Source organism: Podarcis tiliguerta (assembly GCF_965153285.1).
Source record: "Podarcis tiliguerta genome assembly, chromosome: 16".
Taxonomy (NCBI): domain Eukaryota; kingdom Metazoa; phylum Chordata; class Lepidosauria; order Squamata; family Lacertidae; genus Podarcis; species Podarcis tiliguerta.
The window spans coordinates 27,715,022-27,784,940 of record NC_139549.1 but is presented as its reverse complement, the minus strand read 5'-3'; the positions used below and the strand labels follow the sequence as shown (position 1 = coordinate 27,784,940).

General features: G+C 47.3%; 4 protein-coding genes and 1 long non-coding RNA gene across 6 annotated transcripts; 1 reads left to right on the top strand and 4 right to left on the bottom strand.

Annotated features, from left to right (window-relative positions):
• Positions 1-16,983: 16,983 nt before the first annotated feature.
• LOC310666747 lies at positions 16,984-19,934 on the bottom strand. Of its 2 annotated transcripts, none has more exons than XR_014506002.1 (3): positions 19,797-19,934; positions 19,306-19,660; positions 16,984-17,086 (listed from the first exon to the last, which is right to left on the bottom strand). It is a non-coding gene; the product is annotated as an uncharacterized lncRNA (long non-coding RNA). The 2 variants fall into 2 exon arrangements; XR_014506003.1 differs by lacking the exon at positions 16,984-17,086 and adding an exon at positions 17,325-17,492.
• A 15,278-nt stretch (positions 19,935-35,212) lies between these two features.
• VPREB3 (V-set pre-B cell surrogate light chain 3) lies at positions 35,213-35,542 on the bottom strand (the record flags this gene model as incomplete). The annotated part of the gene is made up of 1 exon (XM_083418894.1): positions 35,213-35,542. The coding sequence occupies one exon, from the start codon at positions 35,540-35,542 to the stop codon at positions 35,213-35,215; it is 330 nt and encodes a 109-aa protein (XP_083275020.1).
• Positions 35,543-38,524: 2,982 nt separating this feature from the next.
• On the bottom strand, positions 38,525-47,508 carry LOC310666641 (E3 ubiquitin-protein ligase TRIM58-like). Its single transcript, XM_083417819.1, has 5 exons — positions 46,377-47,508; positions 44,691-45,092; positions 41,426-41,448; positions 40,756-40,856; positions 38,525-39,917 (listed from the first exon to the last, which is right to left on the bottom strand). Exons 1-5 carry the CDS (start codon positions 46,713-46,715, stop codon positions 39,352-39,354), a joined length of 1,431 nt encoding a protein of 476 aa, XP_083273945.1. The 5' UTR covers positions 46,716-47,508; the 3' UTR covers positions 38,525-39,351.
• Positions 47,509-51,414: 3,906 nt separating this feature from the next.
• SMARCB1 (SWI/SNF related BAF chromatin remodeling complex subunit B1) lies at positions 51,415-57,872 on the top strand. The gene is made up of 10 exons (XM_083417866.1): positions 51,415-51,759; positions 51,905-52,016; positions 52,934-52,963; positions 53,881-54,010; positions 54,564-54,701; positions 55,256-55,383; positions 56,142-56,308; positions 56,579-56,769; positions 57,037-57,168; positions 57,559-57,872. Exons 1-10 carry the CDS (start codon positions 51,667-51,669, stop codon positions 57,596-57,598), a joined length of 1,161 nt encoding a protein of 386 aa, XP_083273992.1. The 5' UTR covers positions 51,415-51,666; the 3' UTR covers positions 57,599-57,872.
• A 2,433-nt stretch (positions 57,873-60,305) lies between these two features.
• LOC310666692 (derlin-3-like) lies at positions 60,306-67,382 on the bottom strand. The gene is made up of 7 exons (XM_083417950.1): positions 67,059-67,382; positions 66,566-66,631; positions 66,246-66,319; positions 64,689-64,782; positions 63,380-63,575; positions 61,834-61,924; positions 60,306-61,140 (listed from the first exon to the last, which is right to left on the bottom strand). Exons 1-7 carry the CDS (start codon positions 67,149-67,151, stop codon positions 61,035-61,037), a joined length of 720 nt encoding a protein of 239 aa, XP_083274076.1. The 5' UTR covers positions 67,152-67,382; the 3' UTR covers positions 60,306-61,034.
• Between the last annotated feature and the right edge of the window lie 2,537 nt (positions 67,383-69,919).

Here is a 69,919-nt window from a genome sequence, read left to right as displayed (position 1 = left end):
AGATATTTCTTACTTTGTATCCATACATTTGGGGATAGGTATGTGGGATTTTAAAACACAGTGATGGTACAGACATCACTGAAACTTTGAAAGGCAGTTCAGATTCTGTTGACGCACCAAGGGAACAAAGGAGAAGTTTTTGTCTCACTTCCCCGTCTGAATGAAGCACTGTGTCACTGACTCCCAATCCAGACAGCACAGTAATAAGCAGCTTCATCTTCCAGAAGGGCCCCCGTGATGGTCAGGGACATCACATTCCCAGATCGAGACCCAGAGAAACGGGCTGCAACGTCAGACATTCGGGTGCTGGTGGTGTACATTATCTGTCGGGGTCTGCTCTCAGGTTTCTTCTGTACCCAGAAAGGGTAGTTGCCATCAGCAATGTTTCCACTGTTGAACCTGCAAGACATGGTGACCGTCCCACCTGGTACCATAAATTCTGTCTCCTTCAAAGTCTGTAACTGCTGGACACTGGGAGCTGGAAGGAAGCAGGACAAAGAATCAGTAGGTTAATTTAAATTGGACAACACCAAATACTTTGCAAAGCGCAGGGCTTGGAAGGGCAGGGTATGCCTCTCTCTGCTTCATGTCAGATTTGCTTCCCATCCACCCAATGAATCGGCCTCACCAATGATGGACGCCAGGATTGTGAAGAGGAGCAAGCCCCAGGTCATTGTGAGGAAATCTACAGAGTGGACTTCTCTAAAGAAAAAAGAGATCCCATTGGCATCTGCCCCATCTCTCTTAAATCCTCAGAGGTTAGGGGAGCAGCCTCTTCATGCAAATGTGTAGCTCCTTAACTACTGTGTCCAGCTGTTGATGGACTACACAGAAAAGCAGCAGCCATCTGCTGGTCATGGTATCAAGCACTGGGAATTTGATAAGTAAGGATCTGGCTTCAGAGAAAAGTTCAGCAGATTGATTTTTTCCTTCTTCTTCTTTTTCCTTTTCTTTTGGAGGACCTTCCTTGCCTACAGTCATATGCAGATTATAATCCCTCAAGATGGAATCTCTCATCCAGTCAAATAGGAATCCAAGTCAAAATGTTACCAACTGCCACTGCTCTGGGGTTGCGTGTTCATCTCTTTCTATAGGCCGAGGGAGCCAGCGTTTGTCCGCAGACAGCTTCCGGGTCATGTGGGCAGCATGACTAAGCCGCTTCTGGCGAACCAGAGCAGCGCACGGAAACGCCGTTTACCTTCCCTCCAGAGCGGTTCCTATGTATCTACTTGCAGTTTGATGTGCTTTCAAACTGCTAGGTTGGCAGGAGCAGGGACCGAGCAATGGGAGCTCACCCCATCACGGGGAATCGAACCATGGACCTTCTGATCGGCAAACCCTAGGTTCTGTGGTTTGGAACACAGCACCACCCACGCTGTTTAAATTTACAACAAATAATAATAATAATAATAATAATAATAATAATAATAATTTATTATTTATACCCCACCCATCTGGCTGGGCTTCCCCAGCCACTCTGGGCGGCTTCCAAAAAAAATAAAATATTAAAAGACTGCAATACATTAAACATTAAAAGCTTCCCAAACAGGGCTGCCTTCAGATGTCTTCTAAAAGTCTGGTAGTTGTTGTTCTCTTTGACATCTGGTGGGAGGGCATTCCACAGGGAGGGTGCCACTTCCAAGAAGGCCCTCTGCCTGGTTCCCTGTAACTTGGCTTCTCTCAGTGAGGGAACTGCCAGAAGGCCCTCGGTGCTGGACCTCCGTGGACCTTCAATAAAACACTCATTTGATGTGCCTCCATTGAGCCAAAGTGGAAAGTGCAACGGTGACACCTACTGGATGCCCCCATGATGGTCAAGGACGTTGAGTTCGCTGATCTAGACCCAGAGAAATGAGATGGAACAGCAGACGTATATTCTACCACTGCTAGTTCAGATATTTTTTACTTTGTATCCATACATTTGGGGATAGGTATGTGGGATTTTAAAACACAGTAGTGGTACAGACATCACTGAAACTTTGAAAGGCAGTTCAGATTCTGTTGACGCACCAAGGGAACAAAGGAGAAGTTTTTGTCTCACTTCCCCGTCTGAATGAAGCACTGTGTCACTGACTCCCAATCCAGACAGCACAGTAATAAGCAGCTTCATCTTCCAGAAGGGCCCCCGTGATGGTCAGGGACATCACATTCCCCGATCGAGAGCCAGAGAAACGGGCTGGAACGTCAGACAGTCGGGTGCTGGTGGTGTACATTATCTGTCGGGGTCTGCTCTCAGGTTTCTTCTGTACCCAGAAAGGGTAGTTGCCATCAGCAATGTTTCCACTGTTGAACCTGCAAGACATGGTGACTGTCCCACCTGGTACCATAAATTCTGTCTCCTTCAAAGTCTGTAACTGCTGGACACTGGGAGCTGGAAGGAAGCAGGGCAAAGAGTCAGTAGGTTAATTTAAATTGGAAAACACCAAATACTTTGCAAAGCACAGGGCTTGGAAGGGCAGGCTATGCCTCTCTCTGCTTCATGTCAGATTTGCTTCCCATCCACCCAATGAATCTCCCTCACCAATGATGGACGCCAGGATTGTGAAGAGCAGCAAGCCCCAGGCCATTATGAGGAAATCTACAGAGTGGGCTTTTCTAAAGAAAAAAGAGATCCCATTGGCATCTGCCCCATCTCTCTTAAATCCCCAGAGGTCAGGGGAGCAGCCCCTTCATGCAAATGTGTAGCTCCTTAACTACTGTGTCTGGATGTTGAAGGTCTGTAACTGCTGGACGCTGAGACCTGGAAGGAAGCAAGGCAGGGAACTGCTTAGCACATTAATCTACATCAAACATTTTGCTTCATATCAGAATTTCCCCCCATCCACACAGTGAATCTCCCTCACCAATGATGGACACCAGGATTGTGAAGAGGAGCAAGCCCCAGGCCATTATGAGGAAATCCACGGATTGGGTTTTTTGAAAGAAAAGAGAGATTCCATTGCCATCTGCCCCTTCTCTCTTAAATCCCCAGAGGTCAGGGGAGCAGCCCCTTCATGCAAATGTCTAGCTCCTTAACTACTGTGTCTAGATCTTGAAGGTCTCGCACAGAACAAGCAGCAGCCATCTGTTGGTCATGGTATCAGGGAGCTGGGAATCTGAGAAATAAAGATCAGGATTCAGAGAAACGTTTCACAGATTCATGTTTTCCTTCTTTGTTTCCTTTTCTTTTAGAGGACCTTCCTTGCATACAGCCATACGTAGATTAGAATCCCTCTCAATGGCATCCACCATCCAGTCAAATACAAATCCAAGTCAAAATGTTGCTACTGCCATTTTTAGCCGTTTCCCCAAGCTTCCACTTTCTGCATGACACACCCACAGGGCTTCCCCAGTTCAATTATCCCCCTTTCTGCAGTGTGAGGGGAAAGGCTCTGGTTCACAGCAGCAAATTCTATTTGTCTTTTTCTGTTGTTGGTTTAGGTAAAGGTAAAGGGACCCCTGACCATTAGGTCCAGTCATGGTCGACTCTGGAGTTGCGGTGCTCATCTCGCTTTATTGGCCGAGGGAGCCGGCGTACAGCTTCCGGGTCATGTGGCCAGCATGACTAAGCCGCTTCTGGCGAACCAGAGCAACACACGGAAATGCCGTTTACCTTCCCGCCAGAGCGGTACCTATTTATCTACTTGCACTTTGATATGCTTTCGGACTGCTGGGTTGGCAGGAGCAGGGACCGAGCAACGGGAGCTCATCCCGTCGTGGGGATTCAAACCGCCGCCCTTCTGTGGTTTAACCCACAGCGCCACCCGCGTCCCTCTTTGTTGGTTTAGGACAACTCTAATTTATTCATATAAACAATATCTCTATGACACCCCATGACTGAAGCTCTCTAGGCAGCGGGAATAAGAATATCTAGAATACAAATCTAAACTATAAAGAGACACTTACAATATAAAGCATTGCACAGCACGATTTAAGCAAAAACTGAACCACAGAGAGAATTTTGAAGCAAGCCAATACTTAGGACTCAGCTAGATTGGTATAGCAAAAGCAGTTTATATGCGTTATATATGCAATATAACATTTTGCAGCCAGATGGCAATGTGGAGCCCCGTTTTCCACTACAGTTTTCTCTGTTTAAATTTACAACGCATTTATCTGAAACGCTTCCTTGATGTGTCTCCATCCAGCCAAAGTGGAAAGGGCAACAGTGACACCTACTGGATGCCCAGGGGTGATGGTCAAGGACCTTCCATTCCCTGTCTAGACCCAGAGAAATGGGCTGGAACAGCAGACGGTGCGGTGCCGGCAGTGCACACAGGTTCAGAATGAGTGCTTGATAAATGGCAGGCTTCTCTGAACCTCCCTGCAGAAATTGTGCAAGGATGCATGCTCAATAAACCATTCACTATGCAAACAAACAGAGGCTACAATAAAGGAGTTCAGGTTCTGGTGATGTACACAGGGAGCAAAGGAGAAGAGGTTTTTGTCTCACTTCCCCATCCCAATGAAGCACTGTGTGACTGGCTCCCAGTCCACACACAACAGTAATAAGCAGCTTCATCTTCCAGAAGGGCCCCCGTGATGGTCAGGGACATCACATTACCCGATCGAGACCCAGAGAAACGGGCTGGAACGTCAGACGGTCGGGTGCTGGTGGCATACATTATCTGTCGGGGTCTATGCCCAGGTTTTTTCTGTGCCCACCAAGGCTCATTGCTGTCACCAATGTTTCCACTGTCAAACCTGCAAGACATGGTGACCGTCCCTCCTGGTGCCACAAATTCTGGGTCCTTCAAAGTCTGTAGCTGCTGGACACTGGGACCTGGAAGGAAGCAAGGCAGGGAACTGCTCAGCACATTAATCTACATCAAACATTTTGCAAAGTGCAGGGTTTTAGAAAACAGAAGATCACTGCTTTTGTTTCTACGCAGATTTGTCCCCATTCACCCAATGTATTTCCCTCACCAATGATGGAGATCAGGATTGTGACGAGAAACAAAGCCATGATGGCAAAAACTGCTGGGCTAGATTTTCTAAAACAAAAGGAGATCTCATTGGCCTCGGCCCCATCTCTCTTAAATCCCCAGAGGTCAGGGGAGCAGCCCTTTCATGCAAATGGGTAGCTCCTTAACGACTGTAGAGGACTAACAGAAAAAGCATCTGCCAACTGCTGGTCATGCTGTGTTCAGGGACATGGGACTGACAATCTGAATTCAGAGTTTAAGCTTAGAAGGTGGTATGGTTTTTTGGGGGGGTTGCATTATTTTATTTTATAGGTCCCCCCTTACACACAGTGGCAGGAAGCCTCCTTTTCTTCATGGTGGTATAATCCTGGGATAGACCAGTCTGTGTTTAGCCCAAGGCATTAAAAAGCATCCTGGCCTGATTGCAGGAATGGATCTGCAGCAAACATTTCAGCTCATGCCATGCCGGGGATACAATGGCTGCTTGTGCTAAAAAATAATTCCCTGGTCCAAGGGGTTGGGACGGGGAGCAACCCTTGAATTCAGTGAAGATGTTAAGCTTCAACACCTAAATCTGATTTATAATGTTTTGTTTTTTGTTTGTCCCAGTGATAGCACTGGTTGGAATATATGAAGCCCTAGTACAGAAAGCTTGGCACTGTCTTCTAAACCACTGAGCCTCTTGCGCTTGCTAATCAGAAGGTCAGTAGTTCAAATCCCCATGACAGGATGAGCTCCCATTGCTATGTCCCAGCTCCTGCTAACCTAGAGGTTCAAAAGCCACTGCAAGTAGATAAATAGGTACCACTGCAGCGGAAAGGTAAACAGCGTTTCCGTGCGCTCTGGTTTCCATCATGGTGTTCTGTTGTGCCAGAAGCAGCTTAGTCCTGCTGGCCACATGACCCGGAAAGCTGTCTGTGGACAAACGCCGGCTCCCTCGGCCTGAAAACGAGATGCGTGCCACAACCCCATAGTTGCCAAAGTCTTCTCAACAGTTTAGAGTGCATTTTCCAAAGTGGCCCAACACTCATCAGGGATTAGGGGAAAGGTAAACCAGGGCAAAGAATCCCTCTGAACATTCAGATGCTGCCACTCTCCTTTGAGACATTGAGCCCTGCCTTTGGTGGTAGTAAGTACTAGCAGCCCTGTTTAGGGAAACTTTTAATGTTTAATAGTCTATTGTATTTTAATATTCTGTTGGAAGCCACCCAGAGTAGCTGGGGAACCCCAGCCAGATGGGCAGGGTATAAATTACCGTATTTTTTCCTCTATAAGACTCACTTTTTCCCTCCTAAAAAGTAAGGGGAAATGTGTGTGCGTCTTATGGAGCAAATGCAGGCTGCGCAGCTATCCCAGAAGCCAGAACAGCAAGAGGGATTGCTGCTTTCACTGCGCAGCGATCCCTCTTGCTGTTCTGGCTTCTGAGATTCAGATATTTTTTTTCTTGTTTTCCTCCTTCAAAAACTAGGTGCGTCTTGTGGTCTGGTGCATCTTATAGAGCAAAAAATACGGTATTATTATTATTTTGGCATATCATTCTGTGACTAGCATTGCTAACAGCAGACGTATATTCTACCACTGCTAGTTGGGATATTTTTTACTTTGTATCCATACATTTAGGGATAATAATGCGGGATTTTAAAACACAGTAATTGTACAGACATCATTGAAACTATGAAAGGCAGTTCAGATTCTGTTGATGCACCAAGGGAGCAAAGGAGAGGAGGTTTTTGTCTCACTTCCCTGTCTGAATGAAGCATAGTGCCAGTGACTCGCAGTCCACACAGCACAGTAATAAACAGCTTCGTCTTCCAGAAGGGCCCCCGTGATGGTCAGGGACATCACATTCCCTGAGCTAGACCCAGAGAAACGGGCTGGAACACCAGGCGGTCTGTTCCTGGTGGTGTACATCATCAGTCGATGTTTACTCTCGGCTTTTTTCTGCACCCACATAGGCTGGTTGCTGTCACTGATGCGCCCGCTGTCCAATCGGCAAGACATGGTGACCGTCCCACCCGGAGCCACAAATTCTGGATCCTTCAAGTTCTGTAGCTGCTGGACACTGGGACCTGGAAGGGAACAAGGCATTTCACTGTTTGGCAGTTTAATTTACAATGCAGCATCACCAAATGTACTGCAATCTGTAGGGTTTTAGAGCACAGAGGACACCTGTCTTTGCTTCAAGGAAAATGGATCCCATCCAAAAAGTTTATTCCCCTCACCAATGATGGACAGCAGGATTGAGAAGAGAAGCATAATGGGAAAATCTTCTGGGCTAGTTTTCTCTGAAGGAAAAGATCTCATTGACGCCTGCAAAGCATCTGTTAAATCCCCAGAGGTCAAGGGAGGAGCCCCTTTCATGCAAATGTGCAACTCCTTAACTATGGTCTCTAGGTGCTGGAGGACTAGCTTAGAAAAAGCAACTGCAGTCTTGCTGGTTGTGCTGTGCTCAGAGACCTGGGAATCTGAGGAGTGGGAATCTGAATTCAGGGACTAAGTTTTCATTTTAGAGCTCTTTCCTTGCGTACAGCAACAGGCAAACTTGTGTTTTTCTTTCTGGCACCCCCTTGCCCTGCCAATCTCATATAAATCATTGGGGTGGTCTAGTTTCTGCTTAGCCCAAGGCATTTGCAGAATGAATCTGAGACAAAAGAACTCAGGTCACACCATCTCTGAAATGTCTCCTGAGTTAGCTAAAAACAAAACTGGGACCAGAAGATCAGGCTCAGTTCATTAATGCATTGAATGCTGTTTAGCCCCCAAACCTGTTTTTGTTCCTAGGGTAGCACCAGAAAATAGGAAGCCATGGGGGGAAAACATATTTTGAACTTATTTAGACTGCATTTGCCTAAGGAACCGTATGTAGCCCAACATTAGGCAGAACATCTACCAGGGCAAGTGTCCTTCAACCTTGGCACCTCGGCTTTGAGAGCAGAGAAAGGGTTTGCAGCATGGAAGATGGAGAGATGGATTCAGGTCAGGGAACAAGCAGGAGAGCTGAGGGGTGTTCTGTTCCAGTAACATCATAGACCCCTTTTGCTGTGGAGTAATACACACCCAACTTGGGACGCGGGTGGCGCTGTGGGTAAAACCTCAGCACCTAGGACTTGCCGATCGCATGGTCGGTGGTTCGAATCCCTGCGGCAGGGTGCGCTCCCGTCGTTCGGTCCCAGCGCCTGCCAACCTAGCAGTTCGAAAGCACCCCTGGGTGCAAGTAGATAAATAGGGACTGCTTACCAGCGGGAAGGTAAACGGCGTTTCCGTGTGCGGCTCTGGCTCGCCAGATGCAGCTTTGTCACGCTGGCCACGTGACCCGGAAGTGTCTGCGGACAGCGCTGGCTCCCGGCCTATAGAGTGAAATGAGCGCACAACCCTAGAGTCTGGCAAGACTGGCCCGTACAGGCAGGGGTACCTTTACCTTTAATAAACACCCAAACAGTGCCTCTCCTTGACGCTGATGAGTCTCCTTTAGAGAAGCAGGCTACTGAGAGCAAATCAGATTCTGAGCTGCCATCAACGTCACTTCCTGAGATGGTGTGACACCAGCGTTGCCACCAACAGACCTCAGAACCTCAACCCCCTTGAGTTGGGCTTCCCTGGGACTCTGGCTGCTTTCTGCTCTAAGAGAAGTAAATCACCTAATCTTGAAAAGGAAGGTGCAGGGAACATGTCACTTGTTGGATCAATGTCTCAGACTGAAGAAGGTATGAAGATCCTGCTAGGTCTCACACCAATGGCCCATCTAGTCTAACATCCTAGTCTCACCGTGGTCAGAACCAAACTATGCATCTGATTCCTTTGCACACCTGTGTTCATTGTAACTGTGCCTTGCTTGGGCACCACTCTAATTTAAGAATTAAAGTCTTGGGCAGGAGTGTCAGCTTGGCCCCACGACCATTGGTGCACAGAGCCATAGGCGCCATGCAATGTGCCCTGGTGCCAAAATTTGTGGGTGCCTGGCCTCTGGGGAATTTTGTGGGTGATTAGGCACCCAGGGGCCCAGGGGGTTGGCACCTATGGTATTGGGCATCAACCTACAGGCAGTTTGATTTCTCCAACTGGCAGCGAGGGCTAGGACAGGATTCAATATAGTACAGCGGCACCTTGGTTCTCAAACTTAATCCATTCCGGGAGCCCTTCCGACTCCCAAAACCGCTCAAAAACCAAGGCATGGCTTCCGATCGGTTGCAGGAGATTCCTGCACTGAAGCAGAAGTCACATCGTATGTTCGGCTTCTGAAAAATGTTTGCAAACTGGAACACTTGCTTCAGGGGGTTGCAATGTTTGGGAGCTGATTTGATCAGCAACTAACCTGTTTCCAAACCAAGGTTTGACTGTACTGGCAAATTCAGATTGCACAATAAAAGGTGGCTTGGAGTTCAGTGAGGAAGTTGATGAGAAAATGCACTGGGAAATGTGTTATAACATGTTTTTGCAGCACAATATAATACAAGCATAATAGAATGAATGATCAATAAACAGTAGATATTGTTGAACCTCCCTGAAGAAATTGTGGAAGAACAGGTTGCCTGAAAAAAGCCCCAGCCTTTCTTTAGGAACTCATTCACTACAGGAAGATCAAACAGAGGTTCAGATTTTGTTCACATGCACAGAGAGCAAAGGAGAGGAGGTTTTTGTCCCACTTCCTCATCTGAATGAAGCACCGTGTCACTGGCTCCCAGCCCACACAGCACAGTAATAAGCAGCTTCATCTTCCAGAAGGGCCCCCGTGATGGTCAGGGACATCACATTCCCAGATCTAGAACCAGAGAAACGAGCTGGAACATCAGACGGTCTGATGCTGGTGTCATGGATAAGTGTCCAGGGTTTACTCTCAGGCTTTTTCTGTACCCACAAAGGGTAGTTGCTATCAGCGATGTTTCCACCATTTAACCTGCAAGACATGGTGACTGTCCCACCTGGAGCCACAAATTCTGGGTCCTTCAAAGTCAGTATCTGCTGGATACTGGGACCTGGAAGAAAGCAAGGAATAGAATCAGTAGGTTAATTTAAAGTGGACAACACCAAATACTTTGCAAAGCGCAGGGCTTGGAAGGGCAGGCTATGCCTCTCTCTGCTTCATATCATATTTTTTTCCCATCCACCCAATGAATCTCCCTCACCAATGATGGACACCAGGATTGTGAAGAGGAGCAAGCCCCAGCCCATTATGAGGAAATCTACAGAGTGGGCTTTTCTAAAGAAAAAAGAGATCCCATTGGCATCTGCCAGCCTCTCTTAAATCCCCAGAGGTCAGGGGAGCAGCCCCTTCATGCAAATGGGTAGCTTCTTAACTACTGTGTCTGGATTTTGAAGAAAAAGCAGCAGCCCTCTGCTGGTCATGGTATCAGGGTGCTGGGAATCTGAGAAGTAAGGATCTGGATTTGGAGAATATTATTACTATTATTATTATTACTATTATTATTATTATTAGTATTATTATTATTATTAATTCATATCCCGTCCATCTGGCTGGGTTTCCCCAGCCACTCTGGGCGGCTACCATCAGAACACTAAAAACAGAATAGAACTTCAAACATTAAAAACTTCTCTAAACAGGGCTGCCTTCAGATGTCTTCTAAAAGTCAGATAGTTGTTTATTTCCTTGACATCTGATGGGAGGGCACCACTACTGAAAAGGCCCTCTACTTGGTTATCTGTAACCTCACTTCTCTCAATGAGGGAACCACCAGGAGGCCTTTGGAGCTGGACCTCAGTGTCCGGGCTGAACAATGGGGGTGGAGATGCTCCTTCAGGGATACAGGGCTGAGGCTGTTTAGGGCTTTAAAGGTCAGCAACAACACTTTGAACTGTACTCGAAAACATACTGAGAGCCTATGTAGGTCTTTCGGGATCAGTATAGTATGGTCTCGGCGGCCACTCCCAGTCACCAGTCTGGCTGCCACATTCTTGATTACTTGTTGTTTCCAGGTCACCTTCAAAAGTAGCCCCACGTAGAGCACATTGCAGTAGTCCAAGCTGGAGATAACCAGAGCATGCACCACTCTGGCGAGACAGTCTGCGGGCAGGCAAGGTCTCAGCCTGCGTAGCAGATGGAACTGGTAAACAGCTGCCCTGGACACAGAATTGACCTGCACCTCCATGGACAGCTCTGAGTCCAAAATGACTCCCAGGCTGTGCACCTGGTCCTTCAGTGGCACAGTTACCCCATTCAGGACCAGGAAGTCCTCCACACCTGCCCACCCCTGTCCCCCCAAAACAGTACTTCTGTTTCAACCTCAATCTGTTAGCTGCCATCCATCCTCCAACAGCCTCCAGAAACTCACACAGGACCTTCACCGCCTTCACTGGGTCTGATTTTTTAAAAAAAGGTAGAGCAGAGATTCACAGATTCTCCCCCCCCCCCTTTTTTTTTCTTTTCTTTTAATGGACCTTCCTTGCATACAGCCATACGTAGATTAGAATTCCTCACAATGGAATCTACCATCCAGTCAAATAGGAATCCAAGTCAAAATGTTACCAGCTGCCACTGCCAGTTTTGCCAATTATCCCAACCTTCCACTTTCTGCATGACACACCCACAGGGCCTCCCCAATCCAATTCTCCCCCCTCCTGCAGTGTGAAAAGGCTCTGGTTCACAGCAGCAAATTCTGCTGCTCGTGGTCTGTTATTGATTTAGGACTGCTCTAATTTAATCATATAAACGATATCTCTATGCCACCCCATGACTGAAGCTCTCTAGGCAGTGTGCATAAAAACTTCTAAAATACAAATATAAACAATAAAGTGACACTTACAATATAAAACATTGCACAGCTAGGTTTACACAATAACTGAGCTGCAGAGAGAATTTTGAAGCAAACTGATACTTAGGACTCAGCAAGATGGGGAAAGAATAAGCCTTGCATATGCAATATAACATTGTGCTGCCAACTGGCGATGTGGAGCCCCGTTTTCCTCCACCTCTTTTTTCTGTTTAGGTATACAACGCATTTATCTGAAACGCTTCCTTGATGTGTCTCCATCCAGCCAAAGTGGAAAGGGCAACAGTGACACCTACTGGGTGCCCAGGGGTGATGGTCAAGGACCTTCCATTCCCTGTCTAGACCCAGAGAAATGGGCTGGAACAGCAGACGGTCTGGTGCCGGCGGTGCACACAGACTCAGAATGAGTGCTTGATAAATAGCAGGCTTCGCTGAACCTCCCTGCAGAAACTGTGCAAGGATGGATACTCAATAAACCCTTCACTATGCAAACAAACAGAGGCTACAGCAGGGAGTTCAGATTCTGTTGACGTACATAGAGAGCAAAGGAGAGGAGGTTTTTGTCTCACTTCCCCATCTGAATGAAGCACTGTGCCTTTGACTCCCAGTCCACACAGAACAGTAATAAGCAGCTTCATCTTCCAGTAGGGCCCCCGTGATGGTCAGGGACATCACGTTCCCTGATCGAGAGCCAGAGAAACGGGCTGGAACGTCAGATGGTCGGGTGCTAGTGGTGTAGATCAGTGTCCAGGGTTTACTCTCAGGTTTCTTCTGTACCCACAAAGGGTAGTTGCCATCACCAATGTTTCCACTGTCAAACCTGCAAGACATGGTGACCGTCCCACCCGGAGCCACAAATTCTGGATCCTTCAAGTTCTGTAGCTGCTGGACACTGGGACCTGGAAGGAAGCAGGGCAAAGAATCCGTAGGTTAATTTAAAGTGGACAACACCAAATACTTTGCAAAGCGCAGGGCTTGGAAGGGCAGGCTATGCCCCTCTTTGCGTCATATCAGATTCCCCCCCCCCCATCCTCCCAATGAATCTCCCTCACCAATGATGGATGCCAGGACTGTGAAGTGGAACAAGCCCCAGGCCATTGTGAGGAAATCTGCTGAGCAAATTTAAAGCCAAAGGATATCCTAATAGCCTCTGCCCAATCTCTTTTAAATCCCCAGAGGTCAAGGGAGCAGCCCCTTCATGCAAATGTCTAACTCTTTAACTACTGTCTATAGATGCTGGAGGACTGGCACAAAAAAAAGCAGCTTCAAACTGCTGGTCACAGTATGTTCGGGTACCAGGGATTCATAGATCTAAGGATCTGGGTCCAGAGGCTTGGGTGAGCAGAGAGAATGGTTTGGGGCAGAGGTCCTTCCTTACATACAGACAGTCTGGGCAGACTCGGATTCTTCTTTCTGCTATCCACCTTGCTTGCCCTTCCAGTCAGATAGAAATCCCTCGGTGGCTTAGTCTGTACTTAGCCTAGGAGGGCATTCAAAAAACCCTGGCATGGTTCATTGAATGGATCTACAATAAAGAAACATTTCATGCGGGGCCAGCCTGGTGGCAACAACTGTCCTTTGAGATATTGAGTACTGCCTCGGTGGTAATAAGTATGAGTATTGACCTATAAAGCCATACACAGCTCAGGTCCTCAATTGTTTAAGGATTGGCTCTCCCCATATGAACCTACCCAGAACTTCCGTGTGTCATCTGAGGCCCTTCTCTATGTCCCCCAACCTGGTGTGATTTGGAGGGCGGCAACAAGAGAACAGGCCTTTTCTGTGGTGGCTCCCTGACTGTAGAATGCTCTCCCCAGAGAGGCTCACCTGGTGCCATCCTTATTATTTTTAAAAAAATATTTTTATTAAGCAATTTCAACACAACAAATTATCAAATCATATAATCACATACATTATTTTTTTCCCCTTTCCCCCCCTTCCATCCCTCCCCCCCCCCCCCCGGGACTTCCCCAGCTCCTATCTCTGATTTCTCTGCACATATTATTTTCTTCATGTTATAAAATTATACATATCCTTGCATTGTCTATCACGTTATCAACCAATAAATTTGTGTATGTTTCTTCAAAACCTGCCAAGGAGTCCAGTTCATTTTGTTGTCTTTTTAGATCATTTCTAAAAAGTTCCCATTCCTCCTTAAAGTCACAGTTGTCTTTGTCCCGCAGTTTGTATGTCAATTTAGCCAGTTCTGCATAGTTCATCAATTTTCCTTACCACTGTTCTTTCATTGGGATTTCTTCATTCTTCCATTCTTGTGCTATCAAGACTCTTGCCACTGTTGTAGCATACATAAATAGATTCTTTGTTTTTATTGGCAGGTCTTGTCCTACCATCCCTAACAAAAATGCTTCTGGTTTTTTTTACAAATGTCATTTTAAACATTTTTTTTTCAATTCATTGTATATCATTACCCAAATTTTTTAAACTTCTCTACATTCCCACCACATATGGTAAAAAGTCCCTTCTTTTTCTTTACATTTCCAACATATGTTTGACCCGGTTCCTGGTGCCATCATTAGGCACCAGGCAAAAACATTCCTCTTTACCCAGGCCTATGGTTATTAAATAATCTACAGCTTGTGAAAGTGTGGGGAAGAGGAATATTAGCAACTATTTTATTATCAGTCTGTCTGTCAGCATGCATTTAATTATGTGTTTTTTTATTATTGATGTTCCATCCACCAAGGTGCCCACTGTCTGTCTGGAGGTCTGGTGCGGAAGCAGTGGTAGCTTGGTTCTTGAACGGCTTGGCCCCCGAAGAAATCGGCTCCTGAACTCTGCAAACCCGGAAGTAAGTGTTCCGGTTTGTGAATGTTTTTTGGAAGCCAAACATCCAATGCGGCTTCCACTTGACTGCAGGAAGTTCCTGCAGCCAATCAGAAGCCGTACCATAGCTGTCAAATGGTTTCGGGAGTCAAACGGACACCAGGAATGGATTAAGTTCGAGAACCAAGGTACCACTGTATAGCTATCTGTTGCAATGTTTCTAAGCAGTGCGCCTCCACCTACGCTCAGTCTGCATCTTCCTATATGCAGAAAAATGTAAGGCTGTCGTCACGCTGCAGTTTACATGGCTGCCAATAGGTGGCCAAGCCAACTCTGGTGTGATGACAGAATGGCAGGCAAGTGAGCAAGCAAGCAGAGCAGGGGGCAGGTAGCTTAGATGAGCTGCTTAACAGAGGCTGGGAGGCGCTTGAGAAAGCGGTTTGCCAAACCGCTCTCCAAAGCACCTCCCTCTCTCCTTTGAAAGGAGGAGTGGATGAGGTGAGCTGTGAGAGGAGGAGAAAGGAAAAGTTTTGGTGAGCCATGGGAGGATAACTGATGGGTCAAACGATGTGTAAAGGGAGGGGTGGTCATGGGTGGAAGAAGTGGGGTGGGCAGGGTTGGGGATGTCATAAATTCTACTCATATTGAACCAGAGCAGATTCCAACACATGGTTAGCAGAGTAAAAACTTAAACGCATTGCAGAATTCCCAAAAAATAGACCAGAGGCAATTAATATTTCATCAAGACATCGATTCCATAAAACATATTTTGTTGCACTGTGCAAAATATGAGCAAGCCAGGGCTGAACTGATACTACCCTTGCTGGTACCTTTCCCGGGAAAATCAGAGGCTCACAATGTCAGGTTCCTATTGGAAGACCGGACAGATGCTAGAATATTAGCAATGGCAAAGTTTTTATCGGTGATTGCATGAACCAATGATCCCTATATTCTGAACAAAATGCTTGTTTAACTTGGAGGTAGGCTGTATGAATTGTGTATTGCTTTGTAACGATTTGTTGGGTCTCTGGACCGTAATAAAGATTGTTGTTGTTGTATTTCATCCAGCAGAGCTTTATTGCTACTGAAGGCAAATGAGCATAATGGTCACAAATCCAATACATTCAGAATTGGCACTGTCCATAAGAAATCCAGTTGCAGCAGACTTAACATAAACTTACAATAACTTATAATAAGACTAAAATTTAACACTACTGTCAGGGAACTGCCATCAGTGTCCGAGGGAGAGAGCAAGCTCCGAAGGGATCCCAGAGAGCGTCCCAGGAGTGGGAGGGGCAGCCCATCTTCTGGGGGAGAGAATCAGCGTAGCTCCAGTGGAGAAGGGGGGGAGATGGGGGAATCGGCGAGGCGATCCCATGACTCCTTGCCGGGGAGAGAAAGGGTCCTCCGCTGCCCACGCCCTCCCTGCGCAGAAGGCTTCCGTGCAGGGAGAGTAGGTGAAGACTGGGCGTCAAAGAACTTCTTTGCTGGAAGAAGTTTAAGAAACGCCCACTGACGGATTCTGCCAGCGATTGAGACGGTCACGGGCGAGTGGCTGCCCGGACAGGAAAGGTTCACTCAGGCAACCCAGCCAGACGTTGGGACAAGCTTACGCACGAGCAACCCCTAGAACCATTACAACTACATACAGAACACCACACTAGAAAAAAAGAGATAGAAAGAGAAAGGTGAAACCCAGGCTCCTTCTGGCCTTATTGTTATAGTCAGCGTGATCTTGACTGAAGAGATAACAGGACCAGTTTAAGCCACCTTTATTCCACTTCTCTGAAGGAATAACCCAAACATCATGAACCTTCTGCTTGTTTCACACAGAGAAGCTTCCAGAACCCTCTTGAATGAATCAGAATAGGAAAGATCTCTACACATCAGATCAATCTTTTCTGTACCAAGAAATGCAAACTGACAGGGGAACGGGGTGAGCTGGGGCAGCAGTCCCTAGTCTTTGTAAATAAGCACAAGTATTTCAAAATATCCATAAACCTCCAATGAACTTCTTCCAAAGGGAGCCAAACTTGTGGAAGCACTACAGTCCTGGAACTTCTTGTCTTTTGGAGAAATAGGGTGAGCAGGGCAACATTCCAGAGGCTCAGCCATTGCATTGAAACAGGTTCCTTCCCTCTAGTGACCACAGGCTCAGCTTGAACCACAACATTTTCAGTAATCGTATTTCTGTATTAATGCAGCGGAGATCTGTGGTTATGACTCTTAAGGCAAGTCAGGCTGGAGGGAAGTGGTCAGGAGCGATTGTGCAGCTTCTATCCTGCAGCCGCTCATTGCAAGCAATGCTGGGTTTCTGCAAAGAGGTTTTTGCCTCACTTCCCCAGGGACTGCATCGCCGTGCGTACTTGTAGCTGCCGTCATAAGACAAACAGTAATAATCAGCCTCGTCTTCTGGTTGCAGCTTGGCGATGGTTAAGGTGGCCGTGTTGGAAGGTTTGTTGACAGAACCTGAGAACCGCTCTGGTGTTCCAGAGCTTCTGGTGCCAAACCAGTACATCAGGATTTTGGGGGCACTGCCAGGCTTCTGTTGATACCAGGCGACATTGTAGGTGCCAATGTTTCCGCTGCTCCTCCGACAGGAGATGCTGGCAGTTTCTCCAAGGGATGCCGACATGGAGGGTGGCTGAGTTAGGGAGAACTGAGAAACAGTCCCTAGAAGAAAAGCAAAGAGGGAGGCTATTGCTGGCGAGAATTGTGTTCCATCAAGGTGAGGGGAAAGAGAGAGAAACTTGTGGAAGAGCAGTGTTGTTATTATTATTGGTAATTATTATTATTGTTATACACACACACACACACACACACACACACATTTTGATTGTTAAAAACACCCCTCAAAGCGGTTTACAAGAAGAATGGGGGGGGGACCCAAAATGATCCTTGAAAACATTCCCCCCCAAAATAATCAGAATCAGAGATAAGCTAAAGGCACGTTAAAACACATGCCACATTCTACATACCTGAGTAAGCTGGTCTAAACTAAAGGTTCTTAGCACAGGGAATACAGGGAAGGCTGCTGCCTGGGTGTCAATAGGCAGGGAATTCCCAAGTGTGGGGGCTGCTACACTAAAATATTGATTTCTTACCAATGCAGAATGAGTATTATGTGGTGCCCGTAATGGTGCCAGTTCCACAGATCTGAGCGGTTGAGTGGGCATATATAGCGTAAGGGGATCTCGCAGGTAAACTGGTCCCAAGTGGTTAATATTGACAGATCACTTCTCAAAAGTTGATGATTAGGAGAGAAAAGGAGTTGGAGATGGAGATGGAGGAGATGGAGATGGAGATGGAGATGATGGAGATGATGGAGATGATGGAGATGATGGAGATGATGGAGATGATGGAGATGATGGAGATGATGGAGATGATGGAGATGATAGAGATGGAGATGGAGATGCCTCCTGCTCAAACCCAGTCAAACCCAGCCTGGTATTATTTACCCCAGGGACAGCCAATGGGGTGCTTTCCCGATGTCATTAGACTCCAGATTCCATCAGCCCCTGCCATAAGGGATGGTGATCAGGGAGTATAGGAGCAGTAGTCCAACAACACGTTCAAGGTGTCATGTTGACTACTCATGGTCTATCCTGAACACCAGCAGCAGCCTTTTCCAGCCTTATCAGGAGATGCTGGGGATTGAGCCTTAGACCTTGTGAAGGTGCTGTACCGCTGAGCTAGAACCCATATCCCCCATCAAGAGAAAGCAGATGCTCCCCATTACCAACCAGTGCAGTAAGCAGAGAGGACCAGGAAGAGAGGAGTCCAGGCCATGGCAGGGGAAACGGAGTAGTATCAGGTTCCCGAACCAATGGTTTCTCTGAGCAGAACCCAAATGGCTTCCCTTAAACCTCTCAGGACTGGGGAAATGCAAACACATGCAAATATTGTATCCTGTTTATGAACCGGTTCATACCACTATAGGAAGCTGCCTTACACCAAGTCAGATCATGGACTCATCTGGCTCTGGGTTGTCTAGCAGAAGCTCTCCAGGTTATTTCAGGCAGGATACATCCCTGTCCCTAGCTGGAGATGTTAAGGATTGAACCTGAGGTCTTCCTTCTACACACAGGAGAGTTGCTCCGCCACTGAGCTACAGCCCATTCCTCCCTATGCCTAGTTCCAAGACGAAGACTTCCCTCAAAAATCTATTAGGTTTTGAAACCATATTTCAACATTAGCCCCCATGCCTGAACTTATTCAGGACCAGTTGTGGGATGGGGCAGGGGAGGTGACCCCTGAGTTGACCCAATGTACCTAGGGTGTACTGTATTTTTCGCTCCATAAGACGCACCTGACCATAACACGCACCTAGTTTTTAGAGGAGGAAAACAAGAAAAAATATGTATTCTGAACGAAACAGTGGATGTATGATTTTTGTGGTTCATGCTATGGCCGCAGACATGTGATTTGATGGTGAGTTTGGGGTAGCCCAGTGCAAAAATCCTGAGAATCCATGTGGATCCATGCTTTGTAACCATGGTTTTGCGCCATTGCGGCCCCACACAACAGTGGATGCATGATTTTTTGGGTGCAGGCTATAACCATGGACATGCTATGTGATCTGATGGTGAATTTGGGGTGACCCAATGCAAAAATCCTGAGGATCCATGTGCTTTTACCTCCTCCCTCCCAGGTAGCCTCCTTTATCGCTAGCCTCCCTTATCTCCCTCCTGATCGCTTGCCTACCAGCTTTGGGAATGCTTTGTAAATTAATACAGTAAATTAATACATTAATTAATACAAATTAATCCTCAACGTGGCTTGGTAGCAAGTGGGCAGCACCTGCTGAAGTTTGGCATGAATTGTCCCATGAGCCCTTAAGAGGTCAGCTCTGATGTCTACCAGCTGCAAGCATACCAAGTAGAGCTAATGACCTAAAGGAAGGTTTTTGTCTCACTTCCTCATCAGCTTGTACCATTGTGTGTGTGCTGCTGTCTTCAGCTAGACAGTAATAGTCAGCTTCATCTTCTGCTCGGACGTTGGAGATGGTTAAGGTGACAGAATTGGCCGAGGTTTCATAAGAACCAGAGAATCGCTCTGGGATCCCCGACACTCTCTCTTCATCATTGTATATTAGCAGTATTGGAGCGCTGTTGGGTTTCTGTTGGTACCAGGAATTCCAGCGCCTTCTTATATCCCCACTGCTTCTCGTACAAGAGATCCTGACTGTTTCTCCCATGGAGGCCGAAACGAAGGGCGGCTGAGTCATCGTGAACTGCGCCTCACAACCTGGAACCAAAAACGGTAGCAAAAAAATTAAGTGGCAATGGAGGATCAGAAAGTGAATACCCTGGCATAAATAGGGGCGGGGAGGAGAAACTAGGGGAATATATTTAATAAAACATGTTTAAGTCCTCCCTCCTACCCCAGCAACAGCAAGCGAGAAATAGGAAGACTTTCAAGAGCCGAGCCATGGTGAGGAATTCACAGTTTCCTGGGACAAAGGGGTTTCTAGCTGGAGGAATTAGGCGATCCCCTTTTCAATGCAAGAAGCGTCCCTGCATGCAAATATCCTTGAAGCTCATTGGCTGCTCCAGGCAGCTGGTTTCCTTCTGTGTCAATAAAGGGGTGTCGCTAAGCACTGTGCCGAACTTTAAAAGGATCATTTATGTCCAGGAACGACCCAATGGCTCAACGTTGGCTCCCTCTGGTTTAGGCTACGATGCCGGCTCACTAATTTGCCGGGTTGCTCTTTAAATACCCTGAATGGAATTTGAAGAGCATCGTGGCAAACAGCCTGATCGTAGATGTATCATCTTATCTATCTGTTTAATATTTACAAGCTGCACTTTAAGAATATGTATTAAGGCAGCTCGCAACACAAAAACAATACAATGCAATAAAATAAATAAATATCTGTAATGATGATGATAATAATAATAATAATAATAATAATAATAATAATGTCAATAAAAGATCAACAGATACTGGTTGGCTAAAAAGGAAAAAATCATATTGGAAAGGACTGCCTAACAAGTACAATATTAGAAAGAAAGCAGGGTATAATGGGCTAGTCCTATTCCAAGTGGATCTATTAAATACTGTAATGGTTCTAGGGGTTGCTCGTACGTAAGCTTGTCCCAACGTCTGGCTGGGTTGTCTGAGTGAACCTTTCCTGTCCGGGCAGCCACTCGCCCGTGACCGTCTCAATCGCTGGCAGAATCCGTCAGTGGGCATTTCTTAAACTTCTTCCAGCAAAGAAGCTCTTTGATGCCCAGTCTTCGCCTACTCTCCCTGCGTGGAAGCCTTCTGCGCAAGGAGAGCGTGGGCAGCGGAGGACCCCTTCTCTTCCCGCTGGTCCCCGGCAAGGAGTCATGGGATCGCCTCGCCGATTCCCCCATCTCCTCCCCTTCTCCACTGGAGCTACGCTGATTCTCTCCCCCAGAAGATGGGCTGCCTCTCCCACTCCCGGGACGCTCTCTGGGATCCCTTCGGAGCTTGCTCTCTCCCTGAGACACTGATGGCAGTTCCCTGACAAATACACATGGCTTCCTTAGGTTCATTCATTTCAGTGGGTTTACTCTGAGTAGGAACTTAGTTCACAGAGTTTAAAGCACTCACATTTGATTTATTTTTCAGTTATATCTGAAGTTTTGAAAATAAAATAGGAAAGTCATAATATGAATGGATAAATTATAATTTTGCTGGCCATTCTCTAATGCTTGTAAATTTTCTCCTGAGTCCTGACAGCCTGTGAAGTTTCCCTCAAGATTTCATTCACCGCAAGAGGAACTTAGGCTAATGGAGGCAGTTTAGGAGAGTTTTTGTCTCGCTTCCCTACGTGCATGGACCACTGTGACATACTGGCCAGGGATATTAATGGTGCAGTAATAATCAGCCTCGTCTTCTGCCATGGCTCCTGTGATGGTCAGGGACATGGTGCTCCCTGACTTAGACCCAGAGAAACGGGCTGCGATGTCTGGTGCTCTTCTGCTGGTCTGGTCAATCAACAGCCGTGGAGAATAACCCAGTTTCTGCTGGAGCCAGAGAGGGTAGTTGCCATCAGTGATGGTCCCACCACTGAAGCTGCAGGAAAGGGTGACCATATCTCCTGCAGACACAACCTCTGTGGGCTTCAGGGGGTGGAGCTGCTGCTGGGCACTGGGACCTGGAAGGGAAAGCCACTTCCGCCTTAAGGAGGAGGTGGGGTTGCGGGCTTCTTTGCTGACGGCCAGCTAGCATACCCCCTATCAGTGACCCCAGGGGGAGTTCCTAGTTGATGTGCATCAGCAGGACTCCCCCTACTGGTGCTTAACCGGAGTAGTATCAGGTTCCTGAACCAATGGTTTCTCTGAGCAGAACCCAGATGGCCTCCCTTAAACCTCTCAGGACTGGGGAAATGCAAACACATGCAAATATTGTATCCTGTTTATGAACTGGTTCATACCACTATAGGAAGCTGCCTTACACCAAGTCAGACCATGGACTCATCTAGCTCTGGGTTGTCTAACAGAAGCTGTCCAGGTTATTTCAGGCAGGATACATCCCTGTCCCTAGCTGGAGATGCTGAGGATTGAATCTGGGGCCTTCCTTCTACACAGGAGAGTTGCTCCACCACTGAGCTACGGCCCATCCCTGCCTATGCCTAGTTCCGAGACGAAGACTTCCCTCAAAAATCTATTAGGTTTTGAAACCATATTTCAACATTAGTCCCCATGCCTGAACTTATTCAGGACCAGTTGTGGGATGGGGCAGGGGAGGTGACCCCTGAGTTGACCCAATGCACGTAGGGTATACCGTATTTTTCGCTTCATAAGACGCACCTGACCATAAGATGCACCTAGTTTTTAGAGGAGGAAAACAAGAAAAAATACATATTCCAAACGAAACAGTGCATGTATGATTTTTGTGGTTCATGCTATGGCCACAGACATGTGATTTGACGGTGAGTTTGGGGTAGTCCAGTGCAAAAATCCTGAGAATCCATGTGAATCCATGCTTTGTAACCATGCTTTTGCGCCATTGCGGCCCCACACAAGAGTGGATGCATGATCTTTTTGGTGCAGGCTATAACCATGGACATGCTATGTGATCTGATGGAGAATTTGGGGTGACCCAATGCAAAAATCCTGAGGATCCATGTGCTTTTACCTCCCCCCTCCCAGGCAGCCTCCTTTATCGCTAGCCTCCCTTATCTCCCTCCTGATCGCTCGCCTACCACCTGCTCAGCGGCTTCGTTTCAACACCCCCTTCCCTCTTTCTAAAAAAAACAACATGATCTGCTTTTTGCCCCTGGGCAATTTGGCTCCAGGGACCACACATTCGCTCCATAAGACGCGCAAACTTTTCCCTTTACTTTTAGGAGAAAAAAGGTGCGTCTTATATGGAGCAAAAAATACGGTAAGTCATAGTAGCAGATTCTACCTGCCTCCCCACCACTTCCCCTGTGCAAAAAGAGCAACAGTGGCACCTACTGGTAATTCAAAACAGAAAGGCTCCTGTGCTGAGCCCATGATGTTCGCATGCGGTTTGCGAACGTGCCTCCCGCATGGATCACATTTGCAACTCAAGGTATGACTGTAAATTAAATTCAGTTCAGTCTGAGGATGATAAAGGCTAGGGAAAGAGGCCACACTAAGTTTCCTTCATAGACCTTTTGTAGACTAGAGCTTCTCTTCCTCCCCCCCCCCTTTTTAATTTTTACTTTACACACACAATTCCATTTGTATTCCTTCTCTGCAATCCATTTTTCACCATCTTCACCTGTATGTCCATAACATAAACTAGCCTTTCAAGAGAGGGTTACCAGTGCTTTGTAAATTAATACAGTAAATTAATACATTAATTAATACAAATTAATCCTCAACGTGGCTTGGTAGCAAGTGGGCAGCACCTGCTGAAGTTTGGCATGAATTGTCCCACGAGCCCTTAAGACAACAAGGTCAGCTCTTACGTCTACCAGCTGCAAGCAATACCAAGTAGAGCTAATCACCTAAAGGAAGGTTTTTGTCTCACTTCCTCATCAGCTTGTACCATTGTGTGCGTGCTGCTGTCTTCAGCTAGACAGTAATAGTCAGCTTCATCTTCTGCTCGGACATTGGAGATGGTTAAGGTGACAGAATTGGCTGAGGTGTCATAAGAACCAGAGAATCGCTCTGGGATCCCCAACACTCTCACTTCATCCTTGTATATTAGCAGTATCGGAGCGCTGTTGGGTTTCTGTTGGTACCAGTGATTCCACTTGCTTCTTATACCCCCACTGCTTCTCGTACAAGAGATCCCGACTGTTTCTCCCATGGAGGCCGAGACGAAGGGCGGCTGAGTCATCGTGAACTGCGCCTCACAACCTGGAACCAAAAATGGTAGCAAAAAAATTAAGTGGAAATGGAGGATCAGAAAGTGAATACCCTGGCATCAATAGGGGCGGGGAGGAGAAACTAGGGGAATATATTTAATAAAACATGTTTAAAACTTCCCCCCTACCCCAGCAACAGCAAGCGAGAAATAGGAAGACTTTCAAGAGCCGAGCCATGGTGAGGAATTCACAGCTTCCTGGGACAAAGGGGTTTCTAGCTGGAGGAATTAGGCGATCCCCTTTTCAATTCAAGAAGCGTCCCTGCATGCAAATATCCTTGAAGCTCATTGGCTGCTCCAGGCAGCTGGTTTCCTTCTGTGTCAATAAAGGGATGTCGCTAAGCACTGTGCAGAACTTTAAAAGGATCATTTATGTCCAGGAACGACCCAATGGCACAACGTTGGCTCCCTCTTGTTTAGGCTACAATATCGGCTCACTAATTTGCCGGGTTGCTCTTTAAATACGCTGAATGGAATTTGAAGGACATTGTGGCAAACAGCCTGATCGTAGATGTATCGTCTTATCTATCTGTTTAATACTTACGAGCTGCACTTTAAGAATATATATTAAGGCAGCTCGCAACACAAAAACAATACAATGCAATAAAATAAATAACTATCTGTAATGATAATAATGATAATAATAATAATAATAATAATAAATGTCAATAAAAGATCAACAGATACTGGTTGGCTAAAAAGGAAAAAATCATATTGGAAAGGACTGCCTAACAAGTACAATATTAGAAAGAAAGCAGGGTATAATGGGCTAGTCCTATTCCAAGTGGATCTATTAAATACTCTAACGGTTCTAGGGGTTGCTCGTGCGTAAGCTTGTCCCACCCTCTGGCTGGGTTGTCTGAGTGAACCTTTCCTGTCCGGGCAGCCACTCGCCTGTAACCGTATCAATCGCTGGCAGAATCCGTCAGTGGGCGTTTTTTAAACTTCTTCCAGCAAAGAAGTTCTTTGATGCCCAGTCTTCGCCTACTCTCCCTGCGCGGAAGCCTTCTGCGCAGGGAGGGCGTGGGCAGCAGAGGACCCCTTCTCCCCCCCCTGGTCCCCGGCAAGGAGTCATGGGACCGCCTCGCCGATTCCCCCATCTCCCCCCCTTCTCCACTGGAGCTACGCTGATTCTCTCCCCGAGAAGATGGGCTGCCTCTCCGACTCCCGGGACGCTCTCTGGGATCCCTTTGGAGCTTGCTCTCTCCCTCAGACACTGATGGCAGTTCCCTGACAAATACACATGGTTTCCTTAGGTTCATTCATTTCAGTGGGTTTACTCTGAGTAGGACTTGGTTCACAGAGTTTAAAGCACTCACTTTTGATTTATTTTTCAGTTATATTTGAAGTTTTGAAAATAAAATAGGGAAGTCATAATATGAATGAATAAATTATAATTTTGCTGGCCATTCGCTAATGCTTGTAAATTTTCTCCTGAGTCCTGACAGCCTGTGAGGTTTCCATCAAGATTTCATTCACTGCAAGAGGAACTTAGGCTAATGGAAGCAGTTTAGGAGAGTTTTTGTCTCGCTTCCCTACATGCATGGACCACTGTGACATACTGGCCAGGGATATTAATGGTGCAGTAATAATCAGCCTCGTCTTCTGCCATGGCTCCTGTGATGGTCAGGGACATGGTGTTCCCTGACTTAGACCCAGAGAAACGGGCTGCGATGCCTGGTGCTCTTCTGCTGGTCTGGTCAATCAACAGCCATGGAGAATTCCCCAGTTTCTGCTGGACCCAGAGAGGGTAGTTGCCATCAGTGATGGTTCCATCACTGAATCTGCAGGAAAGGGTGACCATATCTCCTGCAGACACAACCTCTGTGGGCTTCAGGGGGTGGAGCTGCTGCTGGGCACTGGGACCTGGAAGGGAAAGCCACTTCCGCCTTAAGGGGGAGGTGGGGTTGCGGGCTTCTTTGCTTACGGCCAGCTAGCATACCCCCTTTCAGTGACCCCAGGGGGAGTTCCTAGTTGATGTGCATCAGCAGGACTCCCCCTACTGGTGGTTAACCGGAGTAGTATCAGGTTCCCGAACCAATGGTTTCTCTGAGCAGAACCCAGATGGCCTCCCTTAAACCTCTCAGGACTGGGGAAATGCAAACACATGCAAATATTGTATCCTGTTTATGAACTGGTTCATACCACTATAGGAAGCTGCCTTACACCATGTCAGACCATGGACTCATCTAGCTCTGGGTTGTCTAGCAGAATCTCTCCAGGTTATTTCAGGCAGGATACATCCCTGTCCCTAGCTGGAGATGTTAAGGATTGAACCTGAGGCCTTCCTTCTACACACAGGATAGTTGCTCCGCCACTGAGCTACAGCCCATTCCTCCCTATGCCTAGTTCCAAGACGAAGGCTTCCCTTAAAATCTATTAGGTTTTGAAACCATATTTCAACATTAGCCCCCATTCCTGAACTTATTCAGGACCAGTTGTGGGATGGGGCAGGGGAGGTGACCCCTGAGTTGACCCAATGTACGTACGGTATAACGTATTTTTCGCTCCATAAGACACACCTGACCATAACACGCACCTAGTTTTTAGAGGAGGAAAACAAGAAAAAATATATATTCTGAACGAAACAGTGGATGTATGATTTTTGTGGTTCATGCTAAGGCCACAGACATGTGATTTGACGGTGAATTTGGGGTAGCCCAATGCAAAAATCCTGAGGATCCATGTGGATCCATGCTTTGTAACCATGGTTTTGTGCCATTGCGGCCCCACACAACAGTGGATGCATGATTTTTTTGGTGCAGGCTATAACCATGGACATGCTATGTAATCTGATGGTGAATTTGGGATGACCCAATGCAAAAATCCTGAGGATCCATGTGCTTTTACCTCCCCCCTCCCAGGCAGCCTCCTTTATCGCTAGCCTCCCTTATCTCCCTCCTGATCACTTGCCTACCAGCTGATCAGTGGCTTTGTTTCAACACCCCTTTCCCTCTTTCTAAAGAAAAGGCATGATCTGCTTTTTTGCCCCTGGGCAATTTGGCTCCAGGGACCACACATTCGCTCCATAAGACGCGCAAACATTTCCCTTTACTTTTTAGGAGGAAAATGGTGTGTCTTATATGGAGCAAAAAATACGGTAAGTCATAGCAGCAGATTCTACCTGCCTCCCCACCACTTCCCCTGCGCAAAAAGAGCAACAGTGGCACCTACTGGTGATTCAAAACAGGAAGGCTCCTGTGCTGAGCCCATGTGGTTTGCGAACGTGCCTCCTGCATGGATCACACTTGCAACCCAAGGTATGACTGTAAATTAAATTCAGTTCAGTCTGAGGATGATAAAGGCTAGGGAAAGAGGCCACTCTAAGTTTCCTTCATAGACCTTTTGTAGACTAGAGCTTCTCTTCCTCCCCCCCCCCTTTTTAATTTTTACTTTACACACACAATTCCATTTGTATTCCTTCTCTGCAATCCATTTTTCACCATCTTCACCTGTATGTCCATAACATAAACTAGCCTTTCAAGAGAGGGTTACCAATGCTTTGCAAATTAATACAGTAAATTAGGAAGAACTTCCTGACAGTAAGAGCTGTTCGACAGTGGAATTTGCTGCCAAGGAGTGTGGTGGAGTCTCCATCTTTGGAGGTCTTTAAGCAGAGGCTTGACAACCATATGTCTGGAGTGCTCTGATGGTGTTTCCTGCTTGGCAGGGGGTTGGACTCGATGGCCCTTGTGGTCTCTTCCAACTCTATGATTCTGTGATTCTGTGAAATTAATACATTAATTAATACAAATCAATCCTCAACATGGCTTGGTAGCAAGTGGGCAGCACCTGCTGAAGTTTGGCATGAATTGTCCCACGAGCCCTTAAGAGAACAAGGTCAGCTCTGATGTCTACCAGCTGCAAGCAATACCAAGTAGAGCTAATCACCTAAAGGAAGGTTTTTGTCTCACTTCCTCATCAGCTTGTACCATTGTGTGCGTGCTGCTGTCTTCAGCTAGACAGTAATAGTCAGCTTCATCTTCAGCTCGGACATTGGAGATGGTTAAGGTGACAGAATTGGCCGAGGTGTCATAAGAACCAGAGAATCGCTCTGGGATCCCCAACACTCTCTCTTCATCCTTGTATATTTGCAGTATCGGGGCGCTGTTGGGTTTCTGTTGGTACCAGTGATTCCACTTGCTTCTTATACCCCCACTGCTTCTCATACAAGAGATCCTGACTGTTTCTCCCATGGAGGCCAATACGAAGGGCGGCTGAGTCATCGTGAACTGCGCCTCACAACCTGGAACCAAAAACGGTAGCAAAAAAATTAAGTGGAAATGGAGGATCAGAAAGTGAATACCCTGGCATCAATAGGGGCGGGGAGGAGAAACTAGGGGAATATATTTAATAAAACATGTTTAAATCTTCCCTCCTACCCCAGCAACAGCAAGCGAGAAATAGGAAGACTTTCAAGAGCCGAGCCATGATGAGGAATTCACAGCTTCCTGGGACAAAGGGGTTTCTAGCTGGAGGAATTAGGCGATCCCCTTTTCAATGCAAGAAGCGTCTCTGCATGCAAATATCCTTGAAGCTCATTGGCTGCTCCAGGCAGCTGGTTTCCTTCTGTGTCAATAAAGGGGTGTCGCTAAGCTCTTTGCAGAACTTTAAAAGGATCATTTATGTCCAGGAACGACCCAATGGCTCAACGTTGGCTCCCTCTGGTTTAGGCTACGATGCCGGCTTGCTAATTTGCTGGGTTGCTCTTTAAATACGCTGAATGGAATTTGAAGGACATCGTGGCAAACAGCCTGATCGTAGATGTATCATCTTATCTATCTGTTTAATATTTACGAGCTGCACTTTAAGAATATATATTAAGGCAGCTCACAACACAAAAACAATACAATGCAATAAAATAAATAACTATCTGTAATGATGATGATGATGATGATGATAATAATAATAATAATAATAATAATAAGTCAATAAAAGATCAACAGATACTGGTTGGCTAAAAAGGAAAAAATCATATTGGAAAGGACTGCCTAACAAGTACAATATTAGAAAGAAAGCAGGGTGTAATGGGTTAATCCTATTCCAAGTGCATCTATTAAATACACATGGCTTCCTTAGGTTCATTCATTTCAGTGGGTTTACTCTGAGTAGGACCAAGTTCACAGAGTTTAAAGCACTCACATTTGATTTATTTTTCAGTTATATCTGAAGTTTTGAAAATAAAATAGGAAAGTCATAATATGAATGGATAAATTATAATTTTGCTGGCCATTCTCTAATGCTTGTAAATTTTCTCCTGAGTCCTGACAGCCTGTGAGGTTTCCATCAGGATTTCATTCACTGCAAGAGGAACTTAGGCTAATGGAGGCAGTTTAGGAGAGTTTTTGTCTTGCTTCCCCACGTGCATGGACCACTGTGACATACTGGCCAGGGATATTAATGGTGCAGTAATAATCAGCCTCGTCTTCTGCCATGGCTCCTGTGATGGTCAGGGACATGGTGTTCCCTGACTTAGACCCAGAGAAACGGGCTGCGGTGTCTGGTGCTCTTCTGCTGGTCTGGTCAATCAACAGCATGGAGAATTCCCCAGTTTCTGCTGGAGCCAGAGAGGGTAGTTGCCATCAGTGATGGTTCCACCACTGAAGCTGCAGGAAAGGGTGACCATATCTCCTGCAGACACAACCTCTGAGGGCTTCAGGGAGCTGCTGCTGAGCACTGGGACCTGGAAGAGAAAGCCACTTCTGCCTTAAGGAGGAGGTGGGGTTGCGGGCTTCACGGCCCTTCCACGCACCTCACCCCCTAGCCGGCCAATCGGCTGGTTTGGGGGCATGGTCTGCCCTATATAGGCAGGACACGGCCAGAGATCTCCCTCTTTGCTGACCACCAGCTGGCACGCCCCCTATTGGTGACCCCAGGGGGAGTTCCTAGTTGATGTGCATCAGCAGGACTCCCCCTACTGTTGGTTAACCCTTCCCGGATTTCAAGCGGACGGGCTGAAGCCAGATATAGTTGGTTAGGACCAATGCCTAAGCCAATACTGCTCATCACCTGTAACCAATAAAGTTGTGGCCTTATTTAGCCCATTAACCTTAATAATTGTGTCATGTGTCTTTATTTCCACTGGGGGGGGCGGGAACTCACCACTCAATTCCCATCATCCCTGACCACTGGTCTTGCCAGCTAAGGATGATGGGAGTTGCAGTCCAAAAACAGCTGAAGACCCAACGATGGGAGACAGTGAGGTAGATGCTAACAGCTGGAGTTGAAAGAGTATCCTTCTGTAGTCAAAAATCTCTACTCCAGTGCATTAAACATGCAACAATTTTAATAATAATAATAATAATAATAATAATAAATTTTATTTATATCCCACCCTCCCCAGCCGAAGCTGGGCTCAGGGCGGCTAACAACAATCAAAATAATCCAGCATTCTAAAAACATTCATTATAAAATTAATTAAAATCAAATTGATGGCAACCATTAAGCAAAATTCTGTGCAGATTGCCGGAGGAGGGAGTCAGGCTGTGCCCTGACCAAAGGCTTGGTGGAACAGCTCTGTCTTGCAGGCCCTGCGGAAAGATGTCAGGTCCCGCAGGGCCCTAATCTCTTGTGACAGAGCATTCCACCTGATTGGAGCCGCGGCCGAGAAAGCCCTGGCTCTAGTTGAGGCCAGCCTAACCTCTCTGTGGCCTGGGACCTTCAAGATGTTTTTATTTGAAGACCGTAAGTTCCTCTGTGGGGCATACCAGGAGAGGCGGTCCCGTAGGTACGAGGGTCCTTGGCCATATAGGGCTTTAAAGGTTAAAACCAGCACCTTAAACCTGATCCTGTACTCCACTGGGAGCCAGTGCAGCTGGTATAGTACCGGATGAATATGATCTCGCAGCGAAGACCCCATAAGGAGTCTCGCCGCGGCATTCTGCACCCGCTGGAGTTTCTGGGTCAGTCTCAAGAACCTTTCTCCTCTCCGCTCCTCTTGTTTCTGCACCTCTCTTTCGGGCCCAGAGAGTTGTTGTTCCAGTTCTACATATGCCTGCATCACGGTGCAACATGTTTTCATGCCACACTGCACAATAATAATCCCCTTCGTCGCCCTCCTCAATGCTGGAGACAGTTAGCTTTGCAGTGTTGCCATATGTCTCTCCAGAAAAACGCTCAGGGATACCTGTGGCTCTTTCTCTGGACTTGTAGATTAGTAAGTGGGGAGCCTTCCCTTCTCTCTGAAGGTACCAGGATGGGTGGACTGCGCTGATAAACTCCACGCCTTGCAGAGTGCAGGACAGGGTTGTTGACCCTCTGAGGGCCACGGAGACGGGACCATTTGTCTGAGTCAACGCAGCCTGGGAACTGAGACCTGGGAGGAATAAGATGGAAACCAAACCATTGCATCACTCACCCCTGAAACTTGCTAGTGTCAAGAAGAAGAAGAAGAAGAAGAAGAAGAAGAGGAGGAGGAGGAGGAGGAGGAGGAGTTTGGATTTGATATCCCGCCTTTCACTCCCCTTTAGGAGTCTCAAAGCGGCCAACAATCTCCTTTCCCTTCCTCCCCCACAACAAACACTCTGTGAGGTGAGTGGGGCTGAGAGACTTCAGAGAAGTGTGACTGGCCCAAGGTCACCCAGCAGCTGCATGTGGAGGAGCGGAGACGCGAACCCGGTTCCCCAGATTATGTGACTACCGCTCTTAACCACTACACCACACTGGCTCTCATGCATCCCATGATTTTATTGGTACTGATAAAGACAGGGTTTTGGGGAGCAGTACTGTCACACACTTGCTGTCTCTGGAGATTGAGGTACCATGCTAAGTGATGAAGCTATCGCAGAAATGGCAAAGCAGCTCAAAGCAACGTCAACAGCTGCTTAATCAGGGAACAGTGGCGTAGCGTGGGTTGTCAGCACCCGGGGCAAGGCAAGTAATTTGCACCCCCTAACCCGTGGATTTGCGCCCCCTAACCCTACCCCCCAGATGTTGCACCCGGTGCGGCCGGGCCCCCCTGCACCCCCCACGCTACGCCGCTGACAGGGAACCCTCCTGGTCAAACCTAATCCCTATTTCTCACCGTTGCAAAAAGCCGAAAAGACAAGGAGGAGAAGGTTCGGTCCCATGGTGGAGAAGACAGACTAGCAGCTCTGCTGACCAAGAGCCTCGTGTTCTTCTCCTTTAAACCCTCCTGAGGCCTGAGGAAGGTCTTCCTTATGCAAATCTGCATCTCTGCTCCCTTCTAGGGTCCAGTCTTTGAAAGGAAGAAACATGTAGGATTCCTGGCATGGGTGTGTGGGTGTGTTTGCATGCATATATAGATAAAGCCCCTGTCTCAAGGGTGGGGGAACTGTGGAGCTCCAGGTGTTGCTGAACAACTCCCAACCCCTCCTGATCATTGGTTGCACCAGCTGGGGCTGATGGGAGTTGGAGCCCAGGAGCATCTTGGGAGACACAGCGTTGCTCATCCCTGCTTGATACTTTCCGTGGCTGCATCCCAGATGAGGATAAATGGAGGATACTTCTGCCGCAATTGTAATGGGGTGTGTCCTTTATGCAGCAAGATGGCAGCACCAAGGTGGGGATTCTGATATCCCAGCATCCTTCCCTCTACAGTGGTACCTCAGGTTACAGATGCTTCAGGTTACAGACGCTTCAGGTTACAGACTCCACTAATCCAGAAATAGTACCTCAGGTTAAGAACTTTGCTTCAGGATGAGAACAGAAATCGTGCTCCGGCGGTGCGGTGGCAGCAGGAGGCCCCATTAGCTAAAGTGGTGCTTCAGGTTAAGAACAGTTTCAGGTTAAGAACAGACCTCCGGAACGAATTAAGTACTTAACCCGAGGTACCACTGTATAGTGTTTGCTCTGCCTCTCCAGCAGGGATTAATTCTTTGCTTCCCTTCCTGACCCTCCAAGTGTCCCTATTTTCCAGGGACAGCGCTGGATTTACAGAAGCCGTCCCAGTTTCTGATTTGATCCAGGAATTCCCCACTTAAGATGTCCCTGTTCCAAGTTAAGAGCAGCCATTCCTTCCTTGATTCACTCAGTCAGTCAAAGGACAAGCTGCCTTCTAAAACATTCCTCCTGGCTGGTTTGCACAATGTCGGTTACTCTTTGGGGATTCATCCTGATTACTTTCTGAGGTTAGGCAGTGCCTGTGTGCACAGGTACAAATGAAAGCTGTATGTAAAGCGCAGCCGTTACAAAGGGGCTCCTTTCATGCTATTTCAGAAAAGAGTTTTTCTCGCCATCCATTCTACCATAGGGCCATCTCATGGTGAGAATTCTAAGTGCAAAGCTGGGGGGAGTTTTCAGCTTGAGTAAGCTGAACGCCCTTTCAGAGCAGCAGAATTTCCCTTGGGAGCTGATGGGCACAACAGGTGCAGGAAGAAATATTTGATCGTGGTTTCCAGGTGTCTGCAAACGACAGTTTATTATTTTTTTAAAAAGGCTAGATATTGTGTTTATTTCATAGAATCACAGAACCGTTGAGTTGGAAGGGACCTCAAGGATCATCTAGTCCAACCCCCTGAAATACAGCTAAAGCATCCATGACAGATGTCCATCCAACCTCTGCTTAAAAACTTCCAAGGACGGAGAGTCCACAACCTCCCAAGGGAGATAGTTCCACTCTTTGATCACACTGATGTCTCACCCCATAAAAATTCTCAAAGTGAATTTACAGTCTTCACTTTGACCCTTTTGGAGTCAGGCAGGTTTTCGAAGTTTCTCATTTTTCCATTCTTAAATTCTCCACTTTTCTGCAGTTTTTTTGGAAAGTCATGAAAATTTGCCAGTAATTTAATGTGAATTTCTCCTAATGCACACCAATTTTTTTGTATTCAGCATTGACTAAGGTACATGTTTTTTGCTAGTGCATGGGTAGGCAAACTAAGGCCCAGGGTAAGGCCCAGGGGCTGGATCTGGCCCAATCGCCTTCTAAATCCGGCCCGCAGACGGTCTGGGAATCAGCTTGCTTTTACATGAGTAGAATGTGTGCTTTTATTTAAAATGCATTTGTGGGTTATTTGTGGGGCACAGGAATTCATTCATATATTTTTTCCAAATATAATCTGGCCCCCCACAAGGTCTGAGGACCAGTGGACCGGCCCGCTGCTGAAAAAGTTTGGTGACCCCTGTGCTAGTGCTTTCCCCTCATATAATAGGATTGCATGTTATTTTCAATAATATATTCATTTTTATGCACACTTGCTAAAGTATGCATTTTTGTAAACATTTTTGTTTGGAAAATGTCATCTCATCTCAAACTTGGGATAAGTGGTGAATTGCGAATTCCAAAGGATGACTGGATTCCAGTTCACATATTGCTTACTGAATTCGGTAGGTCCAATTTTAAATGTGAATTCAATTGATTTCTCCTCCATCCCTATTCATCTAGTTTACTATCCAACCAAAGACAGATCCTGCTAACAGTACTATTCCCTCATCTTTTATATCACCAAATTTATGATGGGGGACCCGTTGCAGCGTGGAATGCTCCTGTTCAGGGTTCCAGTCGGCCCCAACCTTTCCAAAGCTACTCCATTCCATTCCTCTCCCAAAGCTCACTTTTACGCATCGCCCTACAAAAAAAGACTGTTTTCTTTGGGGTATTGATTACATTAACACTCCACCTTTCCTCTAAAGCACTCAGAGTATCATAAATGGCCTCGGTCCTGTATACCTGAAGAAGCGTCTCCACCCCCATCGTTCAGCCCGGACACTGAGATCCAGCACTGAGGGCCTTCTGGCAGTTCCCTCCCTGCGAGAAGTGAGGTTACAGGGAACCAGACAGAGGGCCTTCTTGGTAGTGGCGCCCACCGTGTGGAACGCCCTCCCTTCAGATGTGAAGGAAATAAGCAGCTATCTTTTCTTTAAAAGACATCTGAAGGCAGCCCTGTTTAGGGAAGTTTTTAATATTTGATGCTGTTTTGTTTTTAACACTCGATTGGAAGCCTCCCAGAGTGGCTGAAGAAACCCAGCCAGATGGGCGGGGTATAAATAATAAATTAGTAGTAGTAGTAGTAGTAGTAGTAGTAGTAGTAGTAGTATTGTACTACACACTTCTCTGTTTTATTCTCACAACAACCCTGTGAGGTTGGGCCAGTCTCTGTCTTTTGACCCAACCTACTCCATTTAGTGTCCTAGGGGGACTTGAACCCTGATTTCCAAGGTCCTAGTCTGAGCCCTAACCACCAAACCACACTGGCTCACTACATTTTGTACTTCTGCAAACCTTTCGATTCCTCCTCCCCACCACCAAGCCTCCAAGGAGCTCCTCCTTCTCTGTAGATGGCGACATTTAGCTACCTAAGGATCTGAAATCAGAGAGAAGGGATTTGCTATTGGTCTATACAAGTGGGAACTGAAACACGATCGTGGTTTGGAGGGTTTTCCTTCGCCGCCCAAACTACAAAAATAGAATCTAGACTCTGACAAGTGTCTTCATGCAAATCCATCTGCCGGATTGACTTCCTTATCAGCTGTGTCTATAGCCTATTCCCCAAGGGGATGGGATGGAGTTTTGGTCTTGGTTCTCCCTTAAGCCAAAGCACTGTGGTATTCTCCCCCGGCCGATGTCAGGCAGTAATAGATGCCGTCATCCTCTGCCTGGACCCCAGAGATAGTGAGGTAGCAGGTGCTGCTTTGGGCATCTTTGAAAGCAGAAAAGCGATCAGGGACTCCCGAAACTTTATGTTGGTTCGATTCATCTTTGTAATACAAAATGCGTTTGGGAGAGCCCTGATGCTTCCGCTGGAGCCAGACGATGATGTGGCTCGCGATGCTTGTGATGCTGTCTCCAGACAGGGTGCAGGGGAGCTGAGTGACATTTCCTAGGGGTACCAGCATAGAGCTAGGCTGGTTCAACATCGCTTCTGCATTGCCTGTGGTTCGAAGACACAAACACAACACGGAGACATCAGCAGGTCGTTTTTAAAGCAGAACAGCAGGTACACAGCATGCTGGTGACCCCTTGGGTGAGCCTGTGAACTTCGAGTCTTTCATTCCATAACCCTGAGGTGGGTCACGTCGCTGTCCACAGAGATGCAGCTTTCTACAAACATCAGAGGCTGGATCCATGTTAAGTTAGCTGAACATGTGCCCCACTGAAATCTGTTTGATTTGTAGCCCACCCTCCCTATCAAAGGGCAGGCAAACACACAAGCGATAAAACATGTTAACGTAATTCCAGTACAGATGTGGACTGGGAAAGATCTCCACCCAAAAGCCCTGTTGGAAGAGGGAGGTCTTCCGCAGGCACCAAAAAGGCAACAGAGGCGGCACCTGTCTGATATTTAATGAGAGGGGATTCCAAAGGCAGGTGCCACCGCACTAAAGGCCCTGTTCCCATGTTATATGGAGCAGACCATCTGATAAGATGGTATCTGCAGAGGTCTTCTCCTGCAGAGTGTAGAAATCAATGGGATAAGTTCCACTGATTTCAACGGAAAAGTTTGGCTCCAGCCCAATATCTCCATCTGAGTAGCAAGGAGGGGATTGCAGAGATTGTCCCCTATCCAACCGCAGATCCAGTTTGCAGTCCTTGTCCGTGTGTAATTCTCCATGTGGCAAGGCAATAAGACCTAAGTCTCTGCCAAGGCGTCTAGAACTGAATCTGTAGATTCCAGGAGATTCCCAGTACCTGCTAAGAAAAGACCCAGAAACCATAGAGCTGGTGGTGCTAGCAGAACCATGGTCTAGCAGCATTTACGGAGCAACCAGCCTTTTCAACCCTAGTACAGCTCCCAACCCCACAGAAATCTTTAAGCACATTTAAGAGGTAGAATTTCAGAGGTGGAGCAGAGGCAAAGTCTGGATGCAAATGACTCCCTTCAGGCTGTGGGCATACAAATGTTTGTTTCCTAGCCAGAGACATAAGAAGCTGCCTTATTCTGAGTCAGACCACTGATCCAACTAGCTCAGGGGTGTCTATACCGAGTGGTAGTGGCTTTCTAGGTTTTCAGACACAGAGTCCTTCCAGAGCCTACATGAAGATACAGTGGTGCCCCGCAAGACGAAATTAATTCGTTCTGCGAGTTTTTTCGTTCTACGAGTTTTTTCATCTTGCGAAGCACCAATGTGTATTGACGGTTTCCCATAGGAATGCATTGGCGGTTTAAAAAAAAAAAAAAAAGGCGCAAGACGTTTCGTCTTGCGAAGCAAGCCCATAGGGAAATCCGTCTTGCGAAGCAACTAAGAAAACGGAAAACTCTTTCGTCTTGCGAGCTTTTCGTCTTCCGAGGCATTCGTCTTGCGGGGCACCACTGTACCAGGGATTAAATCTGGGGTCTTCTGAATGCAGAACAGATGCTGAACCAATGAACTACAACAATTCTTTGATTGGAAGAAGAAGAAGAAGAAGAAGAGGAAGAAGAAGAAGAAGAAGAAGGAATAATTTTATTATTTATACCCCGCCCATCTGGCTGAGTTTCCCCAGCCAGTCTGAGTGGCTCCCAATCAAGTGTTGAAAACAATACAGCATTAAATATTAAAAACTTCCCTAAACAGAGCTTCCTTCAGATGTCTTTTAAAGATAAGATGGCTGCTTATTTCCTTAACATCTGATAGGAGGGCGTTCCACAGGGCAGGCGCCACTACCAAAAAGGCCCTCTGCCTGGTTCCCTGTAACCTCACTTCTTGCAATGAGGGAAATGCCAGAAGGCCCTCGGCGCTGGATCTCAGTGAACGATGGGGGTGGAGACGTCCTATACCATAATAATAATAATAATAATAATAATAATAATAATAATAATAATAATAATAATAATAATAATAATAATTTTATTATTTGTATCTCGTTGATCTGACTGAGTTGTCCCAGCTACTCTGAGCAGCTTCCAACCTATATAAAAACATAATAAAACATTGAACAACTTCTCCATATAGGGGTGCCTTCAGATGTCTTCTAAAGGTTGTATAGTTAATTATCTCCTTGTCTCGGGATTACATAACTCCATACCCTCCATCATTTCTCTGATGAAAACAGGAACATCCTAAGGAAAAGCGAGAAATTTTGGGATCAAATCAGAAACCGGAGCAGCTTCTCTAAATCAGGGACATCCCTGGAAAATATGGACACTTGGAGAGTCTGCTCTTGACCATTTTGATCAGCAGAATTGGCCCTACTAAGAGTTGCCACATAATGTCCACTCCACATTTATAATAACTTGATTGTTTAGTGTGGCAGCTCTCACACTTTGGAACTCCCTGCCTATTGAGATCAAGCAAGTGCCTTGAAGACACTCTTTTTGCTGCCTGCTAAAAACATTCCTGTTTAGACAAGCCTATCCAGATGCTTACAAGACATGGGTGGCGCTGTGGGTTAAACCACAGAGCCTAGGACTTGCCGATCAGAAGGTTGCCGGTTCGAATCCCCGCAACGGGGTGAGCTCCCATTGCTCAGTCCCTGCTGCTGCCCACCTAGCAGTTCGAAAGCACAAAGTGCAAGTAAATAAATAGGTACCACTCCGGCGGGAAGATAAACGGCATTTCCGTGCGCTGCTCTGGTTCGCCAGAAGCGGCTTAGTCATGCTGGCCACATGACCCGGAAGCTGTACGCTGGCTCCCTCGGCCAATAAAGTGAGATGAGTGCCACAACTCCAGAGTCGGCCACGACTGGACCTAATGGTCAGGGGTACATTTACCTTTACTTATCCAGATGCTAAGAAATTTGAGGGATTTTTTTTATCTGCTTAAGTTATTTAACTTTTATATGTTTTAAACTAGTGAAATGGTTGAAGACCCCCTAGGACTGGGGTGACCCAAAACCAATAAATCACTCAGAGGTGGAAAGTATTTTTCTTTTTGTTTGTTTTTAAACATGTAACAAGCTTTATTAATAGTCTTACAATACATTACATATATATAGTGCATCTCTTAAAGTAAATTGAAATTTCAATCATGTACACAAAAAATGAAAAAAAACACCATATACTTATCCTTTCTTACATAATTATGAACCTTAAGCTTCAGCTGTATTTATGCTACTTTTTATGTGATTATTAACAAAGACTATTAGCAAAGATTATTCACAAAAAATATCATAAAAGACTTTGGACTTCCTGTCAATTCTCGTTGTATGATTTTATTCTAATAGTGAATGTACCTACCATTATTAATCTATTCTTTATATGTTCTCTAATACATTCTTATAGCAATTTGTGCCGTTGCTCTTATTTCTCATATAGTTCTTTATCCAAAGTCAATCAAATGCTGCCATAGACGAAAAACCACTGTATATTTTTGTACATATCTCTTATATTTATCCCATTTCTGTGCAATTTCATGTCTTGAACTGCTTGAAAGCTGCACAGGTTTGTCCATAAAATCTGACGGTTTGGGCAGAGTTTCTCTGAAGCTCGTGCATCGTCCACAGGGCTGTGTCAACTGAGGCTACCGGGGGGGGGGGGTTGCTTCACTGCTTCTTGAGGGCTTCCAATTGGCAGATTGCTTGCTTGGTATGTATACATCGCTTGCTGTTTTGGAATAAAACCTTTAATCTTCCCACTCACTTGTGTGTTTTGTATTGCTTCTGAATTTTAAAAGAACCGCCTTGCCTTTGGCAAGACACATCCCAACTCCTGGCCCGCAGATAAAAGATTCAGCACTACATGTTCAGGAACCAGTAGTCATTCGTGAGAACCATTTGCCCCCATTGCCGCAGAGATGTGGCTTTCTCCTCAAGAGCATTTCAGGGTGACACCACGTTCTACCCGCAAATAGGGAATGAGCATCTCCCTGTTAAAAAAGGCTGAGCAGAATTTGAAGATTGGTTTGTCCAAATCAGCATCGAAAAACTCCACAACTCCCTTTTCATAATCCAGGGACACCTTGATCTTCCTGGGAAGATGTTCCAGTCTCAACATGGTCCACTTGGGAGACGTAAAAGCCCAGAGGCAACAGGGGGGAAGAGAGTCACTCAATGAGCCCTGGCCAGAATTCTTCTCCTTTCCCACAGCCCAGATCCCACAATAAGGACTAAGCTTATTCGCATTCCTCTGGAAAGATTCTCGTACAACCCCCACAGCCCACTCAGCCTCTTCCTCCTCAACCTCCATCCCCACCTCCACCTCCCACCGATGTTTTCCTGAAACAAATCTCTCGCAGCCCAGGACACAGGGATCGAAGTGGAACCTCTCAAGGCTCGTGGGCACGTCCTGCTTTCCATCTCCCCATCTCACGCTTTTCAGGTCATCAGACACAATGAGGTATGGATATGCTGTGCTTGGATCCAGAATTATACTTCCTGCAGGACAGAAGGAAAGTGGAGATTTGAGGAACGTAAAAACAAGCCCACCTCGATATAATCAGAGACCTGCCTTACAGGTGCAGAACTGAGACCCAAGGTCCTCTTGAACTGGTCCTCAAGGTTCTCTCTAGGCCACGCCTCCTCCCTAGGCCACACCCCCGGAAGGCGCTCCTGGAAGGAGATGTGCATGGATGGAAACAGAGGAAGGTGCCTTATACCTTGGTCCATACAGCACAGTCTTGTCTATTCAGCAGTTCTCTGGAGTTCCAAACAAGGTTGTCTCTTCCCCAGCTCTACCTAGAGATGCTGAGAATTGAACGTGGAACCTTTTGCATTCAAGGCAGATGCTCTAGCTCTGAGCTATGGTTTTTCCCCCAACTAGGCTTCTAATGAGAACAGAACTAGATGTCAACTACTGTTGAGAACAGGACTAGATGGATTGGGTATTAGGGATCAGTTTGGGCATCATTTGCTAGAAGCTGGGTGTCAAATGGAGCAAGTGGATGGAGCCCCTTTGCAGGAATTGATTGATCAATTGGCTAGCCTTAATAACAGAAGGGAGTCTAGAGTGCCTATTGTAATGCATCACAGTTCAGTGCATGATGGCGTTCTGATGCAGGTCAGAGGTCTTGGCCAATCACGAAAATCCACCCACCGGGGGTGCGAGCGCCACCATGCCAATCCACCCGGGAGGCGGGTTTTGTCACACACACCCTAGGCATGACACCCAGGACGGACCGCACCCCCCCACACACACACCCCTTGCCATGCCCCTGAGCACTAGCAAGTCTCTGAGTTCAACGTATTTTCCCGCTCCCTTGTTTGCCCCAAATACCTTCCCATTTTCCCGTCGTCTTGATCAGAGCAATTTTTTCCGGTGAGCAACTGCTGGGGTGATTAACCAACTCATGCCCCACTTCCTCCTCATCTTTGGACCTGGAAGGGAAGATGGACAGCTTTCAGTACTCAACAATCCCCTTGCCCTCCCATACAAATGTGTAGTAAGAACATACGAAGAGAAGATGCTGTGGGGGAATTAATATATGAATCCCTGTCGAATCACATGTGTGGGTGAACAACAAAAGAACTGACTAGATGCCTAGATTCAAAACACAGGGCTAGCACACAGAAAGCCCTCGGGTTAAGAACTTTGCTTCAGGATGAGAACAGAAATTGTGCTCTGGCGGGGCGGCAGCAGCAGGAGGCCCCATTAGCTAAAGTGGTGCTTCAGGTTAAGAACAGTTTCAGGTTAAGAACGGTCCTCCGGAACAAAATTAAGTACTTAGCCCAAGGTACCACTGTATATGTAAAAGGTTGTAAGGGTAAATCAATCTTTCCAAGGTTAAACGGGTATTAGAGAAAGATTTCCCACCCTTGCTTTAAATGTTGATTGTACATGGCAGAATTTTTTGTCATACTTGAAAGAACATGTTGTTTTCAATGAAACAGAATCTGTTCTGTAGTTGTGTGTGTGTGTTTGTATGTGACAAGAAATAGTTACATACCTGTTCAAGTTCTTTCTGATCCCCTGAAAGAGACAAGGAGATAAATGAGGTCTCAGCTGCAGGGACAGAACATACAATGAGTTTGTCCTGGTGAGGGTTTTGTTTTGTTTTGTCCCTTCCTTGTATGGTGATACCAGTGAATTTCTTCTCAGGCTCAGGAAAGAAAACGTAGAACCGCAAAATTATTCTCTGGCTCAGATGAAAATCCTGGATGTGTGACGCTTCTGCTGGCCAGGGAACATGGGAATTCTCCTAAACTCCACATTATGAGCTAAGCAGTGAATGATTCACCAGTCTTGAGGGATCTTCTCTTCTTTATTCCCTAGGTCCTGGGGCAAGTGTGGGGACATGCAGGCCCAGGGGCCAAATGCAGCCCTCTGGGAAGCTCTCTTTGGCCACAGGACATATCCTGCACTACCCTTCTCCTGTCCTAGGATGTGTCCCTTTTTTGTGGAATATTTTATTGGTTGTATAATAAAATGACATTGATCACCTTCAACAAAACCTGTGCAGTGTTCTGTGAACACTTCAGTCGCATATTATAAGGAAAACTGAGCAGGGACACTGCCTAATAACTGAATCATTGAATGCATCCTCAAAGGTTCACCAATCTGTGACAGATTCTCTGTAAGTAAACACAAGCAGTTGGAGGTCTGTCATTAACATCACTTTTATTTACATGGCTGATATATAGGAATCGTACTTTGTACTTTAGTTTGGCCTCTAACAACCCTTCTGTGTTGAATTAAATGCTTGAAAAGAAACAGATCCCAAAGTCTCCCTTGCCACCCTGTCAGAGCTTTCTAGTGGGAGGGAATCTGTAAACAGGCAGTGGTAAACTGTAGGTTTAAAGGTAAAGGTAACGGACCCCTGGACAGTTAAGTTCAGTCAAAGATGACTATAGGGTTGTGGGGCTCGTCTCGCTTTCAGGCCGAGGGAGCCGGCGTTTGTCCACAGACAGCTTTCCGGGTCATGTGGCCAGCAGGACTAAACCGCTTCTGGCACAATGGGACCAGAGCGCACAGAAACGCCATTTACCTTCCCGCCACAGTGGTACCTATTTATCTACTTCCACTGGTGTGCTTTCGAACTGCTAGGTTGGCAGGAGCTGGGACAGAGCAACAGGAACTCACTCCGTCATGGGGATTCGAACTGCCTTCTGATCAGCAAGCCCAAGAGGCTCAGTGGTTTAGACCACAGTGCCACCCGCATCCCTATTGGTAAACCTCAGGGCAGTAAGGTCTTTATGTATAAGAGGAGTCCACATCAGTATCTGGTGACAGAAGGGCCACAGCAGGTTCCTCATCGCTTTTATGGTATATATCTTCACCTTGAATCTCACCTTGTCAGGTAAAACAGGGAATATGCAGGAGAGATTATTTTGAGGAGCTATGTAAGGTATTTGTAGAATATTTACTGTTAAAACTGAAAAGGGTCAAACCATCACAAGAGGTGTTCAAATTTTGGGAGGTTGGATAGTTACAATGGAATGGTCTCGGAAGCGGGGTGTACATTTCTTTTTCTTATTTCTTATTTTTTTAAAAAATAAAAAACTGGTTTGTACAGTCAAACCTTGGTTCCCAAACACCTCCATTATCTTATGCTTTGGCTCCTGAATGCCAAAAACCCAGAAGTAACTGCTTGGATTTTTGAACGATTTTCGGAAGCTGAATGGCTTCCGGAGAGTTTTTATATTTTTTTCTCCACTGACTTTGCCTACAGCCATTTGAACCTCGGTTGTCGGACATTTAGAAGAAGAAGAAGAAGAAGAAGAAGAAGAAGAAGAAGAGGAGGAGGAGGAGGAGTTTGGATTTGATATCCCGCCTTTCACTCCCCTTCAGGAGTCTCAAAGTGGCTAACAATCTCCTTTCCCTTCCTCCCCCACAACAAACACTCTGTGAGGTGAGTGGGGCTGAGAGACTTCAGAGAAGTGTGACTGGCCCAAGGTCACCCAGCAGCTGCATGTGGAAGAGCGGGGAAGCGAACCCAGTTCCCCAGATTACGTGACTACCACTCTTAACCACTACATCACACTGGCTCTCCGTTTGGAAGTCGGACGGTCTTCTGGAATGGATTACATTCAACAACCGAGGTTTGACTGTACCACTTCAGACTAAAAGCGGGGGGGGGGGGGGTGAATCTCACCTTGTCATGTCCCAGCTGGGGGAGCCCTACACCAAGTTCTGAATCAGGCTCCATCTTGGGGCAGGGAGTTGGGGTCCTCAGACAAGACGAAGTAGGGGCTGTTCACAACCAAGGTTAGTCCTCTGACACTGAAGCCAAATGGGTCCTGAGCCCTAGAGAAAGGCAGTGCCCAATACAAACCCAGCCCATTTCCATCAGTGGTCAGTTACTGGTAAGGACTCCTCAGGAGTAAAATCCTCCTCTCAAGGAGACATCCGGAGAGAAGAGACTTGATAGGAGTCAGCTGAGGTTCAGGTATGGGTCTAGGTGAAGGTGAAGGGACCCCTGACCATTAGGTCCAGTCGTGGCCAACTCTGGGGTTGCAGCGCTCATCTCTCTTTGTTGGCCAAGGGAGCCGGCGTACAGCTTCCGGGTCATGTGGCCAGCATGACTAAGCCGCTTCTGGCGAAACCAGAGCAGTGCACGGAAACGCTGTTTACCTTCCCACCAGAGCGGTACCTATTTATCTACTTGCACTTTGAGATGCTTTCGAACTGCTAGGTGGGCAGGAACAGGGACCGAGCAATGGGAGCTCACCCCATCGCGAGAATTCGAACTGCCAACCTTCTGATCAGCAAGTTCTAGGCTCTGTGGTTTAACCCACAGTGCCACCCACGTCTAGCAGCTCCTAATTATGTCAGGTGATCCTACCCACTTGTCAAACTTGAGCCATGGGGGTTGGGCAGGGGGTAACAGCTACAACACAGGATTCAACCCCCTTCCTATCACCATTAGAGTGGCAAAGATTTCCATGGAACCCGGAGGCCAAAAAATTTAAAGTACAAATATCTAAACTGGCGGGGGGGGGGGGGATGGACAGAACTGCTCTCCATATAGGAATTTTTTTGGAACTCATTTCCCCCTAATAGAACATAATTTTGCATTTTATTTTCACCAATAAATGCACTGCATTTTCCCCTCATATATCTATATCTATACAGTATATATATATATATATATATATATATATATATATATATATATGCATTCTGTAACCTATTTTGTTTTTGGTTGGAGATCTGCATTGCAAAACATCTGGAGGACACAATGTTGGTTGGGGCTTATCTAGACTAGTTCCTACCTGTTCAAAATGCTCCAGGAGAATCACTGAGTGCTGGCTGTGTTGTGGCGAATGTTCACACTTGGAACATAGCAATTCTCTGTCTTCTTTGCAGAACAGTAGAAGTTTTTCCTTGTGTCTGTCACACAGTGCTCCTTTGCAGCGTTTGCAGTTTTCTACAATGCTGGTCAGCAGCCAGTTTGGCCGGTAATTCCCTTTCTGGATCTTGGTTCGGCAGATAGGACATTCCGGTGGACCGTTTTCCTTCCCTTTCTCACAGTGATTGTTGATGCAGGCCTTACAAAAGTTATGGCCACAATCCAGAGTCACAAGGTCTGTTAAATAGTCTATGCAAATAGGGCACTTAATGTCTTCTTCCATAACTACAAGCAGTGTGGACGTCCCTTTCGGTATCATGGTTCCCTTAAAAATATAAAAAAATCAGATGTTTCTTAGTAAAGTTCTTGATTTAGAAGTACAATTCCATCCACTCCTTCATTCCCCCCCACCAACATGGAAATGTAACAGCTGAGTTCTTCTACACAACCAGAGTAATTAACCAGAAAGATACAATACCACCTGTTAAGTTGTGGGTGAACATGTCAGACGGCACAGTGATTCTTCAAACAGCTCTTGTTTATTCACAGGCCAGAACTGAACTGAACTGAACTGAAGGGTTCAGCCAGCCTGCTTATATAGAGCTCCACTACAACGCAACAGTAACCACTTTCTGTAACTATCCAATCACTGAACGTCCCTTTCAATCCCTTATTTGCATATGTGGACCTGAGTGAAAACTATCTACAGTATCCCCCTGCTGGCCCAGGGTGAGAACTTCAGTACATAACACCCCCGCTAAGGCTTTGTAGGCCAAGGTGTCATTTGTGTGATCTAGAAGTAGGGATGAATGAATCTGTGCATTCTGGTGTTTTTCATTCCCCCCCCCCTAAATTTATGTTCAATTTGTCACATTTCTGCACCACTTTGCCAATTTATTAAATAAATAAAAAGGAGCAACTCATGAAAGTTCACCAGCATTTTACAGTACATTTCCCCCAATATACATACTTTTGTATGCAATTTCCTCTACTATGCATTATTAATAGCAATTAAGAATTTTGTACATCTAACTTGCAAGCCTCAGCCCAGTAGGAGCCAGTTTCAAATCATAGCACAGACACTCAGTGAGAAGGCTGTCCTCCTCCAATCCCTTCTCCCAATTAACCTCCGTCTCCAGGGCCTGCCCCAATGACATCAACAGGGGGCTCCCTTAGATCTCAGGTCTGGGCCTTGAAATTTCAGGGTCTGAGATGCTCCTGATCTAGCAACCCTAGTTGATTTGGTGACAACAATTTCCCAAGTCGATCAGTAGGGGAGGGTCTCATTTATAACATTGTACAGTGTCACTCTGTGTTCCTAAAAAACCAAGCTAAAGTGTGGGCCCATGGCAGGTTAATTATGAGCAAGCAGAGGGTAGCATATGCTTTATTCTGTTTTCAGTTTATTGCAGATTTTAATTACTTTTTGAATGTTTTAAATGCTGTTTAACTGCTTTTATCGATAACTTTATTGTTTTATTATTTTTGTAAACTGCTTTCTGGTTTGTATGCATAAATTTTGTGGAAGAGATACATGTGAATCAATTGAACTTTTTTTAAAGTAAGCAAACCAAATTCATTTCCCTCCCTCCCCTCCCTAGTTTCCTACCTTTTCCTTTCGAACCATTCGATCATCACCCTCACAGGATTCTAGGAGTTCCTCCGGCTTATCACACATTCCTGTCTTGTTTTTCGCATCTTCCCCTTCTTTAGATTTTGTAGATTCCCCTGCATGCCTTGCTAGCTCATGGTTCCGCCTGTAGCTGCCTTCTTTAAAAGGTTTTCCGCACTGAGGGCAAGAACCTGCTGCATCAGAGTCGCTCCAATACTGGATGAGGCAAGCGTGGCAGAAACTATGCCCACAGTCAGTAATCACCGGGTCCAAGAAAGGTTGGTGGCAAACGGGGCAAGTCATTTCTTCCTGGCCGAGAGTGCCTCCAGAAGCCATGTTTCCTTCAAAAACAGCCTGAAGCAAACACTGGAATGCAATTTCCGGCAGGACGCCATGGTGGGAGTGCCTCTCCAAGTTGTAATTTATAGCATGTCAACAACTGCAAACAAACGCTGCGATAAAGAGGGTGTGTGGAGATCCGGTTGAAGAAAAGAGAACCACCAGATGCAGATAGATTTTACTCATCTGTTCCAGATTCAGAGGCCCTGGGATGCATTTAATGACACCTTTTTAATTTTGAATAATGTATGCTTTTTATAACTGTACAGTGCTACCTCAGGGTAAGTACTTAATTCGTTCCGGAGGTCCATACTTAACCTGAAACTGTTCTTAACCTGAAGCACCACTTTAGCTAATGGGGCCTCCTGCTGCTGCTGCGCCGCCAGAGCACGATTTCTGTTCTCATCCTGAAGCAAAGTTCTTAACCTGAAGCACTATTTCTGGGTTAGTGGAGTCTGTAACCTGAAGCGTATGTAACCTGAAGTGTATGTAACCTGAGGTACCACTGTATATGTTGCTTTGAGAGAAAAATATTGTACAGTGGTATCTCAGGTTACATACGCTTCAGGTTACATACTCTGCTAACCCAGAAATAGTGCTTCAGGTTAAGAACTTTGCTTCAGGATGAGAACAGAAATCGTGCTCTGGCGGCGCAGCAGCAGCAGGAGGCCCCATTAGCTAAAGTGGTGCCTCGGGTTAAGAACAGTTTCAGGTTAAGAACGGACCTCCGGAACGAATTAAGTACTTAACCTGAGGTACCACTGTAGTGAGCAAAGACTGGTTGGCATCCCTCTGTCCAGGGATGGGTGCACCTTTGGGAGTGAAGTCAAACAATGGAGGGGTGCACCTTTGGGAGTGAAGTCAAACTGTTGCAAGGTTGCAATGTCTGCTATGGCTACAGGATACAGGAGAGACATGTTTTGCTACAGCTGAGGCAGAAGAAGGTGGTCGGTTGTCGTCCAATGAATGAATGTAAATACAGTGGTACCTCGGTTTTCGAATGTACAGTGGTACCTCAGGGTTTTTGCTAAAAAATCTCCCCTTTCATGTTGATGGAGTAAGACCGATAAAGCGTGTCCTCCCTCAAAGAGGGCACGGGTTGCAGTGAGACCTGGAGACTGACCTCTTGGTTGTGGGTTGGTATATTGGATAGCCACAACACCCAGTTGGTAGGTCCCTCGTTGCTGGGCTTAATCTGGCCAATGGGGTGCAGTTTAAACGGATCGAGGGACCTATATATGCACGTTACCCAGAGCTTCCTATTTTGGCTCGTGCATCAAAACACCCACCCACCTCTCCCTACTTTTAAGGCATTTTGCGATTGACCTTGCTATGCCGTCGTGTGTCGTCTGTCATTGGCAGGAATTTTCCCCACTTGGCTGATTAGCTGTTGCCATTTGGGTTTCGCCTGCCGCATAGCAAATCATCACAATTTGTAAGGTTGCAGATAGGCACTGGTTCATGTGATAGAGGTGGGAGAACGGTCTCGCCATCCCTATGTGAAGGGTATTCCGTTAAAGGAATCCAGGGACTCAACTTGGTTTGGTCAACCCCCGAGAGGGGGTTGTGCCTGTGCCTGAGTCCAGGGGAGCATCTGGGGAGTGAACATAGTCTGTTCCCAGGTTTTTCACCTGCCTCAGGTGTTCACCCTTGGCTGACCTATGGTAGTGCGCTGGGTCAGCGCTGCCTGCAAGGGTGCAAGGGGTAGCTTACAGCATATATAAAAACATAATAAAACATCAAGTATTAAAAAACAGAGTACAGTGGTGCCTCGCAAGACGAAATTAATTCGTTCTGTGAGTTTTTTCGTCTTGTGAATTTTTTGTCTTGCGAAGCACGGTTTCCCATAGGAATGCATTGACGGTTTTAAGAAAAAGGCGCAAGACGTTTTCGTCTTGCGAAGCAAGCCCATAGGGAAATTCGTCTTGCGAAGCAACTCAAAAAACAAAAAACTCTTTTGTCTTGCGAGTTTTTCGTCTTGCAAGGCATTCGTCTTGCAAGGTACCACTGTATCTTATACAAACTATAAACCAATAAATCAATAGTAGAATAATAACAGTTAACAGTTATACCCAAATTAAAATAGCCTCCAACCCCAACTAAACATTTAACCAACCCCAACTCAAAGAAACAAAACAGGGGAACCAAAATTTAAACCATTTAAAACATTTTAACACATTTTTAGCCAGTTGCCCCAACCCATATGTTGTTCCAGTAATGTCCCTTCGGCCTCCCAGGAGCCTCTTTTAGCTGTTCAAGTAAGCTCATCGAGTGGTCCATGGACATTATTATACCATCAGTTTAGCATTTTCAAATGAAAAAGAAGGAAGGCCAGGAAGGAAAACGGCAAAAAATAGTTTATTCTTGCTTTCCCGTTAGATTGAATATCTGTGCTGCTGAGTCCCTGTCCACACCGCACAGAAATAATCAGTTTCATCTTCCTGCAAGGCCCCAGTGATGGCCAAAGACATTGTATCCCCTGATCTAGACCCTGAGAAACGGGCTGGGACACCGGATGCTCTTTCGCTGGTGTGGTAAAGCAACAGCCACAGCACTTTACCCAATTTGTGCTGGATCCAGAGAGGGTAGTTGTTATCAGTGATGGTTCCGCTATCAAATGTGCAAGACATACTGATGGCCCCACCTAGAGGAACAGCCTCTGAGGGTTTCAGGGATTGTAGTTGCTGGATGCCGAGACCTGAAAAGGAACGAGGTAAGGACCAGCTTATCGAACTATATCTCAGTGTAGCAAAGTCTGCACATCTGGGAGAGGATAAGAAACACCTGGGTCTGTCTCAAACAAATGGAGACCAGGACTGTGGCAAGGAGCAGGCACCACTCCATCATGGGGAGATGCAGAGGATCTTCACGAAAGAGACCTCTCCTTGGCATCCTCCCAGAACATCTTAAACCCTCAGAAGTGAGGAAAATAGCCACTGTATGCAAATATAAAAAGGTAAAGGGACCCCTGACCATTAGGTCCAGTTGTGACCAACTCTGGGGGTGCGGCGCTCATCTCGCTTTATTGACCGAGGGAGCCGGCGTACAGCTTCTGGGTCATGTGGCCAGCATGACTAAGCTGCTTCTGGCGAACCAGAGCAGCGCACGGAAACACCGTTTACCTTCCCACCAGAGTGGTACCTATTTATCTACTTGCACTTTTGACGTGCTTTCGAACTGCTAGGTTGGCAGGAACAGGGACTGAGCAACGGGAGCTCACCCTGTCACGGGGATTCGAACCGCCGGCCTTCTGATCAGCAAGTCCTAGGCTCTGTGATTTAACCCACAGCGCTACCCGTGTCCCTATGCAAATATGTCAGCCTCTTAATAACTGTCTCAGGGTGCAGGAGGAGGGCAGCAGCTTTGCTAAAAAGAAAGCAGCTACACCCTCAAAGTGACTCAAAACACGAACTCTTTGCTAGATCCTCACTGCATTCCCCCTCACTGATGAAGAGGTACAATATTGTGGCTGTAGTTCTCTCTCTTACACACACACAGAGAGAGAGAGAGAACTCAGACACAAACAATATCTCCATCTGGTGGCAAGATGTATGGATTATGCAGTTGATTAACTGCAAATCGTTATGGGTTTAGGTTTTGTTTTGTTTTGAGCTATCTTCAGCTTGAATAACTTACATGTTTCAGATCTGCATGGCCTCACATGGGAGGAAATGAAAGGTGCAACAGAAATAACTGGTCTTGGTTTCCAAGGGGGGTTGAAGACAACAGTTAAGGACAAAGGCTAGATATTTGTTGTTGTTAATGTGATAATCTCATCCCATCCAGCCTTTGTCCCTGCCCACTTTGAAAGGGGCATCTCATTAGCTCACTGCCTCTTGCTGTGTCTCCATTTCAGAGAGTGTGAATCAGGTATTCAAAATGCAAAATGACTTGGATTTCTCCCACCCTCCTAAATTGTTAGGATTGGCTAGTTTAAGGGGCAATCCCAGGGTAGGATCCACCAGGAGGAGCAGTTTCGGATGCAGCAGATCTCCAGGCTCGGCGGCCGATTCCCACGCTCAGCCAGTTGAACTCACCAGCTGAAGATCATAGCTGTCAACCTTCCCTTTTTTTGCAGGAAATTCCCTTATTGCAGCGCCATTTCCCGCTGCTTCCAGCTGCTATCCCAGATTGTTAGATATCCCATAGACTGTCCCCGGGACAGGTGAGGCTGCTGATCCCTTATTTTCAAATCTGAAAGTTGACAGCCATGATGAAGATAGTGCAACTGCTCTCCCCAGGGAAGTTTGCCTGGTGCCTTCACTATACACCTTTAGGCGCCAGGCAAAAACGTTCCTTTTCAGCCAGGCCTTTGCCTGACTTGATCTACATCCTATACCATTTTTTAAAATGCTGGCTCTTTTGGAGGGTTTTATTGGGTTGCTGGTTTCGTTTTGATTTTATGTATTTGATATTTTATGTGAACCGCCCTGAGACCTTCGGGTATAGGGCGGTATAGAAATTAAATAAATAAAATAAATACATAAATAACTCGCTCATCCCAGCTCAGACAAGTCCGGGCTGCTGGGAGCACCAGTCAGAAGGGAGGTAGGAGCGCCCTCTAGAGGGCTTTTTGCGCGGCGCAGCCACAGGCCCGCGGACAGGCTCCACCCCTAGAGTTCAGCCAATCCCACCCTCCAGGGGAGGGAAGGGGCGGGGTTTCCTTTTCATAACCTTCCCCCCGCCGGCGTGGGAGGAGGAAAGAAAGAAAGGAAAACCCGCCCTTCCCCACGCGCAGGCGCAGTGAGGAGCTGGAAGCGCAGCAGGGAGGCGGGAGGGGCATGGGGCGTGGCCTCCACCGCCCTCCCGCCGCCGGCAAGGAGCCTGGCTGCCGTGGCCGCGCGTGCGCACTAGCTTTCCCAGTTAGGCCGCGGCCGCCTCCCGTCGCTTTTTCCCGGCCCGGCCTGCTTCATCCCTCCCGGCCTTGCCTCACGCCGCCGCCGCCGAGATGATGATGATGGCGCTGAGCAAGACCTTCGGGCAGAAGCCCGTCAAGTTCCAGCTGGAGGAGGACGGCGAGTTCTTCATGATAGGCTCTGAGGTGAGGAGGGAGCGGGGCGGCCGAGGGAGGCGGAGGGGCTGGAGCGTCGCCTCCCGCGCTCGCTGGGGGAGGCTGGGGGGGGGGTCCCAGTCGAGCGGGCGGCGGCGCCTGACGAGGCGGGTCCTGTGGCTGCGTCCCCTTGCAGGTGGGCAACTACCTGCGGATGTTCCGGGGCTCCCTGTACAAGCGCTACCCGTCGCTCTGGAGGCGCCTGGCCACGGTGGAGGAGCGCAAGAAGATCGTCGCCTCTTCCCACGGTGGGTGAGCAGGGCGGGCAGGCCCCCAACCCCACACACAGGGCCGGATTTACCTATAAGCTAAGCAAGCTGTAGTTTAAGGCCCCACTCTCTTGGGGGGCGGGGCCCCCCAAAATTATGAGGCTTTGTAAATTGCGTTTCTAAATGAACTTTTCTTATTGCCAAATGCCAATGTGTTATTAATTTTATGAATAATTCATTTTAAGTTACAGGTTCATAATTATTTCACTATTAATATTCTTCTTTAATTGTACTTCAGTTCAACAATTACTTTGATAAAATACATATTTTGTTATGTGTATATGGCTTTAGATACCTATTGGGTCCACAAATTACCATATACACAAAAAACAGTGACAATTTGTTGTTGACAAAGGACAGCTGGACATATAAAAGGCTTCATAATTATTTGCACTATTAATATACTTCTTTAATTGTATTTCAGTTCAACAATTGCTTTGATAAAATTCATATTTTGTTGTGTGCATGTGGCTTTAGATACCTATTGCTTCCACAAATTACCATATAGCATATATTCAACACAAAAAAGTGGCAATTTGTTGTTGACAAAGGACGACTGGACATATAAAGGGCCCCGTTACCTTCAGTAGCTTCAGTAGTAGGGCCTCATCAAACCTAAATCCGGCCCTGCTCACACACACCACCCCGCTGGTAGGAGGAAGGGAGGCCCGCTGCCCGGCCAGCCCCTTTCCAGAGCCCCCCCCCCCCCCCCCGTTGGCTATGCAACCACAAACAGGGGGTTTGGGGAGGGGGTTGCAGCCCTTCCGAGGAGGGGGGAGGAGGTTGTGCTTTTATCATCGTCTCCCTTCCCTAACTCCCCACCCCACCAGCCAGCATTGCAAGGTCCCCGGCATTGGCATCCACCCCTTTGACGTTTTCTTCTCTCTTCCCCACAGAAAACCAACGAAGTCACAGTCCCAGAAGATGTAAGTTGAAACTCGGGGGTCTCTTCTTCTTACTGAGGCTCTGCTTTGCTCACGCCGAGTCTTCCTGCAGTGTCTGAAGGGCTGCTCGATATATGCTGAATTTGCTTTGCCGCCTCCTTGATTTTAAGATTTTCTGGTCTTATCTGTGGAGCCCAGGGTAGGGGTTGGGGAGCATAACGTTGCTTTTTGACTAGCAGGGAGCGTCACGTTGCATTTTGACTAGACTAACTGGAGAAGAGCATCTCCCTCTTCCTGCAGGGCCTTGGATTCCAGCACTGTGCCAAATGCTTGTTAGCATTTCTGGTAGCTCTTAGATATGCAGCGTTTTTCTTCTCGAGGGTGTAGAGGTGGAAACGAACGATCTGGCCATGGGTTTAGCAATCTAGTGTGCAAGCCGAGTGGGGAGAGGGATGCACCAATGCCACTCTACTGGTGCTAAATCCTCACTCAGTTCAGAATAGGAAAGGGATAAATCCTGTCCACCTTTACATCCCCTCAGTATAGACTTTGGGCCGGTTCTGGTTTCTTTGAATCAGCCCTGTGAACTCTATAGGATATCCTTCCGAGAGTGTGTCTGGAGTTTGTCTCAGCGACTGGACAGCATATGTCTCTTAAAAGATTTTTGAAGGGCAGGGATGTGCTATATTCTGCCTAACCTGAAAGTGACGTGTTCTTCAAGTGTTTACAAAGGGAGAGTTTTTGGCTCCGTTTTGTGAAAGCTGCTTGTCAGAAACTAGGGAGCCAGGGAAGCTCACTTTATTCTATGGGCACTGGCTCCAGCCCATGCAGACTATTGAAGGGACTATGAAATGGGTGACTGCATCTCTTAGCGGGGAGGGGGGGTGGAATCTCCTGCCCTGGCAGATGATACCCCTCATGATCCACACCACTTTCTCTTCCTCCCTCTCCTATTTTAGATCACGGTTATACCACACTGGCCACAAGTGTGACTCTCTTGAAAGCCTCTGAAGTAGAAGAGATCCTGGATGGAAATGATGAGAAATACAAGGCAGTCTCCATCAGCACTGAGCCTCCCACCTACCTTAGGTAGTTACATATTTATATATTGCCTCCCCCCCCCCCCCCCGAAGGAGCTTGAGGTTGTGTGCATGGTGCTGCTGCTCCCACATTTCATCCACACAACAACCCTGTAGGTTAGGCTAAGAGTTGGTGATTGGCCAAGATCACATAGTGAGCTTTAGGGGCAAGTAGTGATTTGAACCAGGGTCTCCCCAATCCTAGTCTGATGCTGGAAGCACTATACCACAGTGGCTCTCTTTTCTGGGAAAGGAAAAGCCAAACAAGGCAGAAAGAAAGAAACTGTGTGAAGAAAGACCCTCAGTTCCCTCAGGAGACTTACAGCATGATGAAAAGTTCTAAAAGTTACTCACTTTAACCAACAGCTCTTGATTTTCCTGTCAGTGGTATCCTGGGTTGTATTAGTAACACGTCTAGTCTATGTTATTTGAGTCACTATCTTTCCAGCGTGTTGCAGATGAAGGGTCGGGGCACTGAGGTTTGTGTGCGTTCACTCATACACACATACAAATGCTTACGTTCTGAAGATTGTTCCCCATTCACCAGTGGTCTCCTCTCCTAGAGAACAGAAGGCAAAAAGGAACAGTCAGTGGGTTCCGACCCTTCCCAACAGCTCCCACCACCTTGACGCTGTGCCATGCTCGACCACCATTAACAGAAATCGGATGGGCAGAGACAAGAAGAGAACCTTCCCCCTCTGGTAAGTTTGTTGCTGGCTCTCAGGAAGAAGTGAGGAACCATTGACACACAAGGTAATGCTGCTAAGGGTATGGACAGAGGAAGCCGATTTGCAGATCTGACGGCTGGGGCTGTCATAGAGTGGACCCGCTGAAATGAGTGAACATAACTTCGGTCCATTCATTTCAGTGAGTCTACTCCCAAGTGGAACTTGGTTGAATACAACCCTGAGTTTCCCAGCATTGGTCCTTCTCTTCAGAATGGGGCTAATCATCAACTTCTAGCAGGGAAGCAGGATGTGGCTGCAATTCTTCCTTCATATACTCCCGTCCTTTAGTTGAACACTGGGGCAAGGCTTGATTTTGGGAGCTCAGATTTGTCTAGGAAGCCCTGCTCTCCTCCCGGGAAGAGTCCTCCCTATCCCTGACATGGCATGCACTTCAATTTCCTGGCTCTTCCAGTGAAAACAAGCTCTGGGCCTTGAAGCTCTCATGCTTCTTTCCCCCCACCCACATGGAGGCACTGTTCCTTCCTACCCAAATGTCTATGTCCTGCCCCCCCCCTTTTGTATTTTAGCTTTGATGACCACGACCCAGCCGTGATCCACGAGAACGCCTCCCAGCCAGAGGTGCTGGTTCCCATCCGCCTCGACATGGAAATTGACGGGCAGAAACTGAGAGACGCTTTTACATGGAACATGAATGGTGTGTAGGGGAGAAGAAGTGGACAATCCGACGTTATATAAAGTGTGACCTTCCTTAATGCCTTATAGTTCAGATGCTCCACTTCTGAAAAATAGCAGAAACAAAACCCAGTGTTGTAGAAGTTGCTGACGAGGCAACAGTTCGAGAAGGTGTTTAATTTGGGGACTAGTTTTAGGGATTGGGCAAATGCTGTGGGCCGCATCCTGGTCAAATGTGCACTGCCAAGAACCCCCTGGACCTCCTTGACACCATTACAGGCTGCTTGTTCACCCGTCCCTGGTCTGGCACAGCAGAGATGAGCAAGGAAACAGCTGCAGGAAAGATGTTGTAACAGGCATCTGGTGGCTACTCTCTGGATGCTGGACTATGTGGGCCCCTTTGGCCTGATCCTGCAGCTCAGACAGTAGAGCATGAGACTCTTAATCTCAGGGTTGATTCCTGCACTGCAAGAGGTTGAACTAGATAACCCTCATGGTTCCTCCCAACTCCACAATTCTGACATTCTTTGCTCTTGTACAGAGAAAAAGGGGAGTAGCTGCCACTGCCTAATTATTCATAGATTTGTCTGTTAAACGAGTAGATGGGAGCAATGCTGAGCCAAGAACAGGCAGAGAGCAGAGGCAGATTCACTGATGGGTATCTTAACAAGCTCCCTTTTGTAGGCTGCTTAAGATCCATCATTTTAGGGTGCAGTAAGTAAGCTGCTAGATATTAGACAAGCACCATGACAATAATCTGGATTTCTTTCCTTCCATCAGAAAAACTAATGACCCCGGAAATGTTTTCGGAGATTCTCTGCGATGATCTGGATTTGAATCCCCTGACCTTTGTCCCGGCAATCGCGTCAGCAATACGGCAGCAGATTGAATCTTACCCTACAGACAGTATTCTGGAGGACCAGTCAGATCAACGCGTCATTATTAAGGCAAGGAGACCTAGGCACAGTTGGTTCTGAAAGTGACACTCTTGCTTGAGGCACACCACAATGGATTTCCCAGTGGTGTGCTGAGTTCAAGTTGTAAAGGAGGACCAGCCAGTGGGGCTATATGCAAACTCCTTAGCACTTACAAGGGAGGAAAACGAGGAAGCCATTTCCATTTTCCTCATTAGTCCACACCGAGGCAGGGCAGGGGCAAAGGGGTTGACTTAAGGGCATTTGAAATATAGGATACTCAGTTGTGGTATTTGCATCTAGCTCAACATCCATGTGGGGAACATCTCCCTGGTAGACCAGTTTGAGTGGGACATGTCTGAAAAGGAGAACTCCCCAGAAAAGTTTGCCCTGAAGCTGTGCTCAGAACTTGGGCTGGGCGGCGAGTTCGTCACCACCATCGCTTACAGTATCCGGGGGCAGCTGAGCTGGCATCAGAAGACGTACGCGTTCAGGTAAGGGGTACAACTGGTGCTTCTGTAGGATTGCAAAATTGGGAGGTAGCAAATCCTATATTGTTTGGATATCCTGACTACAAGGCTCCAGCTAGTGTGTAACAGAGGCTCATCTGCTTGGTGGTGTGTCCTCCATAGTCTACTGCCTGCTTGTCTTCAGGCTGGTTCTTTGTGTGATGCCCCATGATGGATCTGGCTTCAAGTTAAAGCACATGCCCAAGTTCTCCGGGCTTTGGGGCTGAGCTGTGTTTCTTCCCCCTCTTCCAGTGAGAACCCCCTGCCAACGGTGGAGATTGCCATTCGTAACACTGGGGATGCCGACCAGTGGTGCCCTCTACTTGAAACCCTGACGGATGCAGAGATGGAGAAGAAAATTCGAGACCAAGACAGAAACACAAGGTGCGCCTTCCCCTGTGGATTGTGTACTGCCCTTTTTGTCAAAGACATGAGCTGAGAAGGGGAAGGTTTTGTTTTGTTTTGCCTCTTGTGACTTTGCAAGCATCTCTCGTTTACTATGCAACCTGAACTCCAGACCTCAGCAAGAAGCACATTGGTCCCATTACGTTACTCGGCCATTACAACTTCCCACTGCAGCAAATGCCACTGATTGGTCGAAGTGGGACTTCTTGGAAACATTTCCTTATAGATATCATGGGGCGGTGTTGAACTTTGGGGGGGATGTGTTTTCACACCCACCTGCAGTAGCTCCGGTCTAAGCTACAACAGTCCCCCACGTCTGCTGCTGCTGTTGCCATCGCTGTTCATAACAATTTGTTTTCTTCCTTGCAGGCGGATGAGACGTTTGGCTAACACAGCTCCAGCTTGGTAACCCTCCTGAAGTGGACAAGAGGATTCAACCTCCAGGCTGTGTCCATGAGGAGCCAAGCAAAGGGCAAGCATTTGTTATGCTTTCTATGCCCACCTGGGGACTGGCGGTACTTGCATTGGCTGGCCCAGCAGACCAAAGGGATGGTGACCTCTCCACCTCGTGGGTACCTGTCAAACAAGGGGTCCAATAAAGACCTGTGGCAGCTGTCTGAGCCCTTCTCTCCCCCCTCCCCCAAAAACCTTAGGACAAGTTTTTAAATAAATGAATAATAATTTTTGTTTGTCAGGCCTTCTCTGATGTGCATTCCCAGTTTTCTTTCCTGCCTTTGCCTTCTAAGTCTACACCACGGATGGGGCAGCCTTGGCTTCTCAGATGTTGCTGAACTACAGCTTGCATCAGTCCTAACAAGCACAGTAAATGGGCCAAGCATGATGGGAGTTGTACTTCAACCACATCTGGAGCCCCAAAGGTTCTCCCCTCCTAGTCCAGACTAGCACCAATGATCTTCTGTTTTTTATTACTATTATTTCACACAGCAGCGGCTTTTCTTTTTCTGCAACCCATCCTTCTGTACAAAGATGAAGGGTGCTGTTGGAGAGGAATGTAATTTCTCGAAAAGGTACAGCGGTAGCTAGCAGCTTGTGGCATCTTTCACAAAGGAAGAGTCAGTTAGCAAATCTGCTTAGCTTTATTTTAGTGCTTAATGTTAAAGCAGCAAGGTTAAGAGTTGTTTTTAATTCTTAAAATGTGTCTGTACAGGAGTCAATCTGCTCTACCTGCTCTTAGCAGAACGAGCCCAGTGCAGTTTCTGAATAGGTCTTAAAAGCAACAACAAGAACAGTCTGTGTTGGGACTGTTGCCTGTTATGTGTTAACAAAGCACTTGAATCTGGCATGGGGTGGAGGCTGCCTTCTCCCTCCCCAACCCCATTTCACACACACGCTGCAGCAGAATACTGCCAGGGCAGGTCATGCTTATTGCCAGAACATTGAACTGGCATTGTGGGTCTCCAGTGCATGCAGCTGTATGCAAGCCCGGCCAAGCAGCACCAACTGAAGCTGAAGCTGGAGAATCCTCCAGGTTTAGGCAGGGCTTGAATGAACTACCTAAGCAATTTGTCACAGGCGGTGCCTGCAGGCTGGTACTTTGTACATTCTCCCCACCAGGGGCATCTTCTGTTTCCAACATCTGTCTCTTAAACATTAACAAGAGCCACAGATCACTACAAGAGGACTAAGCCAGAGTGATGTGCCCGAGTCTAATGGTTGGATATTCAGCAATTTGGATTGTTGGCTTCACAGGGAAACACAGGTAGTTCTCTCCCCACTGTAAGCTAATACCGTATTTTTCGCTCTATAACACGCACCAGACCATAACATGCACATAGTTTTTAGAGGAGGACAACAAGGGAAAAAATATTCTAAACGAAACCGCGGATGTATGATTTTTGTGGTTCATGCTGTGGCCACAGACATGTGATCTGACGGTGAGTTTGGGGTAGCCCAATGCAAAAATCCTGAGGATCCATGTGGATCCATGCTTTGTAACCACGTTTTTGCACCACTGCGGCCCTAGGCAACAGTGGGTGCGTGATTTTTTTTGGTGCAAGCCATAGCCATGGACATGCTATGTGATCTGATGGTGAATTTGGGGTGTCCCAGTGCAAAAATCCTGAGGATCCATGTGGATCCGTGCTTTGTAACCACGTTTTAAGTGGGGAGGGAAGGAAAAGCACTCAAGGGACAAGGAACACGCGTGGGGTGAGTGGAGAAGGATGCTGTTAATAATGCAGAAGAGGGGTATAAGGAGAAGGCTCCTCTCCTCTCCCGCTTTGCTCCTTTAAAGCAAGCAGGCTCTCTGTCCCTCTCTCCTCCCCACTCAGCGGCTCTTCTCCTGCTTTGCTGTTTCAAAGCAAGCCACGGAGGAGGGAAGGAAGGGGAACCATGGATCCTCTGCTCATGACTGTAGCAGATCCCCCCGCCATCCGTAGGCATTTGCTCCATAACACGCACAGACCTTTCCCCTTACTTTTTAGGAGGAAAAAAGTGAGTGTTATGGTGCAAAAAAATACGGTACTTTCTTGTACTGTTTTGAAGGTGCTGCTGTTTGTGTGCTACCTTTTAAAAAAATCTATTTTCTAATGTGAGTTGGATCATGTTACATAATAAGAAACGACAAGCCGCCTCCTGCTCCCTGGATGCAGAAACACTTCATCCCCTTCCAGGACCAGAACATCCTGATATTCATACAACACTAAGGCTATTGTCATGTTGCCAGTATCCCATCCCAGAATCTGCTTCCATGAAGCAGCCCAGTGTTGACCCATAGCTTTGGTCTTCAGCACTGGCTTGCCATGGGATGAAGCCAGGGAGTATTCAGAATGGCTTCTGGGTGAGCGTCTGCATCTTTTTCCTTCTCTGATTCCTCCACTTGAGCTGCAGCTAGTTGGGGGAAGCCCAACATGGCAGGAAAACAGGACACTACATGTGAGGAAGGCTCCCTTGGAGGTTGCAGAGCCCAGCCAAAGTCCATCAGTTTCAAGGCATGCCCTGGGTTTCTGAGACTGTAGGACCAGAACTTCAAGCAGCAGCTTTTATATTAAACCGAGTTTTATAAAACATATCAGGCACTTTAATTGCTGCCTGAGAATAATGTCAAGGCTCGGGACCCAGAAATAAGCAAAAGATGTACTCAAGAGACAAACAGATTTTGGATTCAGGTCTCACTTTAATTAGCCCCACTCACCCAGAGTTTCTTGAGGCATTGGCTTGTATATTTGCAGCCACAGCTGCAAAACAGGAGAGACTTACTCCTGAGATCTAGAGCTGTAACTTTAAAGGACACAGTGGCTATGCACTCTATTCTGCTTCCCACATTTATTATTTTTACAGAGGTTGAAATAAATTGGCAAAACACTGGAGTAGGTGAGGGAATGCTGGAGAGGCAGGTCGTCAGGGCGGTCCGCAGACTTCTCATGGAATTAGTACTGGCTGCACAAGAAGTGCCCAGTGAGGCCTGAGAATGCTGAAACATGCTAGGCCCAATTCTGGGTCAGATCCAGAGTTGAGGCAAGGAAGGCAGTTCCACCAACAGCCTATCTTCTCGGGCCCAGACAGGCCAGCAACAAGAGATTGGATTTTTTGGTTTAACGTGGAAGTTGACAGGGTGCAAGGCTCAGCATCTGCCCAGTTGCCTTCTGCCTATAGTTTGTCCAGTGCAAATTCTTCATCTTCTAGTCCTTTACAGCATCTGGCACATAAACAGACTTTCCCCCCATCCTATCCACAACACTAGAGGACAGCTTAGCAGCAGAAGGGAATTGGAGTGGCAGGAGAATGCAACCCACCCAGCTGTGGTGCTGCTCAGGGGGCCATCCACACACCTGTCCGTGCAGAATAGTCTCAGTCTTAGGCAGAAGGGACCTGCTATGCCGTCACTATTGGGGCTCCTGTGGCAGGTTTTGGTCTGGAGCAGGCATAGGGTGGTCTTCCGGGAGCGGGTTGTAGTTGGGGTCTTCTTCGGGAGGGTCAAATACCAGCTTTCTGCGAAGGAAAACCCCAACCACAAAATGAGACCCATGCCGCAAAGACAAAACACACACTTTGCTACACTGGAAGAGGAGCTCAAATGAGCTGCTCCTTCGCTTCTGCTTGTTTTTGTGTTGTTGTTGTTTTTGTGGGAGGCTGTTACGCAAAAACAGGTCCCTGTTCTGAGACACAACAGCACCGAAAAGCACATCAAGATCTCTAAACGTGCTCTAAATCTCCTAAGCAGAACCAGAAACATTTAACTTAACAGGATGGAACCTATAAGGAAAGGAAGGGGCTGTGGCTGGCAACCTGCATTGTAGGAGCAGTTTGCCTTTCTTGTAACACTATAACACGGGGTGCGAGGAGCTTGCTGGGACCTGCTTAGCCTTGCCAAATGTTGTATGCCACCAAGCGTACACTGGGGAACCAACAAAGCTCATTGGTGGTATTTGTCTCTGTTAATGTTTTGAGGTGTATACAACCAAAATGTTTGTGTAGTCCTTTTCCACTTCTTTTTATGCCTGCTCTATTCCTTCAAACACTGAAGTTCCTCCCTCTCCCCGTTTTCTAGTCAAGGCAGGAGAAAAATGCCACATCTGCTTCCATCATAATACTGCCTCTTCAGGTGCTTCTGTGGTCAAATGAGGGTGGCCATTCTTCAACCTACTTTGTAGGACTGCCTGATAAAGTTGGCGATATACTTACAGGAATCCTGGTGTTAGTAACAACTTTTTCCCTCCGGGTTGGTTGGGAAAGACATCCTCAAGGAAGTAATAGACGTGACCCACGGCTATTCCTGCAGGAGAAACAAAGGTCTGAGAAGCTACAATCTAGATCTCTTTTGCCAGTACAGCTAGAGGCAATGGCTTCGTTTCCATAGCCCACCACCCAAATACATTTCCCTTGGTGCACTGCTGGTTTGTGACAATTTGACACCAGAATCTTCTGCAGCATATCAGCAGTTCAAAGAGGAGGCATGAGCCATGTAAATTGACTCTTCTTAAACCCTGCAAGTACAGACACTGATTTCAGTAAGGTAAAAACACTTGCATTTGACAACTGTTTGGGATAGGATGATGCTCTTAGGGCCATTGACCCAGCAGCGTAGCCTCTGGCCAATAGGAAACAAAATCTCTGCCTCTCTGCTTCCACCTTCTCAGGATGACAGCATCTCTTGGGTCGCTAGTGTGTGCTGTCAGAGCTGGGGGAGAAACCTGCTTTCAAAAGCAGGAGCACCAGGGGACTTTACTATGTGCTATCACTGCACAAACCCATCCTCCTTTTTCTCCCTACCCACCCCACCCACAAGCCAGCCACCTCCATCCAGTCTGGGGACTCTTCTCCACAGCAGCACATCTCCCAGACCAGGCATGGCCAAACTTGGCCAACTAGCCATTTGGGGACTACAACTCCCATCATCCCTAGCTAACAGGTCCAGTTGTCAGGGATGATGGGAACTGTAGTCCCAAAACAGCTGGAGGGCCACGTTTGGCCATGCCTGTCCTAGACTGTCCCCAAGAACTGCACTGTCTTGCCTGTATATCCCCTTTTTCTAACTGCTTCCCAAACCAGGTGCTGATCCTGTGGATACAGCCATAGCTAGCTGCAAGCCTTGGAGAAGCCGCCTCCAGGCACTGACTGAGTGTTTTGCCTCATCAACACCCACACATAACACTCCTAAAAGATAACATCTTGAAACACTACACCAGCATTATCAGCATGTTACCTTTCATAGCATCTGAATAGTCCTCAAGGCAGCAAAGCAACTATCTGCAAGGGAGCTGCAGAGGCAGCACAGCCCTCACCTGGCAAAGCCTTTGTGAGCAGTGGCATAGCATGGTTTGCCAGTGCTCGGGGCAAGGAAAGTATTGCAACCCAAACTGGTGTCTCCATGCAGCCGCTGCCGCTGCCAGACAGAGCTGTGGAGCAGCGGTGGGACATACATGTGCATCTCCCTGCTGCCACCACCTGCCCGCCTCCCCCACCAGTGGAGGAACGCCCCCTGGCCAAGGGATGCAAAGGCCCGTCCTCTCCCACCTCCTGCATGGTGTACTGCTCAAGTGAGGCAGATGGGCAGGACAGGGAGCTCCTCCAGTCAGGGTGGCAGGTGCAGCAGTGCACCCCTTTTAAAAAGTGTGCATGTGCAATTACCCCGGTAGCCCCAGCCCCATGCTATGCCACTGACTGTGAGAACCAGCTCCTCGCAGATATACCAAGAAGCTCTGCAAGAAGAGGAAGCTCCCGCCCTCACCTAAGAGGTCAATGATGATGGAATTGCCCAGCAGCAGTGAGAAGCCCATCAGGACCCAGGGCAGGAAAGGCGCCTGGAAGTTCAGCAGCCCAAAGAAGTTCATGCGGATATAGGGATTCCTCCGGCTCCACACGTAAACCAGCATGATGGTGAAGGCCTGGCCCAGGAAGAAGAGGCTGGCAAAGAGTCCAAAAAGCTGAGAGCTACAGAGTCAAGGCAGGGGGTGGGGAGAGATTTAATTGGCTCAACAAAGGCTGAAAGAGCCCCCTAAAACAGCTTCCTATCATCATTATTATTATTTATTACCTGCCCTTCAGTTTAAGGTCCGAGGGAGGTCACAACAATTTAAAAATACAATATTAAAACAAATTACCACCTGAACCTCTTGGCAGTGGAACTACCAGAAGCACTCCCTCTGCAGGTCTTAATGCCCAAGAGAGTATTGCAGATCTTGCGATCCTGCAGATACTTGGAGGCAAAGTCGTTTTGAGCTCTAAACACTAATGAGAGCAACTTGGAATTGGGTCCAGAATAAGGCTGGGCAATATATTGATACATCATCCAAAACCAGTTTGAAGTCCAAATTGTGGCAATCTCTTTCAAAAAATTTGACCTGGCAATATATAGTGAATCGTGCGTGTGTGCACGCTATGGAAAAATCACAATGCAGGAAAAGCCATGAAGCCAGCCAAGCTTCATCCTTATTCCAGACATCGTGATATATAGGTATTTCGAGATGTTTAGCTGATGATATACAGTGGTGCCCCACAAGATGAATGCCTCGCAAGACGGAAAACCCGCTAGACGAAAGTGTTTCCGTTTTTCAATGCGCTTCGCAGGACGAATTTCTCTATGGGCTTCCTTCGCAAGACGAAAAGGCCTCCTTTTCGCTCCCCAACCCCTTTTTCTAAGGCACTAAGCTGCTAATAGCCTTGTAGCAGCTAATCCGCTAATCCCTTAAGCCTTTAATAGCCGCTAATAGCCGCTAAACCGCTAATAGCGCTAATCCGCTAATAGGGTTGCTTCGCAAGACGAAAAAACCGCTAGACGAAGAGACTCGCGGAACGGATTCTTTTCGTCTTGCGAGGCACCACTGTATCAGGATGTTGAAAAACCAGGTATTGCCCAGCCCTAGTCTAGAAGCAAACTGGCAACCAATGCAGCAATTTTAAAAACAGATTGTGTGAGTTCTAAAAGCCTTTCATGATCCTTCAGAATGGACAGGGTGGCAGCCCCTTTGTCATGGTCCCAGGTGAGACCAAAACCAATCCGGAAGCAGAACACTGAGCAAATCAACGGGAAAGGATACTGTCATAAGAAAGCCTCCAAAAAGGAACATGAAGATGAAGTCTGCAGTCCTTCCGCGGAAAGAGCCTTCTTCCAGCATCCTGCAGTATCTGTACCTGTGAGCAGGCAGCAACGGAGGGAGGTAGTAAAGGAAACTAACGGATGGATGGATTGCTAGGCAGAATAGCCCTAGGGCTAATGCAGACACAAGTCATTTCACCACAAAAACAGCCACTTGGGCAAGGGCAGGCAGATCTGAACCAAACCACACAGCCTTTTACCTTGAGGTTAGAAGCAGCACCTTTGACCCTGCTGCAGCACAGTGTGAACTTGGCTGGGGATTTGGCTTCAGAAGGACTGGAGATTAATTTGAAAACAATAGCAACTTGCATACCCTAACCCTAAGCAGCCCTTGGCTAGAGGGCAGCAGGACATACATGAAGCTCCTCCTTTTTGGGGTGCCCCAACTGCAGATTTCATAAGTATACATTGGAGTTTCCAATACTCTGGAAAAAGCATCTTGTTAACAGGCTTTCAGTCCTAAGAAGAGAGATTTTGTATGCTATGGTTACTAGGCATGGAAGGTTTCTGATCTCATCATCATCCATTCATCTCGGCAACGCCCTGCTCCAAAAGTATGCGAGGGGTATGGTCTGAATACCCCTATTACTGTGGCACAGATCAAATCCTCTCCATCTATTCCAGTTCCTGACTTGGGCCAAGCTTCCTTCTAGCAAGCTGAGATTTGCCTTGTTTCCCATCTGAGCTGTGCAGCTAAGTGGGCTTCCTAGGCCTGGGAAGAAAATTCCCACCAAACTTAAGAGTTCTGAGTTTTACATCTTGGACCAATTTGATACTTTGCTCCACAGTTTAATGTGGTAGTTTGTGTGCTGCTACCTAACATGTGCAAAGGACATGGGTGGCGCTGTGGGTTAAACCACAGAGCCTAGGACTTACCGATCAGAAGGTCGGCGGTTCGAATCCCCGTGACGGGGTGAGCTCCCGTTGCTCGGTCCCAGCTCCTGCCAACCTAGCAGTTCGAAAGCACGTCAAAGTGCAAGTAGATAAATAGGTACCACTCCGGTGGGAAGGTAAACGGCGTTTCCATGCGCTGCTCTGGTTCACCAGAGGCGGCTTAGTCATGTTGGCCACATGACCCAGAAGCTGTACGCCGGCTCCCTTGGCCAATAAAGCGAGATGAGCGCCGCAACCCCAGAGTCGGTCACGACTGGACCTAATGGTCAGGGGTCCCTTCACCTATTTAACATGTGCAGCCCATGTCTCCCTTCCAGTCCATGAACTGGGGTATAGTCCTTGCTCACACGCAGGTGAGCCACATGGTCAGAAACTGCTGTGAGAGCTACCGCTAAGAGACCATATGAATTTTGGTTCCTGTTACTTTTAGGATTCTGCTTTCCAGCTGCTTTTTTTGTCTTAAGGGCTGTGTTGTTTACCCATGCAGACCTTCAGAGGCAGCAGAGGCAAAGGGCAGGTCATGCTGCTGTCAGGAGAAGCCAAGAACACTTTTTGAAAGGGGCAGAGAGGGAGAGCAAAAAAAGGAGTCTGGGTCAAAGGATACAGGAATATCATGTTGAAGAAGAAGCTGAATCCCAGCGGCCCAAAAAACAGGAAGTTGGTGATGAGTCGCCAGATCTGCAAGAAAAGGAGAAAAGGAAAGAGCACCAGGTGGCCAAATACTGCACCAACCCCAGCACCACCAGATGCACGCACAGTCTTCTTGCAAGAAGCCTGTTGCTTGCTTCCGCCAACACTTCCTGAGAACTCCCCTGTCCCCAGAAATAGGTCCTTTCTGAAGCGAGCATGGGACTGCCAAACAGCCACTGCAAACACATCCTGCCCTGAGGCTAGTAAGCAAACGGGGGAAGGGCCAGGCCTCACCTGGAACTTCCTGAAAATGAGATCCGGATTGAAATACAGCTGGAAAGGCGTGATGAACTCCAGTTGCTGCAAAATACAAAAAGGCAGGCAATGGGCTGAGCCGGGATCCTGGGCGCACAGCAAAGGCAGCGTCTGCCTGGCTCTGATGCTGCCCCCGCTCAGAGGGGCTTTCCAGGCAGCCCTGCCTCGTCCGCCCTTCATCCCAGCTGGTTCCCAGGAGGAGGAGAGGCGTGCAATGCCGTCCTCGTGCAATCCCCACTCGGGGCGGCAGAGCCCAAGGGCTGCTGGCAAGAGAGGGAACGGAAACCGCTACCCCAGGCCTGCGGCAAGGGCGATGGGCTGCTGCCGCCGCCGCCGCCCCAGAGCCACCCTCGGGCCGGAAAGAAAATGCGCTCCATACAAGGCAGGCGGGCATCGCACCGGGCGGGCTGTGGCGGCTCTCCCTGTTGGATCTCCGCCTGCCTCCCTTTCTCTCCCCCTCCCCAGCGATTACCACGGCGGCGGTGGTGATGACGCAGGCGGTGGTGTAGGCGCGCGTCACGGCGGGGATGCCCAGGTACTCCGCGGCGAATCCTTGGTAGGCCATGGCGGGAGAACGAGGAGAACCCGGGGCAAGAGCGGAAAGGGCTGCGCGCCCTTTAAGGTCGGGGCTCCCGGAGCGGCCAAGCCCCTTCGCTTGTCAAGCCTCTTATAGGGCGGGGAGAGGGCGCAGGGGCGTGGCCGAAAGAGAGCGCAGCCACTCAGGAGCACTCACAGGCGCGCCAGGGGCTGGAGAGATGCCACTGTCTATGTAGGGGGGCAGGCCAAGTAAGGAGTGACGGGTTTCGAGGCCAATGGCATGGCGCGAGCTGTGTTGTTGTGTCGGGGAAAGAAAAAGCCACGTGTCTGTGGCCGGCAGACGATCGGCCAATCAGCAAGTAGGCGTCTATTTGCAGGGCTCATCCGTTGCTATGGCTGCCTCTCTGTGGGGTCACGGAGACATGAAGTGTTAGAGGCGTTTCATGGAACGGATAGGAGATTTCCGAGCTTAACTGCTAGATGGAGAAACTATCGGAATTTCGGTGGAGGAAGCGAATGCTGCGCGCACACACTAGACATGCAAAGCACGTGGCTGAGGTCCCAAAGAATTCTGGACTGGAAGAACCTGACTGGAAGAATCCGCGACCAGAAAGAAGAGGAGTTGCAAGAGGACTGGAGGAAATTTAAGGACTGTTTGAATAAATGTTGTTGTTGTTGTTTAGTCGTTCAGTCGTGTCCGACTCTTCGTGACCCCCTGGACCAGAGCACGCCAGGCACTCCTGTCTTCCACTGCCTCCCGCAGTTTGGTCAAACTCATGCTAGCAGCTTCGAGAACACTGTCCAGCCATCTCGTCCTCTGTCGTCCCCTTCTCCTTGTGCCCTCCATCTTTCCCAACATCAGAGTCTTTTCCATGGAGTCTTCTCTTCTCATGAGGGGGCCAAAGTATTGGAGCCTCAGCTTCAGGATCTGTCCTTCCAGTGAGCACTCAGGGCTGATTTCCTTCAGAATGGAGAGGTTTGATCTTCTTGCAGTCCATGGGACTCTCAAGAGTCTCCTCCAGCACCATAATTCAAAAGGATCAATTCTTCGGCGATCAGCCTTCTTTACGGTCCAGCTTTCTTTATGGTCCAGTTTAAATAAATATTGTAATATAAAAAATTAGAAATTACTTGAAAGAAACAAATAGGCCTAGGATTAAACTAAGTTATAATTAAATAAATGGGATTTAGAATGTTAAGAAAAGTGAAAAAGATGAACTATAATTGTTTTAGTTTATTTATGATATTGGAAAGCTGCTGCTTTTAATTACAAGGAAACTCAGAAGGGAGGGATTTGAGGAAGTCAACCAAGATGTTTAAAAGGTTGGATTTTATCTGTTTATTGTTCCCTTTTTTTCTTTTTCTGTTTTCGTGTATCATTTTGCTTTGTGGTTTGTGTTATCATTGTGGAAAATCTAATAAAAAATTATTTTTTTAAAAAGAATTCTGGGAATTATGGTTTGTACAGGGTGCTGGGAATTGTAGTTCTGTGAGGCGTAATCCACAGTTCCCAGGAGCTTTTTTTGTGAGAAGTGGGGCTTGCTTCTGATGTAAGGTGTGCAGGCAGTCCTGCCCACTTCTCATCCAACTCCGTCCGCCACTGGGCTATGGCCCCCAGAGGGTTCACGGGGAAGCAATGTGGCCCTGCATCTGCTGGATCCTGCCCTCCTTCAAAGGGAAGGGAGCAGAGAGGGCCAAGAAGGGGCCGACTGGTGGGCCTTCTTTTTTACCAATTTTTTTATTTTCACAACAGGCCTGAAATAAACAGCAGAGGGGAAAGTGGGCACCCTTGCCTGGTTCCCTTCTCAATTCTAATTTCCTCTGAAACCACATTATTTACAATAATTTTGGCTTTTTGTTCTAGATAGATCACTTTAATACCATTTAAAAAGTCATGGCCTATCCCCATACTCTCTAAATTATGTAACATAAAACTCCAAGATACATTGTCAAAGGCTTTCTCTGCATTAATAAACATTAACATTGCTTTACAACTCTTTCTTGCTTCTAAGTTTTCCAAAATATCCACAACATTTCTTATGTTGTCTTTCATATGTCTTCCAGGCAGAAATCCTGCCTGGTTTTTATGAATATACTTAGATAAAACCTTCTTTAGCCTGTTGGCCAATATATTTGCAAACATTTTGTAATCCACATTGAGTAGGGAGATTGGCTGTTGGGCTTTCAATGCATGCCACGTCCGCAACCTCGGATTATTTGCTGCTGGGGGATGCCAGAAGGGCAGCCGTCGGCTGGGATTCTGGTCTGTTCACCCCTCATCCAGCAGCACCTGGCAGAGGCACAACCTCCCCCACGGATGGGCTGCCTGGGCGGCCTATGTAAAGCCCAGGTAGGTGCCCCAGAGCTGTTGTGGGAGGAGACCGCATCCTGCCTGCCAGGGCACTAAGCAGTATCAGAAGAGGGAGGTGGCTCTGCAGTCCTGGTGGCTTTTCCCCAGCAACCGGGTCTTTAGCGGCCAGGCCAGCCCTCCGCCTGTAGATGCTCCCGACCCCCTTAAGACAGCTGCCGCAGTCTGCTCCTTTCTTTCTTTTTTAAAAGTCAATCCTTTATTAGCCATAGTAAACCACACATGATCAAACAAACGCCGTATACAAATACGAGCTCAGTATAGCAAGGTTTGTCCAGAGAAAATCAATTTGCATAAATAATATAATATAACATTACCACATCACCGATCAATTAAGAACCGCCAAATCTCTTTATAATGGCCCAGTCTTTCTGCATGGACAGCACTCAAAAATTCAGCCACTATTAAAGGAATTTGATCATTCCTGT

Excerpts from the sequence above, each read along its gene's own strand:
- SMARCB1 (XM_083417866.1), top strand. The coding sequence starts at position 51,667 with ATGATGATGATGGCGCTGAGCAAGACCTTCGGGCAGAAGCCCGTCAAG. Across the intron at positions 52,964-53,880 it reads AAGTCACAGTCCCAGAAGAT|ATCACGGTTATACCACACTG; the intron begins GTAAGTTGAAAC and ends CTCCTATTTTAG. Across the intron at positions 55,384-56,141 it reads TTTTACATGGAACATGAATG|AAAAACTAATGACCCCGGAA; the intron begins GTGTGTAGGGGA and ends TCCTTCCATCAG.
- LOC310666692 (XM_083417950.1), bottom strand. The coding sequence starts at position 67,151 with ATGGCCTACCAAGGATTCGCCGCGGAGTACCTGGGCATCCCCGCCGTG. Across the intron at positions 66,632-67,058 it reads TCATCACCACCGCCGCCGTG|CAACTGGAGTTCATCACGCC; the intron begins GTAATCGCTGGG and ends TGTATTTTGCAG. Across the intron at positions 63,576-64,688 it reads TTGGAGGCTTTCTTATGACA|CTTTTTGGACTCTTTGCCAG; the intron begins GTATCCTTTCCC and ends TGTAGCTCTCAG.
- LOC310666641 (XM_083417819.1), bottom strand. The coding sequence starts at position 46,715 with ATGGCTTCTGGAGGCACTCTCGGCCAGGAAGAAATGACTTGCCCCGTT. Across the intron at positions 45,093-46,376 it reads GAATGGTTCGAAAGGAAAAG|GGAACCATGATACCGAAAGG; the intron begins GTAGGAAACTAG and ends TATATTTTTAAG. Across the intron at positions 40,857-41,425 it reads ATCAGAAAGAACTTGAACAG|GTCCAAAGATGAGGAGGAAG; the intron begins GTATGTAACTAT and ends CTTCCCTTCCAG.